Here is a 72,089-nt window from a genome sequence, read left to right as displayed (position 1 = left end):
GAGTAGAGGGCAAGTGAACAGGGAGAAATACACTTGCCGTTCAAGTGTCATTCGTCACTCGTAGCTTGGCCCTCAGTGACCTGGCTCTGAGTTTCATACTGAAACATGCAATTTTATTCATTCATTTATTTATTATATTCTACCATTCTTACTGAAACCTAAGTCAGATTTCCCAGTGCAAGGCACTATGGTCAACAGTTAGGACATTCAATGAAGAAATACAAGGTATGCGCTGCCGAAATTTGAAAACTAGCATAAATCTGAACATAGCGGTGAAACATTGCTGAAACAAAGCATAAATATTCAAACATGACATCTTGAACAACCCCAAAACATACATCAGCAGGCAGTACCCAGACCCTATACCTTTGCCGGTTTCTTAAAATGTAGTCCTATTTCCAGAATAAAAAAGCCCTCCTGAATAATTCAGTTTTGCATAGTTTGTGGAAAGCCAGGAAAATGGGAGCTTTGTTGACATCCTCAGGCAAGCCATTCCATAAGGTGGGAGCTATCACAGGGAAAGAACATATATGGGCAGCTGTAGATTTTGCCCTGTTCAGTTGAGTGAAGCTTCCATGGAGGCGCACAGGGGAACAGCTGTTCCTGCAGATACGAGGTACAAGGGCCATAATGGTAGTCAAATCCTTGAATTAAGCCCAGTAACTGATAATAGGCAGAGGAGTGTTTGCAGAATGGGAGTGATATGCATGCTCTGCCTAGCTCCTGATAGAAAGCATTCTGCAGCATTTTGCACCAGCCGGAATCTCCAGGTTGACTTTGAGGAGAGGCCTATGTAGAGTATATTACAGCAGTCTAGTTTCAATTTTGCCATGATGTGAATCCAGGTGGCCAGATCAGCTGTGTCAAGGTAGGGGGCCATCTTTCAGACTAGTCTGAATTGGGAGAATGCTTTTTTTTGCAGCTGCATTTACTTGTTTCTCTAGCAGCAGCGTTGAACCCAATATAACCCCTATGCTCTTTACTCAGGGCCAAGCTACAAGTGACAAATGACACTTGAATGGCAAGTGTATTTCTCCCTGTTCACTTGCCCTCCACTAAATCCACTTGCCATTCAAGTGTCATTCGTCACTTGTAGCTTGGCCCTGAGTCTGCAATGGTCAAATGGACCCATTGAAGGTGGGAAGGAGAATGCCCTTCAAGATATCCACCTGGTACATTTCAAAACATCATCACTTCTGTCCCTTCTGGGTTCAATTACATTTTTTTTTCTTCAGTCATTTGACCACAGCTGTTAAGCAACGACTCAGGACCTCTACTGCATCACCAGGGGGTTTGTATAGTGAGATATAGAACTGGGTGTGGTGTCATCTGTATATTGATGGCATCCAATTCCATAGCTGTGAATGATTATTCCTGAAGGCTTTACATAGAGTTTGAACAACATGGGGGATGAGATTGTACCTTGTGAATCCCCCAGGATAAGATAATCCCCACACTGAAAATAGCTGGTCTCCCACAGCAACCCTTTGAGTCAGTTCCATGCAGAATGATTTAAACCACTCCAGGACACATCTCATGATGCCTCAACAGGATATCATGGTCTACTGTATCAAAGTTCTAGGTGGGTAGCCATGTTGGTCTTCAGTGGAACAGCAAGATTTGAGTCTAGTGGCATGATAGAGAACTACAAGATTTTCAGAGTGTATGCTTTTGAGTCAGAGAAGAGAAGAAGGGAGCTTTGACTCTTGAAAGTGTACACCCTGGAAATCTTGTTGGTTTCTAAGGTGCCACTTGACTCATATTCTGCTGTTCTACTGTATCAAAGGCTGCAGATAGGCCAAAGAGCAGCAACAAAGATTCATGGCCTTTTTTAATATTCAGGTGGAGGCCATCCACTACAGCCATGAGAGCCATCTCCAACTCATAGCCCATCCTAAAACCAGATTGAAAGGGATCCAAAGCACAAGAGTTATCTAAGCAGCCCTAGAGTTGCTGAGCTATTGATTGTTCAATCACTTTGCCCTGAAAGGGCAGATGTGTTTGGAATTCTAAAATTCCCTAGAACATTTTGGAATCCTGAAGGATCCATGAACCTTCATGGGGGGACCATTTCAGCAGGACTGCCCTTTTGCAGCATGTTGAGACAATATTCACCCTTGCCTTCAGTAGGTAATGGTCTGACAGATCAGGCCGAATTTCCAAGACCTTTCTTGTTTGAAAATATTACTGTAGAATTTTCCTTAAAATTTTTTGGCCAACACTCAAAACATCGTACTTTACACAGTGGTTCCAACAAGCTGCCCAGATATAATGGCTTGGATGCTATGAATGGGCCCCAAGTGTGAAAGATAATGAAAAAGAAAGCTCATTCTACAGTACAGACTAGAGATGGGCATGGAACAAAAAAAAAATGAACCACGTGATTCGTGGCTCGCAGCATTCCACGGAACATCGAACCCCAAACTTCTGACCTTTTCCCAGTTCGTGGTTCATTGTTCTGTGGCATTTCAATCGCCCTGAATTGGCTGCTGAAGCCAGTGCAGAGCGTTTGAAACAGACAGCCCCTTTCTTCTGCTGCCTGGCAGAAGACCCCGCACTGGAACCGACACAGGGTCTGTAAAATGACAGCTTCTTTCTCCTGTTGCCAGGGCTGTCGGTTTCAGCATGGCGTCTGTGAAACTGATAAACTGACAGCCTGGGCAGCAGGAGAAAGAGGCTGTCAGATTCACAGACCCCGCGCCACTTCCAGTATGGGGTCTGTGAAACTGACGGCCCATTTCTCCTGCTGCTCGGGCTGTCCATTTCACAGACCCCGCGCTATGGGTCTGTAAAATGGACAGCCTGGCCGGCAGAAGAAAGAGGCTGTCAGTTTCACAGACCCCATGTTGGAACCAGCCGATGGGCTGAAACTGGCACGGGGTCTGTGAAACTCCGAACCTGGCCGCAGAACGGATGGAAAAATTTGTTTGTTCCATAAACACGCGTTACTACGGAACGTGTGTTTCGGTGCAAACGAACCAGCCATTCTGTACGTAATTTTGTTTGGTGGTTCATTTCGTGCCCATCTCTATTACAGACATAGGACTCAAGCCCAAGTAATCATCCTGGTCATTTGTATTTTTTAATAATAATATAATAATAACATTCAATTTATATCCCACTCTTCTGGACAATTTAATGCCCACTCAGGGCCAAGCTACACATGACGAATGACACTTGAATGGCAAGTGTATTTCTCCCTGTTCACTTGCCCTCCACTCAATCCACTTGCTGTTCAAGTGTCATTCATCATGTGTAGCTTGGCCCTCAGACGGTTTACAAAGTGTGTTGTTATTATCCTCACAACAATCACCCTGTGAGGTGGGTGGGGCTGAGAGTTCCAAGAGAGCTGTGACTGAGCCATGGTCACCCTGCTGGCTTCAAGGGGAGGGGTAGGGAATCAAACCCAGTTCTCCAGATTAGAGTCCTGCCGCTCTTAACCACTTCACCAAGGATATATTTAGAGAACCTCCAGAAACCAAATTGTTGATCTTTCAAAGTTTCCATTTTGGAACAATCAATTGACATACTTTATCATGATCAGCATCACCAACCATAGTTTTACTTGGTCAAATAAACCTAGGTATGGTCTTGATTTATTATTTTATTTGAAGACAGTATCCTGGGCCCAGAAGTGATAGGTTTCTCCTCATTTCATGTGCAATCTGAAAGAGAATTTTGTTTTTTGTTTTAATTATACCCAGAAACCTCAGTTTACAAAAATGCAACATAAGGATAATATTGAATAATAACTCAGGCTGTCACACAGGGCTCCCGATTGACTTGCGTTGCTCTCATTAGTACAACATCATTCTGTCATGGGGTGGGTGAAGCATCCATTACCCTTCTGCAACATGGTTGCATGATGAATGTGATTTCTTGCTGCAATTTGAAAATTGAGGGCAAATTTGCCTCTGGCTGACACATACCCAATATTTTGTTCTCCTGCAAACTAGAGTAGCTTAGAATACAAAAAATATAGGAAAACACTCCATTTAGGCAGTTTTCAGATATGCTCCTTGAACAGTAGTTTGGTAATAAAATATTCCAGATGAAGCCGGTTCAAATCCAATATTTTTTTAAAAAAGAAATCATGCTAATAAATCATGATACATTTGTAAGATCCCACCCTTGAGTGCAAAAAGCTTCTAATGCTTAAGTTCTGTTATAGAATGTCCATTAATATCCATTCTCTTTCCCTGTCAGTTGCATCAGAAGATGCTTATAAAGCTACACTGATGTCTTGCTGCTGTTACTATCAGTAGAACTAAAAATAACTCAATTTTAACATTTATTCTTAGTTAGAGTTTCTCTACACGAGACATCTGACACATGAAGAACATGTGTTAGGACATGCAATATTAGCCGGGAAGGGTAGTTGAAAAACACAGAGCCAGCAGCAGGGCAAAGACTTTGCTATACACTGGAGCTATGTGAAGGGGCTGTGAAATGCCAGAAGGGAAATGTCAATCCATTATAACCTCTCCAGATCCAAGCCCAGCTCTGGAAGGCAGCTCCAGCCCATTTCCTCACTGCCCTCTGGTTGCCCTCACTGCCCACAAGGTTTTAGACTGGAGAGGAGAAATTGACAGAGCCTTGGGGGAGGTGAAGATAAAATTAACAAACCCTCTGAGGAGCGATCTCTGCTGGCTCTGTCTTTTTAAAACTATGCTTCCCAGCTAACATTGTGTCTACCTACACTTGATGAACATGCCTCGAGGTGTCTCGGGTAGACAGACTCTCAGACATTGTGAAATGGATGTGGAACCTAATGTGCACTACGGTCCTATGAAGAATTATATCTTTCCAAGCCTCTGACTTCAGTGGCCTTGGAAGGGTATAGCTGTTCTTAGGATTGCACTGTAAAGTAGTTTACACTCTAAGTCAGACCCATGATAGAAAGATGAAGCTGGTAGATGAAGGAATTACAAGGATGAAGCAGAAGACAGTACAAGACAGCATAAATAACTGTAAGACTATTCTCCATTTCTTATTTCAGTCCAATAGTGTTAGCACTGGTATAAGTAATGTGAACTCACTGAAGGAATCAGTGGCTCTTCTATCCCCTCAGTGCTCTTCCTCAATTGGAAGACGATCAAATAATTGATTATTAAACCACAGAACTTCTAGATAATAAATAAAAAATAAATCCTGTGCTGTTATTCTGATGTTTATATTTTTACTTGTATTTTAACTGTGTAAATTGGATGTTTTAGTATTGTAAATTTACAATGACTGTTTTATATTTTTTAACTTTTATGTATTTGTAATCCACCCTGAGACTGCTGGAAATGCAAGGAAGGAGGAATAAAAGTTGAAAATAATAAAAATAAAATAATAGTAGGGTTTTGTTTGTACTGATAGTATAGAATTTTCAGGTTGAGCCTTTCTTCATGATGTATATAGTACTTGGGTAACGAGTACAGATATTTGATAACAAAATACATTTGAAGAGGCCCTCAATTTAACCTAATGACATAAGGGTGTGTATAATGGAAAAAAGAGCCCAAATGGCTGCTAGGAAAATAAGGGCAAATGTGGTAGCCAGGAGAGTAAACACCTGAAATAGATTAGAAACCATTCGGGTTTAATGTTGTTTAATGTTTACATTTTAGGTAAAATGCATTTTATAGTAATTTTATTTATATCTATGTAACTATATCTGTATTCTTGTATCTTTTTGCTGTTTTTTAATGAATGATTTTAGATTGTGAAGGCCTATGGCCACATATGTCCAGGGTCAGCAGCCCAGCCCCCAGACTTGCTGGCAGGCAGCGGCGGGGAGCAGCCGGGAGACAGCAGTTCAATCGTTCTGACTGGCAAACAAAGCCAGAACCTGTTTACTCCAGGGGGAAGGGGCAAAAGGCCAAAGCCTCAGAAGGCTGGGGGGAGCAGGGAGAGGCCAGCTAGTCCCACCCTCCAGGGGGAAGAGAGGGGGCTAAGCAGGCTAGAGGAAAAGGGCCAAGGCAGGGGGAATAGGGACCCAGCAACAGCCCAAACAGAGCCCTTACCAGCCAAGGAGAAGAAGCAGCCACTACAGCCCAGAGCCACGCCCCGGCGAGAGGACAGTAGCCTGGCTCAGGAGTTGCTAGGAGCCAAGCCCCTCCAGGTGAAGCTGCCACAGGCATTCTGGGGGAGGAGATGGGTAGCCCCGCCCAGCAGCAATGAGCAGGCAGCCCAGAAGCTGGCCAGGGCAATTCCTCGTGAGCAAGGCCAAGGAGGCTCAGCAGCACAGCAGCCGGCTGGGGCAGTTCCTTGTGAGCAAGGCCAGGCTAGCTCAGCAGTTCAAAGGCCTACTGGGGCAGCTCCTCGTGAGCAAGGCCAAGGAGACCTCAGCTGGGGATGGCTCGCATTCAACCCCACCCTGCCAGTAAGGCAAGGAAGCCAAGAAGGGATTAGTAGTAGGAGGGAAACACCTGAGGGAAGGCACAGCTGGGCCAAGTCAGGAGAGGGAACAAGCCTAGAAGGAGGGCGGGGCGGGGAAAGGAAACCCTATATAAGGTGGCTGGGAAGAGCTCTGAGGTGGTGGGTGTGAGTAAGGAGAGATGGTGTGGAGTGAGAGCAGAGCAGTGTGAGAGTGGAGGCTTGGAGGAGAGTTCTGGGAGGAGGAGATGATGGAGGATGCAGAGGGTAAGCAGACTGTGTTGAGCAGGCCAGTGAGTGGATTGAGAGGGAGCCAGGGTGATGTATACTGCCCCTCCTTCCACAGAGCAGGGTCCTGCAGCATCCCTGGTGCCCCTTTGATGTCAGGGCTGGCCCAGCTGGGGCTCTGCCCAGTGGCGGCAGCGACAAGCCCTGACAACATACAATAAATTCACACTGAGTAATCCACGGAAAGCCCAAATTACACACAACTCACTGGTTTGGCTGATTAGAGCAGCTTCCAGTCCTGGACCAGAACCAGTCCTGGGAAATTAATTTGTAACAAGTCCCTCCTACCCCAAAGTATGTGTGTTTTGTTTTGGTTCACACATTTCAGCAGCAGGCAGGCAGCTGGCTTTCCTGAATAGCACTGATCAGATCCCAAGGGAAGTGAGACCTTATGTTATTAATTAACTCTGTTGTCAGGAAAGGGGGATGAGACCAATGCACATGAGTATATCTCCCCACTCCCCACCCCATAGCTACCCAGATAATGGCATTCTTTGCCTCCTGCCCAATCCGCTCCTTAGAAGGGGAGACCCCTCCACTTCCCTCCTATCAGCTTTGGAAATATTTTGAAGGGAGACTTCAGTTATAGGCCACAATTCAAAAGACCCTTCCCGGTGTACCTACTCCCTCCTTTCAAAAACAATCCTGCCTACCTGTACAGCAAAAGGTCAGGTGTGGGGTGGGGGGGGGGGGTTCAGTCAATCAATCTGCCTGCCAGCCTGCTCTTAGGTGATGGAGAAGATTGGCAGCAAGAATGCCCTGTTTTGCAGCAGAACACTGAGTGTCAAAAGGAAGGGTTTGGATTCATTGTGGGAACAAAGCACAAGGAAACATGAAACCAACGGGCAACAGCAGAATGTAAAAGTAAGTTATTGGCACTATAGAAAAAGAAAAAAGTGAACATGAAGCAGACTTGTTTTGAATGTTGCTGGACTGCACTGGGTGGAGTGCTCTCCTGCTAGGGGACACCCCACTGCTCCACTTGCCGAGACATGCCTTCTACAGGTCGGTCTGTTTGTCTGTATGCAATTGTGCTTGAGGAAATATTTTAGATGAGGGGAAAGTAGTGGTTGATGCTGTTTTTGGTTATGTGTGAAAACAGCTGCCCCATAGTCCGCCCTCCCTTGAAAAGAATAGGATGCATTTGTGTGTTTGCAGCCAACATGCATGCAGCAATCCAAAATGAAAAAAAAAAAACAAATCAGTTTCAAGCCAAGAACAAACTAGTAATGGAACTGAATGATTCTGGAACTCTCTTTGGAACCGAAACTGAAACAAATGTTCTTGGTGTACACCCTTATAACAATGTACTTGGCTGTTACACCATATTATACAACTCTAAAACCACACTGTGTTTATACGCTTCATAGTTTGAAGTATTTACCCCCTCCAGGACCAATCTGCATGTGATAATTTTAATTGATTTGGGAAGGTTCATGCTACTTGCTTGAAAGATAGAAGGGGGGACCCCCTGGATGAGGAGTACAATCTCAGGGAAATTTGTCCCAACTGGTTGGGAGACAAAAGAGTTTCAGGCAGGAACGTGTCTCCCAACAAAATCAATAAACATCCTACTACAATACGGACTTTGAACACAGCCCGTAATGACCTTAAAACATTTAACCAACACTTTATTGAACAAAATTAGCCAAATCCAAATAAAATTTCTTCACAAGTAGCTGATCTTTCACGCTCCTCTGCAGTAGTTGATTTCAGGGAAAGGTCAAAAAGGTAGCATTGCCTTCAGCCAGCTAGTCTTCGGGGAAACCTTTCGGTTACAAACCACTAACAAACTTCTAAGAACCCCAGCACATCCCAAAGCATAAAAAAACCCCATTGTTCCAGCCAAATAAAATTTAGCTGGAACCCTTCTAAAAGACTACAGCCACTTGGGAAAGCTTGATGTATTCTTTCCTTGGTATGTGATGAAGTGAGCTGTGAAAGCTCATACCCTACCACAAATTTAGTTGATCTTAAGGTGCTACTGGAAACTTGCTCTTTTCTACTGCTACAGACAGACTAAGGGCTAAGCTACAAGTGACGCCTGACACAGGTTGGACACTTGTCAGCTTCCCTCAAGTTTTGATGGGAAATGTAGGCATCCTGGTCGTGCAGCTGTAATGGAGAGCTAAGCTGTAAGACCAGGCCACCTACATTTCCCATCAAAACTTGAGGGAAGCTGACAAGTGTCCAACCTGTGTAAGGCGTCACTTGTAGCTTGGCTCTCAGAGAGCTACCCATCTCGATGTATTCTTTCTTTGTTTTCTTAGAGCAGAACTTTGAAATAGAAAACGGTACTCTATTTTGAAAAGTGAACTCCACATAGATAATTCATGTATTGTAAGTGAGGGGTATGAAGGCAGTGTAATCTTTTGGATGTCAATACATATGTAAGAAACTTTGTGTTTTCGACTAAAGCTCAAACTGTTTTCTTAAATTTTATTTCAACCAAAGCACATCATTGTTCTTCCAGAAAAACAGGTTTGTGCATTCTGTCACCACACACTTTAATTAACACCGCCCCCCCCCACGAAAGTTCTGTCTTTAGAGCCATTGTTCTATTTGCATTCTGTCCACAATCTTGTTTTCTTTATTATGTGTTGAATATTTACTGACTTTCAATATCAATTATTATTATTTTCTCCAGGCAAATATCTTGAATGTCTTAGGAAGTGATTCTAATGACTTAAATTTTAATGGAAGCAGAAGAATATTAAAGTCATTGTATTGTTGAGGGCAGGCAGAAATGTTCGGGCTATGGGACGCAGAGAAAAGCCCCCTTATCATTTCAAGATTATGCTGGTAAGTCTGATGGATGAGATTTGGCCAAGTTGTTCAGAGGTGCTGCCGAGAATATAGAAAGTCATTATCTAAGAATAAATTAACAGGAGGTGCCAAAGAAAACGAGAGCCAAGTCTGCAATAATATTGAAGTTAGTGCCCCCAAATCCCACTTTTATTGATATGATCTTAATGATCATTTGCTGTAACTCAGTCAGAGCTCTGCCAATGTGTGTGTGTGAGGGGGTCAAATATATTAGCTGTACTAAGCTTTTCACAGAAGAGCAATGGAGTCATTACTGCATTACATAGAATCAACACCTTCTGAATATGATTCTATACCAGATATCATGCAAGCACAAAATAACTCCAGGTCAAAAAAAAAAAAGTAACCTCTTGTATAAAGGAAAATTTTAAAAGCTGAATACAGAAAAGTTATTACAAAAATATTTATCTATGTTGTTGTCCAGTACATTTCCCTCATATGTGCCCGCCTTCCAAAGCTTGTGTGGAGTAATGGTTAAGATCTTGGACTAAGATGACCTGAAACACCAGGTTCAAATCCCTCCCTTGATCATGGAAGCCCACCAGCTGATCTTGGGCCCATCATAATCTCTCAGCATAACCTACCCTCACAGGTTATTCTTGTGGGGATTAAGTGGAGGAAGGGAACAATGTGAAAAGCCCTTTTGGGTCCTCAGTCAAGAAGAAAAGTGGGATATAAGCATTATTTTCTCTCCCCCCCCTTCTCTCTTCCCTCCCTCTTTCTCTCTCCATAGTGTCTCCAGGGTACCCTAGATCTTTACAAAACAAGTATTGCCCTGTTCTTTTGAGCACAAGGGAGAGCAACTTAAAACTGTGGATCTTGGGTAATGATGCCCAAAAACATCAGTTAGACTCTTGAACTTCCAGCATTTTCCAGAGAGCCAGTTTGATGTAGTGGCTAAGTGGGACTGGGTTTGATTCCCCACTCCTCCACTTGAAGCCAGCTGGGTGACCTTGGGTCAGTCACAGCTTCTTGGAGCTTTCTCAGCCCCACCCACCTCACAGGGTGATGGTTGTGGGTATCATAATAACATACTTTGTAAACCGCTCTGAGTGGGCATTAAGTTGTCCTGAAGGGTGGCATATAAATCGTATATTGTTGTTGTTATTCAAATTTCATGCAACACAATCAATAATAAATAAAGATCACATTATCATTGATTGGCCTAGCTGAGCTGATACAAGTTTCCACCAGAGACCTAAGTATCAGCCAAGTATCGGTGTAACATGTTCCAAGTAACACCATCGTTTGCAGTTCTGTAGGTGTTATATCAGAAAGCTGCAGTTTTTCCATATAAGTTGCGAAGCTTTTTGAAATAGTTCCCAGTGCCCTGATGACCATGGGGACAACTCTTGTATTCTTCATCCATAGTCAAGTGGTTTCTATTGCCAGATCTCTATATTTAATCATTTTTTCTTGTTCTTTTTCTTCGACTCTGGCATCCCCCAGAATTGCAATGTCAATTATTCAGACCTTTTGATTTTTTTTCTACAACTGTTATGTCTGGTGTATTGTTTTTAAGGTGTTGATCAGTTTGTATTCTAAAATCCCATAAGATCTTGACTTGATCTTGACTGTTGTTGTCATCGTCGTCGTCTCATCCAGAAGCATGATCTCAAGTACAGAAATTTTGCACCTACAACCAAATACTTTTAACAGGAGATGCCTAATACTGAACCAAGGACTTTCTGCACATGAAGCAGATGCTCTACACTGAGCCTCAGCCCTTCCCACTGCACCTGCAACAAACTTGAGTTCCCAACGGCACGTATCAAAGCTGGGAAAGATGCATATTGCCCTCTTCACACAAAATGACAATTGTGCATACAGAAAAGATTGTATGTATCATATCCCAGCATGTAAGCTGGGAGAGCCCAAAATGTAATGAGTGGAAAGAGCTTCTAATGTAGTTGGCCCTTCAATCCATGTCCTCTGTAGCAATGTCTTCTCTGTCTGATATGATAGAACAGTTTCCATCTCATTATGAATCCAGGCAGCAGCTTCAGGTTTCACATTCAGACTGGAGCAGGGACTGTTCTCATGCATCCGGGAGATAAGAAGCTTGAGTCATCTCATCATAGCTTGAGACCACCTGTAATTAAATGCTCTCCCTAGCAGGCTGCCTGCTTGTTTCGATAGACCTATCATGTCAATCAGCATCAGAACCTTAATTAGAACGGGAAAGCACCCTCAGGGTAAATCAGACTGTGGGGCTTGTTCGCCAAAAAACCAAACCAAACAGCACAATGTAACAATCTACCTAAAGGACTAATTTCCACATTAAAATGGATGGCTTCAGTATAATTTTCAGCAACACTAAAAAAGGATGATCTGACACAATGCATTTTATAGCATTGTATAGCAAAAAGTCAACACCAATGACATCTTCTCATCTCTCTTCTTTTGTTTTCTTCCTTTAAAATGAAATGTTCATATCTCAGATTTCAGCACAGCCTCATTTTGAAATGACTATGAGATAAAACCTTAAAGCAGGGCTTTGCTCGGGGAACATGGGCCTTGCTGCCAGCATGCACTGCGTGAATGTGATCAATGCTTAAAGTTATAATTACTTTGCAAAATATAGGCATTAAATCATATTGAAGCCATGTCCATGAATATGATCAGATTGTGAAGGCAGCTGTCATGTTTACAAAGCAAAAAATGGTCTCTGTGCAGTGAGATGGTAATTAGCCAGAGGAAAAGAAACAGAGAAAATCCACACTATTTAGGAGAATGGAACCCATTGCACTGAAATAACATGTTGTTCTGTTTTTTAAACAGAAAGCTCATACCAGGACACAGCTGCTTGAAAGTTCTGAGTGTTCAACCATTCCAGTCCAAGTTCTATCTATTCAGTGGGGGGAAAGTTCTCTTCCAGATAAGCAAGCTGCCAAACCAAAACCATCAGAGAAAAAAAACTGCTTGACAAATTCACTGTTCCAATAGATGAATCTGTCTGTGATGTTCTCCATAGTCCAGCTTTAAGAGTCAGCAATTTGAGGGCGTGGGATAGGCTTTATGGGCTCTCCTGTGAAGGTAAAAGCTTTCCCCAAACTAATCTTGTCTTCTGAGGTGTTCTTTCACTCAGTTCTTTCACTCAGTTGGCAGGATATCAACAAATTCTTTGTCTTTTCTCCATAATGAAATTAATAACTTTTGTATTTCAAGAAGCTCATGGGCAAATCACTTAAATGTGTTCTCAGTCCAAAGATGACAAATTTAATTTTAAACTACTTTGGCTGTAACATTCGAGTGCACTTGAAAATTCAAAAATCTCATATTCTTCAATTCAAATTAGTAGTATTTCCTCCTCACATTATTCTATTCTGTGAAACTGAACACTCTTCTTTTAAGATCCAGTAGAAGGCACTGTTAGCATATTAAAGGAGGTCCACTTACAGATCATGATATACATGAAAATTCCATGTGATTTTTATGTTAGCGGCATTATATTGTGTTTTTCAGAAGAAAACAATCATCTTGTTTACAGAATATGGTCCCTTGGAAGGACTAGTTTCACAAGGCAAAGCACACAAAGGGTCTTGCTGAACATGGCAACCATAATTGACATGTTATGGTCTTGCTGAACATGGCAACCTAACTCTGGGTTGGGAAATTCCTGGAGGTTTGGGGAGTGGAACCTGGGGAAGGACAACCACAGGGTGTACAGAGCCATCAAGTGCACCCTCCAAAGGAGACATCTTCTCCAGGGAAACTGAACTTTGTTTTCTGGAGATCAGCTGTAATTCCGGGAGATCTCCAGGCCCCATTGGTGATTGGCAACCCTACTGTCAATTAATGCGGTCAGCTTCTCGTCTCTTAGAAAAACGTTTCACAAACCCTTGTTTTTCCATTGTCTAAAAGATCCATCTTACTTCAAGACAGATTCAATCTACTCCTGGGCACTTCAGGATTCATGTGTCATATATGCCTCTGGTCTCTGAGGGCCAAGCTACACATGACGAATGACACTTGAAAGGCAAGTGGATTGAGTGGAGGGCAAGTGAACAGGGAGAAATACACTTGCTGTTCAAGTGTCATTCGTCATGTGTAGCTTGGCCCTGAGTGTATGGGGAATTCTTTATTGCTGCAGGCACATGTGATGCCAGTAGGTTATCTTGCAAATATTTACTTTCACTTTCTCGCTCTGCTGAGCCAGTGTCCTTGTCTGCCAGGTGCCAGCTGAGACTGGCTTGAAATGTATCCTTCTTGAGATAAGTTCATCTTTCTCACTGTCAACTCTAAAATAATGTCTCATCCCCCCCCCTTGTTAACAGTCCTCTTTCCCCAAGGCAGGAAGATTCCCTATAGCTAACCTTGCTTGCCCCACCTACGTCACTTCTGCCAATTTCCACTGTCTATGCAACCTGTATTGAATGGATCTCTAATAAAGTTACTTCAACTGGAACACCTGTGTGTTAACTGTGGAGAACTTGGGGACCTAACTGACAGGGACTGACATCATGAAGCTGAAGTACTATATTACCAGGGCAACATTAACAGCCTTCCTCCAAATTAAGTGATTTTCCCTCCTCAGACAGAAGAACCACAAATTGGAGGAAGGCTCCTTTGGTTCCAGGAAGACCACAAACTTGCTGAGTTGAGCAAAGTGGCAGAATACATGCCACTATCATTAGCATTGCCATTCAATCTGACATCACCAGGTCCTGATCCACCCCCACCCACCCCACCCCCAGTCTCAGAGTTTCCCTCAACAATCCCAGGAAAACAGGAGAGTAGGGAAAGCTGAGAACAGCCACAGACACTGTAGTGCCACCAGATAAATATTCAGAGCTAGCATAGTTGGTTCAAACCCCAAGTGTGTCAAACACATCTTTTAGGCTAGTTACACTTCTGAGGTTAATGCATCAGACATGCCCTCATTGGATTATGATCTGTTATAGTCTGCAATGGATATTCCTGTGTGTGCCAGTGATGGAAAAGGGCCACCGTGGCCTGCTTACTGCCCTTAACAATAGCTTGAGTTACAGAAATCAACATCAGAGGGTAAATTCTTTTGTGGGCTTCTGTTCCTCTCCCCCCTTTTGCAGGAGACTTCCACAAAAGTGGAAGCTTCCAGGCTGCAGGTTTCCAAGTGTATGTGCTCAAGCAACTGGAATACGTAACACATGTACAAGATCCCACATTAGTGTCCCTCTTTTGAATATGTTTCAGATGTCTTTATCCATTCATCAGACAATGAACTTCTTGGCATTCTTTAGCACACTGGAGCAATCCTCTGACTAAAGGGGAACGCTTCTGGCAGCCATTTTAAGGCAGCTGTTAGCAGCCTGCTGGCATGTTTCACAATGAAAATATAGTAGCAATCTTTTCCTCAAGATCCTTTATTTAGTCATATAGACACAACATCACAGTTCAGTGACTATTAGAATATTGTTTAAATGAAGAAAATAAAGAACGACAGATTTAGGCAATCAAGAGACCAACTTTAAAGAAAATTTCTAGTATGTTCTAGAATGAAAATATGGAAGAATGGGTTGGATTCTGACTAAATTGACAATTTTCACCTATTCCTCCTTCCCACTGCAAACCCTCCTCATGCCATCCCTGAGGGTAGCCGAGCCCTTGCCCTAGCTCCCATTTTTCAACACTGCTGTGGCAGCTAATGGAAGAAAAATGATTATATAAAATTTCCATCAGGCAACGGCATGACTTCAGTTGTAGGAAAACCCCTGAAGTGATGCCTGTCCTCTCTAGGAATCACTGGGAATGCTGTAGTTTTACCATAGAGTTTCAGGCAATTCCAAGAGATGTGATGTCACTTCTAGGTTTTTCTGAGAAGTGATGTCACACTGTTGCTAATACCTTCCCCCCACGTCCCTTCCTTCCTGGTGTCCCAGTGGTTGCCGGGCTGTACCTGACAACCCTAGTCACCTGTCTCCCAAGAGCAGCATTGTGTGGAGATGTTGGCTGCAGTGCAGGGTGGGGAGCAAGAAATTTCCATTCTGCCACTGGAAAATTTAGTCTGGATCCAACCCAACAACTAAATGCCTGAGCTCAGAGCCACGTAAGTTTGTGGAACCTCTCCTTGGATGGTTAGAGGCAGACGAAACTAATTTGAATCTTAACTGGACTTGAAATACGAAGCTAAATACTGAAATGGGGCCTATATAATCTGGGAGGAACCATGTCCATGCCTTCTTTGAAAGGAAAGAAAGTTAAAGGAATATCAACATTTCCCTTCACACAGGGCCAAGCTACAAGTGACGAATGACACTTGAACAGCAAGTGTATTTCTCCCTGTTCACTTGCCCTCCACTCAATCCACTTGCCGTTCAAGTGTCATTCGTCGTGTGTAGCTTGGCCCACAGACACTTTCCTTCTCCAAGTTAGAAGTTCTGTCTCCTGCTTTTTTTGTGAAGGATGCACTAATAGCACTTAGCATTTGTCCAGCTCTGACAGCATTTCAAATTGCTTCACATACTAATGTTTTGCAACCCTTAGCAACCATGCCTATTTATCCCTGTATTACAGATGTTTAGCCCAACCTTTAAGATATGCAGACACTTTACCAAACAAGGTTCAAAAGCCTTGTAAAAAGATACACACACATCCAACTAATCACTTTGGCTTGAAACAGGAGACAGAAGGCGCTTAAGCCTTTTTGGCTATGTAAGCAACATGTTAAAATACGAACAACGCAGTACTTTTAACCAAAGCTTGGGCACAGTTTTATACTCAAAAAGCAAAAACATTATGAATGGCAAACCAGACACTTACATAGCATTAACAAAGGTAGAAAGCAGAAAGCTCACCGCAATACTGCCTGGTGCCAGATGTATCTCCAAGCAAGGTTCAAAGCTTACTTACAAATACTTCATTGTAATCAAACATGACTTACAACAAATTACTTCCTCAGTTTGTTTAAGAAGCGATATGCTGGTTGTTTCCCTAAAGACTCCCACACAAATCCATTGAACCACCAACATTCTTCCCAGAAATCCACTCCTAATTCTCCCTAATTACCAGTAGGGCTGCCAGGTCCCCTTACCCTCCCCATGGTGGGGGGGGGGGGTGCACTGACCTTTCGAATCTTCTTGCAATTCTGGGAGTAACATCATCATGTGGGCCCCAGGAGTGGTCCCCACATCACACTGGGCCAATTTAAAGAATTGGTCCATTTGGTGCCCAAATTAGCCCAGCACAAAGTGCGAGAGCACTCCCAGGGTCTGCACCGTGACATCTTTCCTGGGAGTGATGTTGTCATACTGCACCAGAAGCACACACCAATAGGCCTGTTCCCTCTCCTCCTCCCCCCACTGGCCAAGTGAGAGGTAGAAGGGGACAGTGGCTGGGAGCAGGGAATCCCCACCCCCATGGTGAACCAGCAACCCTATATACCATAGACTGAAATCTTGGCTGATAAGCATGTCTTTTTAGCCAATGGGAGTAGGGGGTTAAAATAGCCAATCATAGGGAATATGGTAATTCCAAACCAAACATCTGCGATTATCCAAGCATCAGTTTGATGAGCAGAGAGATTATGGCCTGATTTTATTGAGACAAAAAAGAACGTTCCTTTTATCAAGACCACCAGGTTTCCACTGACCATGAAAGAAAGCAATTTCCTCATTTCTCTTATCAGTAACCACTTCTTATCAAACAACTGAAATTTTGGGGCCTAGCTTCAAAATAAGGTTTCAGAACACCTTGACCACACTTACAGAGCAATCCTAGACCGAGATTTAGAAGAAACGTGCCCCAGCTGTTGAACTCCCAACTTTATCAAACTCAAGGGATGATTAAGTTAGCACAAAATACAGTGCGACAAAGCTCACCTCTCCATGCATGAGCATGAACTCTGTTCCTCCCTCCAGTGCCTCCTCTCTGTAGCTCTGAGCCCATGACCCCTCTGCACATAGATTCAGTCAATGCACAGAGAGGCAGAGTGGGCATAAGCATGCTGGCCTCATATCCTACCTCTGGACGATCAACAGCTCATCAGGCAAGCTGATTTCCAACTGTTCTTGATCATGGGGAGGGAGAGGATATGCTCGCACACTTCCCCCACACATAGCCCCCATGCTGAGGGCTTTATGGGCAGGGCCAGCACATTCATGCCTGCTATCCCTCTCCAAACATTGAAAGAACATGGGGATGGGTTGTGTGTACAGGGCTCTTATCTTTTGATAAGGAATTCTGTTCTGCAGCAGCCTGGTCCAGGGTATTTTCTGCTGTTGTTTTGGTGCTCTGAAAGCTTCAAAGAGATAAGACCTTTTGCTTCCCTGATGATGTTCAAAAGACCATGCCAGATGGTACTTACTCTCAGTATGCTTTCCGTGCGTACATGCTCCTGGCCTCAGTGCGATGACACTTCCAAAAGTGACATCATTGCACTATCTGTGGGTGTGTTCCTGCACTATGTGCAGGGGCGAGTCGTTCAAAATTGACCTGTTTGGAGCCAAAAGTGCCCCCCTAAAGTGCAGGAGTACTCCCACAGCCAGCACAAGGACATCATTTCAAGAAGTGACATTATCACACCCTCCCGGAAGCGCAACCACCACGTGCTTGCCCAGAGTGTTTGTTGGTGGCAGGCAAGCACTGAGCAGCTTGCCACCTCCTGCCAATCACCAGTGACTGGTGGGCACCAGGACAAACTGCCTGGAGGTTGCTGGCCCCAGGTGGGAACCTAGGAACCCTAGCTGAGAGGGCCTTGCTTGTCTATTGGACTACGGCTGAAACAATCTCTCTGTTCTTCCTGTTGGAATGTTTGTAATTACGGGATTTTAATTGTTCATCTGCACGTGGGCACTTGTGATAAACTTTTATTTCTGCTTAATGATACCTTGCAAAGTGCCTTGGATCTACACTTGTGAAGAAAGGGGTATATAAATGTTGCAATTAGGGGAGCCGTTCCCCCAGTGGTTCAAGAAAACAAGAGAGAATCACGGAAGAAACCACAAGTGAAAGCAGCACAGGCACCATGAACAACTAACTGAACAAAGAAAAAAATGTATCTAAATAAAGAAATAAACAAATATTAAATGATGTCTTCAGTCTCATATATTCATTGAACTGTATAACATGACTGCCCTGCTCCCACCCACCTGGCTGGTGGGGGGAAAGGTGAGGAAACAGGCCTTCCAGTATGCTTTCCCAGTATGGCATGACATCACTCCCAGGAGTGATTTCACTGCCCCGGGAGCACTCCGATGCTTAATTTGGGGGCCAAGTTTGCCCAGTGCGAAGTGTGCACACGATCCCAGACCTGGTTATGACATCACACCCAGGAGAGTGCTGGGAAAAAATAAGTGAGTGCTGGGTCTCCACCTTCCAACGTGAGGGTAAGGGGATCTGGCAACTCTAGTTGAAATAAATATAAATAAAAACACTCCTGTGTTTGTGGCCAAAGGTATCTGGTGTCAGTTTTAGCCCCTTCTCAAAGTTTCTGGGTTGTGTACATTTTCATGTTTGATTCTCATCCTTCTTGACGCAAGCCATTCACATTCAGCAATGACAAGGCTCTTCTAGATAATTTAACAGAGGTAAATTTTTCAACGTGAGTAATTAATATTGTGTAGTCTGGTGGAAAATAAATATTTTATGTTACAGGAAAATGAGAGAAAAACCTGTTAGTATAGCACTCTTTCAAAGACAGTCTATTAACTTTGCCTTCTGTCTAATTATAGAATGATTAAGCTTGACTTTTTTTTTCTGCAGCAAGGACAAAATGTGTAAATATTTGAAAAAGAAGTGAACAGTGAAGCAAAGTTATTCACATACAAGTATAGCTGCCATGTTCAAATCATGTGGGATAGGCCTCATCCAGATTAGATCTCAGGGCCAAGCTACACATGACGAATGACACTTGAACGGCCAGTGGATTGAGTGGAGGGCAAGTGAACAGGGAGAAATACACTTGCCGTTCAAGTGTCATTCGTCATGTGTAGCTTGGCCCTCAGTTACCTGTTTTCAATGGATCAACCAGTGAACATAATGCAAAATTATGTAAATTATGTAACATTTAGATAAATACTTCACTGCAAGGGGAAGTGTGAATGAACAAGTCTGAAGGTTATGCCTACCACAAGTAATCCATAGAATGTATTGTGCCCCAGAATTGATGTCTTTGCGCCCGGCAGTGGGCACGCTCCTGCACTTCACCGGGGTCAATTTGGACCCCTGTGAACTGTGGGAGTATGCCCACCATTGAGTGCAATGATCTCACTTGAAGAAGTGATGTCGTTGAGCCCAGCCCTGGCCCGGAAGGATTTTTTGCCTCCCGGGCCCATGCTTCAGGCCTCTCCCCCCCTCACTGGCAGGGGACTGGTAGCCCTAGTTGTATCACATCCACTTTAATGAATAAGCACTGGGTTGGGTCCAAACTCATCAAATTCCCCTCCTTATTACAGCTCCCTTCCCACAGAGCTTTTGTCCATGCAGGTCCCATGATTCCTTGCATAGCCTTTTTGGTGGTCACTCCTTTTTCACCAGTGGCAAAGCAGGTTGGATCTAACCCACTGTCATATTAGATAGAAAACAACATAAATGGTAAGTCAAGCCATGAAACTGACCTAGTCCATATTTGATTTCAACATCAAACTGTTACTGGCCTGTACCACTTTTGACCCATCAAGATGAATGCAACCCTCATCCATTATTGGTGGCCCAACATAACCGTTGATAATCCCCCTACTTTGGTTGCTTACTAGAGGGAGTTGTCAAGTATTTGGTAGGTCACGGTACCTGACTGATGGGTCATGTTTGGCTTGGTGGGCAACTTTAGTTCTTCTTCTGGACATCAGGATTCCCTTGACATGGTTATTTTAATGTAAGCTTCAAGGAGAATACCTTCCTTTTAGGAGAATGAACTAACTTGATGGAATGATGAATCTCACTCTACTACAATAGACAAAAAATGTTTTGAGTGAAATTAATCTCAAAAGAAACAAACATCACAATATATGGAGCACTGCTCTTTCACAATCCCTGCTGATCTGAATAAAGCAAGATGGGGATACAGCTTGGTTACGTTCTGCCATACCTTTGATAAACTAATACATAGCTGTAAACTTTTAAATTGTGGCTTAAATAGTGGGGGCTCCCAGACAAGTACATAACAATGCACATGAAAGCAACTGCATATTTGCTTTTCTCTTGGGTGATCCATAAATACCAGCATAATGTGCCCTTGGATCCCAAAACTATGAAAACAATTAGCACGTATAAGGTTCATAAAGTTGACTTTATTGCTCTGTTCAATTGATAGTTATACATAATCAGAGTTTTCATTCTGAGGATAATTGGTCAAATATTACACCTGCAGTAAAATTTATAGGCTGAAACAAACTTGGTGTAGAAGATGTGAAGCCCCTCCCACATATACACTTTCCCATACCACTCTAGAAATATTTAAGAATCATTCCTCGGGCATTCTTTGGATGTTCAGAAAATTAATCCAGACTTTAGACCAGTGTTTCCCAACCAAAGTTCTGTGGAACCCCAGGGTTTTCAGGACATCATTGGGGGTCCACAAGCAATCATAGAATAAATAACAGTTTTGAAATGATGCCCCCCCAATCCAAGTATCCCTCAAAATATTCCAAATATCCCTCAAAATTTATATACCAGCTCTTTACAAATAAATGTTCTTGAAAATAATTTAGCAGTAATTGAATTGTGCTCCACCCATTGTCTTCTGGGCATCTAACTGTTTTGATAGGTAGAGGTGCCTTGATATTTGAAACATTAACCAGGAGTTCCTCCATGGCAGAAATGTTGGGAAACACTGCAAGTTTACATTTATTTATTTATTTATTTTCAATTTTTATTCCACCCTCCCCACATTTCCAGCAGGCTCAGGGCGGATTACAAAATATTGTCATGGCCAGACCCCTCAGACCAGTACAATCCCTTCACATGGTGAATCTCTCCCTGTCCCATTACATGATAATCACTTGAATGTGGAGGCAGCTGAATAGACCCCATTCACACTGTGAAGGTCACAGCAAGATCTGAGTTCCTAGATTCTATTGAGAATGCTCAATATATTTGAAGAAGTTAGAAACAATGAAAATTCATCGTTAAGACCACTTGAGGCTTAATCTGAATTCATTTTGGACTGGAGGACCGTCTAGTGTCCAACCTAAAATAAATTTCTGATGTTGCATCCTAATAGCTAAATCAATCATCCCCAATGTGGTGCCCATGGCAGCCACCAATGTACTTCCTGGTGCCTCCTTCCTCCTTCCATAAACCAAACAGCCAATCCTGGCTTCCTTGTTAGAAAGTACTTCAGAAGAGCCCAAGATGCAACAACTTCTGTAAGAAAGGAACACACATTTGGAAACAGCTGTCTCCATCTAAGCTAAGACGCTTAGCTTAGAATATTCAAACACTGCGTTAGGCCACACCCCCATAGCAGCCATTTTATACTTGTGCCCGCTATTTGTTCTCAAAATTCAAGAAGCGGCCACAGGATCAAGAAGTTTGGGGACCCCAAGCTAAATAATCTAGGTTTTGCTGAGTTCAGTGGTAACAGTATCTTCTGAGTATTCACCAAGGTGTGAGAAATTTTGGTGAAAATTTTCTTTATTTACTTGCCTCATTGCCTATCCCTGATCGTTTTATTTTACAGACCAGTTATGCAGACCCTTGGGTGTCCCTGCATGAGTGAATATAAGGAATAGGGCTATGCAGGTGGAAATATATTGATTGAGATCTCTAACAACCTACTTGGAAATATCAGAAACATTCCATCCAACCCAAACCATAGAAAGCCTTCCGATCTGATGGTTATTTGATGTCTTGTTATCTGGTTTCATGTTCCATGGCTGTGAGAGGCAAGAGGGGCCATAGGGGGGAAATACAATCAACACCTTTGTGATCCCTTACATCCTGTCTCTGGACATACGCCTCTCCTCAAAGGTTCAGTGATTCAGGTAGGTTAGGGAGGCACAAAATTCAACACCATCTATACTCTGTTTAATAGCCCTGACTGTTTTACAAACATCAGCTCCCCTCTCCTTTTCCCCACAGGCATCACCAAACAGGGCAGTCCCATTCCCTTTATTAGCCACCCCCCACACCCAGCTATGGCCTAGGGCTATTAGAATCAGGAAACTCAATACTTCTTTTCTTTATACACTGCTACCATTTAGTTAATTGTATACACACACACATGTACATACATACACATACACACAGATCCATATATACATACATATTCACACACATGTGTGCGTGTGGTTGGGGGTGTGTGTGTGCTGCTTTTCCCAAGACAATAGACGTTCAGTCAGCAGAGTTTAAACTGAGGGGGGAAAGAGTTAATTATTATTTACAACTTCAAGAACAATAGAGTGATTCAACACAGGGATACATAGTCGTTAGCATTTGAACTGTTGATCCCGGACTCTCCTAACCATAGACAGTTACAAAGTAACAATTCTCAGCAGCTAGCTTTGATTCAGGCTGCTTCCCTCACAAGCTGCCGTTTTAACCGGCCGGAGGGGTGAAAATAGCCCGCGGCCGACTGCTCTCAGGCGGGGAGCAGGCAAAGAACGCTCAAGACCCTAGGGTGAGCTAGATCTCGGACGAGGGGGGGCTCTACCCAACGAGTCTCCCCCCGATCCTTGAGGTCCCACCTTGCGACGGGTCGGCTATAATCTCTGCGGCAGTTTTGGGGCCAATTCGGCTGGCATAAGACCTACATACCCAAGCTTCGATTGGGAAAGGAAGCTGAGAGGAGAATCTAAGATCGAAACAGCGATTACAACCCGAGAAAAGTGAAGAGAAGGTAAAGATCGCTATCTTTTGATACGGGACAGATTGACAAAAACAGAGAGGAAAGAAAGTAGATTTTTAAACTGCAACAGACTAGTGAAAAGGAGGTGAAGACTCGGCAGGAGCTGTATTTTAAAAGAGACTAAGTTTAAAGAAGTTATTAAAGAAATCGGACTATTGTTTTGAATACCTGTGGTTTTGGAGCTGTGGGAAAAAGACACCATCGCGAGACCTGCTGTGGGAAGACGGGAGACAGGAAGTGCGTAACAACAATAGAGTGGCTGGAGAGAAGCGGCCCTTGCCGAAGGACAGGAAGTAGGGAATCGCCATTTTTGAAAGGGGAAGGGTCGCGGCTTCAGCGGAAGAGGAAGTAGGCCATTTTGGATTACAACAACATAGAGAAACCATAGAGAAAAGACGCCCGACATTTTGGACACTTTAAAATTTAATTTTGGCAAAGACTGGGACATTTGAAAAAAAAGAAAAACGTTTAATTTTACGCCACGGAGTTAAGGAAGAGAGCAGATACGTGGGAGCGAGCTAAAGCAAGCCCCACGATGTCGAAAAAAGAGTGGCAATCGGAAATAGAAAATCTAGATAAAAATCTGGACAAAAAACTTGTAGATATGATTAAAGAACTTAAGGACACGAAATTGGAGCTTATCAAAGAGGTCAAAGAGGTTACACAGACAGTAAAGTCGGAGCTGTCAGAAGTGAAAAAAGGTATGGAAACGATTCGTAGTGAATTACAAGGAACGCAGCAGAGAGTTAAAACAGTAGAAGACGCGATGGAGAATTTAATAGACACGCAACAAACAGAGATGAGATTGGTGAAGGGGAGGATGTCAGTTGCAGAAACTAAACACATGGAGAAGCAGCTTCGTTTTCGTGGTCTGCCAGAAGTGGAAGGGAAGTCAGCGCAAGAACAGATGACTGAGGTGTTGGCTGAATACCTGGGGAAGGAGGAGGAGGAAGTTGTGGCTATCCTAGATGTGGCGTACCGTGTGAACTCGAGAATTGCAACCCAGAGGAAATTACCAAGGGATGTGATTGTGCAGTTTACAACTAGAAACATGAAAGAGAGGATTGTGACAAAACAGTTTCAAGATCCATTGGAGATTGATGGCAAGACGATTATTATAATGAAGGAACTGCCCAGATCAGTGCTATTGGACCGGAAAAAATATAAAGTGCTAATTCAGATTTTGAAGGACATGAATATCAGGTACAGATGGGAGCTACCGGAAGGAGTGTCCTTTGAGTTTGGAGGGGCAAAAAAACGCATCAGATCTGAGCGAGAGATGGAGCGATTTATTAAGGACAATGAAAAAGACTTACCAACAAAACTATGAATATGGAGTGTAAAGTATTATCTTGGAATGTAAATGGACTAAACTCACCGAATAAGAGGAAAAATATTTTTCATTGGCTACTAAAACAAAAATGTGATATTGTTTGTTTGCAAGAGACCCATATTAGAAAACAGGATGTAAAATATTTAAAATCTGGAAAATTGGGCAAAGAATTTGCAGCGGCCTCTAACAAGAAAAAAAGAGGAGTGGTGTTGTACATAAAAGAGGAGCTACAGCCAAAATTTGTTATGAGAGATGCGGAAGCTAGATTTGTAGCAGTGGAATGCAATTGGAATTTAAAGAGAGTGTTGGTAGTCGGACTTTATGCACCTAACGGTGCAAAGGAGAGCTTCTTTGAGGATTTAAGGAAGCATTTAGACGATCTTGCATATGACCAGATAATTCTTGCTGGAGACTTCAATGGAGTGACAGACTTGGAACTTGACAAAAAGACTACAACAGCACAAAAGAAAAGAGGACTATTGCCAAAGCTCTTTTTTGAGTTGATTCAACAAGAGACTCTCGAAGATGTATGGAGGAGAGAATATCCTAAAAGCAGACAGTTTACTTTTTATTCTGCAAGGCATTTTACATTATCAAGAATTGATATGATCTGGGCCTCAAAAGACTTAGCGTTATGGACTAAGGAGGTAGAAATAATGCCGATGGTAGGCTCAGATCACAACCCAATTATGTGGAAATTTGGAAAAAGGAGAAAAAGGAAAGCCTGGAGAATAAATGAGGACTTGTTACAGGAAAGAGAGAATATGGAAATATTGAGAAGAGAGACAAAGTTTTTTTTTTTTTTTATACAATACAACGTGAATAAAGAAGTACCAACCAACAAAGTTTGGGATGCGTACAAGGCGGTTGTAAGGGGCATACTAATGGACTTAAATGGCAGAGCAAGAAAAAAGAAAGAGGAGAAAAGACAAGAGATTGAGGAGAAAATAAAAGCCAAAGAAACACAGTTAAAAAAGAGACCAGGGAAAAAGAAAGTATACCAGGAAATTAAAATTCTTCAAGAACAGCTAACAGCAATGAGTAATAAAGAATTGGAGTGGAACCTTAAAAGACTGAATCAAAAAGCGTTTGAGGGTGCTAATAAACCTGGGAAATATTTGGCATGGCAATTGAAGAAGAAAAGGGAAAAGAAAATAATAAATAAAATCTGTGAAGAAAATAAAACGTACTTGGAGCATACTACCATTAGTAGAGCCTTTTATAAATTCTATGCTAAGCTGTATAATAAAAAAGAAGTAAACAAAGAATCAATAGCATCATATCTGGAGAAAACCAAACTTCCAGAAATCTCGGAAACTTGGAGAAATAAGCTGAACAGTGAAGTAACTGATGAGGAAATAAGCAAGGCAATACAATCCGCAAATCTAGGAAAGGCGCCAGGGCCAGATGGACTTACGGCTAAATTTTATAAGACAATGGCCAATGAACTGGCACCATTCCTAAAAGAGGTGATGAATGGAGTTTTTAGGGATCAAAGGATTCCAGATACTTGGAGTGAAGCGAATATATCATTGATCCCAAAAGAGGGCCAAGACCTGACTAACGTGAAAAATTACAGACCTATATCATTACTTAACAACGATTATAAAATTTTTGCGAAGATATTGGCGGAGAGACTGAAGGGGTGGCTCTCGGAAGTCATAGAGGAGGAACAAGCAGGCTTTTTGCCAGATAGACAAATAAGAGACAATTTAAGGACAGTGATCAATGCTATTGAATACTATGACAAGCGTTGTGATAAAGAGGTTGGTTTCTTCTTTGTAGACGCTGAAAAAGCGTTTGACAATTTAAACTGGGACTTTATGTTTGCCACTATGGAAAAGCTACAATTGGGAGAAAGATTCATCAGAGCAATTAAGGAAATTTATAGAGACCAGACTGCAGCAATTGTAGTGAATGATGAATTGACCAAGAAATTGACGATTAGTAAAGGAACAAGACAAGGTTGCCCGTTATCTCCATTGTTGTTCATTTTAGTATTGGAGATTCTGATGATACAAATACGACAAGATGAGGAAATTCGAGGAATAAAAATAAAGGATTATTCATATAAGGTCAGAGCATTTGCGGATGACATAATGTTAATTGTAGAAGACCCACTGGAGAACATGCCAAAAGTGATAGATAAGATTAAGGAGTTTGGAGACTTGGCAGGTTTCTTCATTAACAAAAAGAAGTCAAAGATATTATGCAAAAACATGACTAAGCAGAAACAACAATTGTTAATGGAAACAACGGAGTGTGAAGTAACAAGTAAGGTGAAATATTTGGGAGTTGAGCTGACTGCAAAAAATATAGATTTGTTCAAGAATAATTATGAAAAATTATGGATTCAGATAGAGAGAGATTTGATCAAATGGAATAGATTGAATTTGTCATGGTTGGGCAGGATTGCAGCAGTTAAGATGAATGTGTTACCAAGAGTAATGTTTTTGCTACAGACAATACCAATCATCAGAGACTCTAAACAATTTGAAAAATGGCAGAGGAAAATATCAGATTTTGTTTGGGCAGGCAAGAAGCCTCGAGTGAAAGTAAAAGTTCTACAAGATGCAAAGGAAAGAGGCGGAATGCAACTGCCCAACCTGGGACTTTATCATGATGCAATCTGCCTAGTTTGGTTAAAAGAGTGGATGACATTAAAGAATAAGAAATTACTAGCCCTAGAGGGATATAAAAAATTTTTTGGATGGCACGCATACCTATGGCATGACAAAGTAAAGGTCAACTCGATGTTCCTGCACCATTTTGTACGGAGAAGTTTATATACAATCTGGAAGAAATATAGAATTTACCTACAAGAAGGAACCCCCTTGTGGGTGGTTCCATACGAGGTGATAGATCCGAGAGCTGTTGATAATGAACAACAATGTTTAACGTATAAAGAAATAACTAAAACTGAAGTATCTAAACTTAGAATAAAGACGCAAGAGGAACTATCACCTAACTATGATTGGTTCCAGTATAGACAGATTAGAGACTTATACAATTCGGACTCTGCAAAGGGGGGCATACGAACAGAGAATTCGGAACTAGAGCAGACCCTTCTTAAAGAAGACAAGAAAAGAATATCTAAGGTATACCAAGTATTGTTGAAATGGTATACTGAGGATGAGATAGTTAAAACACAGATGGTGAAATGGGCTATAAATTTCAATAAAGAAATAACAATGGAGGCATGGGAATACTTGTGGAAAACTACAATGAAGATAACGACATGTACTAATATTAAAGAGAACATTTACAAAATGATTTATCGTTGGTACATGACACCAAAGAAGATTGCGCTAGGGAACTTGAATACTTCTAATAAATGCTGGAAATGTAAGAAACATGAGGGCTCCCTCTATCACATGTGGTGGTCGTGTGAGGTAGCTAGGGAGTACTGGGGGGAAATAATAAGAGAAATGAGTGAAATTTTACAGTTTCAAATAAATAAGAACCCAGAACTCCTGCTGCTAAACTTGGGAATGGAGGGAATTCCAGCCCATCATAGGACGTTGATATTTTATATGACTGCAGCAGCTAGACTTTTGTATGCGCAGAAATGGAAAGTACAAGAAGTGCCAACTATTGAAGATTGGATCTACAAATTGCTGTATATGGCTGAAATGGACAAGATGACAAGAAAACTGAGAGATCTGGACTCAGGGCAGTTTAACACAGACTGGGAGAAGCTGAAACAATATCTGGAGAAGAAATGGGAGGTGGGAGGAAAACTGTGGCAGTTTGAGAACTACTGAAGTATAATAAAAGTATAAAAGAGAGGGGTGACTTTACCGGGGGAGGAAGAGAAATGTGAATTTATAAGCAGTTAGATTAATAATATGAGGATTGAGTAACTAACAATATTTTTTTTTTCTTTGATAAGATTTATACGCACCAAACTGAATGCATAGAAGAGTCAAATTGATTGACTATGTGATGAGCTATATAGAATTACCATAAAAAGTTGGAACGAGTAATATATAGAGAACAAGTCAAATTGTTTGATTTAAATGCGGAAAATTTTTATGGTTTATGATATATAGGTTTATGATATATAGAAATATTTAAAGCTGGAAAATGGGATAAATTGTTTATCCAAAGACGTACAGTTTGGGTGTATAACAAGAAAAGTAGTTAAAGATGTACTGCTTAATATAATGGAGAATGTATATCTGTTTTAGACAGAGGAATTTAATAGAAGTTAGAGAAAAAGGGACAAAGGGGGGGAAAGCTGTTGGAAGTCAATAAAAGGGGGGGAAAGGGAGGGGGTTAGAAACGAAAAATTTGGGGAAAATTGAATGTAATGTAAAAATAATAATATTCTAACCCAATAAAAAATTTTTTCAAAAAAAAAAAAAGATCCTTCTCCTTCTCTGACTAGCTGCTCTCTATAATGATGATGATGATGATGATAATGATGATGATAACACTTATGTACCACTCCACCAGACAAATTAGTGCCCCACAATGCAGCTGAGGAGCTGGGGATGAGAGGAGTGACTTACCCAAGACAGTAGTGGGAGTTGAACCAGCAGAGAGCCCAACCACTTAACCACTATGATGGCGGTAACTGCTAGCAGCCTCTCAACATTCTGTTAGCTCCCATTGGCTGTTCTTAGGGAGAGGGTGGGACCAGAGCTATCCATCACACCCTTCCATTCAAGTGCAAAGGCAGGATGGGGTGACTTTATTTTAAAACCAAAATAGACCAAGGGGGTATGTGACGTGAAGCACTGTCCCATCCTGCATATTTCTCTTGCACTTGAAGCATATTTTCTCCCAGACGTGGAAGAAATCAACCTAGATGGGACAAAATTTGCTTAAAGAAACAGAGAACAATGAGGTGTGTGTTTGGGGTAGCATTTCCTAGCTCTATTTTTGTAAAAAAAGAACACATCTGATCATCACCAGTGCTCACTACTTAAGGATCGCAGGAAAGGAGGGCAAGGCATACTCCTATAACCATTCCCACTCACTTGTCCTTGCTTTACAACCAAAAGTCTCAATATAAAATGGGAATTCTTCTGTTCACTTGATATCAGAAAGATAGGATTCCTTCGGTGACAGTTGCACTGAGAATTTCATCCCTGTTGGAGAATGGGGGAAAGTTACACTCAGAAACAGATTGTTTTCTATTGATCATTTATTTAGTTATCATTTGAAGAGGCACAATTTTACAAAAGAATTATGTGGGTGACGTGTGGAGACGTCTTTCAAATACAAAATTTAAGACAAAGACAATGTTAATATGGAAAAAATATTGGTTCAATAATAGTGCTGTTCCAAGCCGTTACAGATTTCTTTCACTCAGATGCTGATATCTCCTGGCTAGAAACCAACTTTAGTTGTTCAATTAGTGGAGAAATATCTTGTGATAAATCTCAACATTGCAAGATGATCTTTATACCTCACTGAATAAAAGGTGTCAGAAGCTCATATGACTTTTCAGTTGACAGAAGCCAGATGGCTCTTCTGTAAATCCAACCTGCTTGCACATCTGCAAGGAATATGACATTTCTAATTTTGGCACATGCTGGAATGATCAGCCTCCATAGTTTCCCTGAGATGGAAGTTTGTCACATGAAATAACTGTATACTTTTGGCAACTGAAATCCAGATAGTTGCTTTTAACATTAGGAGTTTGTCACAGCACTTTTAAAAATATTTAATCCCTGACTCAGAATACTCAATTTGCCACCCTAGTTGGAATAATGAGACAGACACAAGACTTGGAACTAAAGGGCCACTTTATTAAACATAACATCAACCATTAATACAGCAAAGGCCAACTAGTGGTACAGGTCAAGCCACGGGGTCACCTCTGGACCTTCCCCTTGAGCTGTCTGGGTGAGCCCCGAAGCCCTGGGTGCGAGCCATCCATGTGTATGGCTGGGACCCGGTCGGTCAGGCAAATCTGGGTCCCCCCTTTCAAGCTCCTAATGCCTCAGCCATACAGCAGTGAGGGAAGGACTTGCACGTGGGGTTCCCCCAGGCAGTCTGCCTATGCAGCTGGCAGCCATCACAAGCAGTACCAGCTGCTCCTGGCAGACCCCATTTCCTTACCAATGGGGAAATGCCAAGGGTGCTCACCAGCCCACTCCCTATCCCCAAACTGTATCCTGCCAGTGATCATCCTAAGGTGGCTCCACTTTGTCAATTACCTCAAACCTCCGCAAGCAGTACAAGGTAGGTAAAAAACCACCTCTTCCCCATGCCAATTAGGAAAAAGGGGGAAAAATTCCTACCTGGCTCTGTCAACAGCAGCCAGCTAATCCTGCACTACTACACACAAAGTAACTGCCAGCCAGCTGGGTGGAGCTGCCTCGTAAGGCTTCTGTCTCCACCAACCCGGCCTGAGGCCCAGATACCATGAGATGCTCTGTCTCCTCCTCCTTCCAGGGAGGCAAAGAGCGGCCCTCAGCCTTATCAGTGGAAACTGCTGGCCAGTAGGGCCGTATTGTATCAACACAAAATAGAGGTAACATATACCCTAGCAGACAGTACCCACCAGCTATCTATTTACATAGATATACCCTATTGAACTAGGAGCTCCTACAAGTCTTTCCAACCAAGTGTGAAGGGCTGGAAAGAGATTGTGAGGACCATCGAGACCAGTTTTCCATTGGCTTTGCTTGACCTCCTAGCTGACAGAGCCTTGTAAAGAAAAGCAGATCAGCAGCCCAATCATAAAGAATGGTCACTGGGATGCAGTGACATCTGATCTGCATTTTTAGCTGGCTGAAGTTCCTCTAGTGAGACAGGCGACGTCTTGACTATCCCTCTTATGAGAGGAGTGATCAAGGGGGTTTCGGTTGGTCTTGTAAAGGTTTTGTGAAGTTCTGCACTGGAAAGGAGTTTTTAATTCATTTCCCTCTCTTACCTGAACTCAGGCCAGGATCTCTTAAGTAAACCTAACTGTCTTAAAATACTGTAACTTACATTCAAGTAAGAGACAAACAGTGAGATTCTAAGCAGAATTACTCCAGTCAATACCCATTGAACTTAATGGTCTTAGCCTAGAGTAAGTCTTTTTAGGCTTTCACTGAAAGTGTCTCTCCCTTTACTGTGCCACATGGCACCTATTCTGAAGGGTCACCTGACCTGCAGCTGTACCAGTTTGGAGAATGCAGAAAGTTGCCGGGGCAGAGTGAAGTCAATGCAAAATCACTTCCCTGCACTATGTTACAATGACACAGTATAGGATTCATCCTACAGTTTGAAGGGTTTTTTTTTTTACTGAGAAGACATAGGTAATCTTTCTGCTTATTTCTCTGCTCTCAAACATGTGGAGTCAGTTCCTAGCTGTGCATTCCTAATCACACCCTGCTTCAGTATAAGTTCAATGCTCATCAACCTTTGATTTTGCAACACTTCTGCTACTATTCAGCTCGCTAACATGGTCTGAAGAAAGCTCCTTTTTCACTGTGCTGATGATGGACTGCTGAAATCCATAGTAAGTATAAGTTTACCATTTTCAGTTTCCTTTTGTACATGATAATTGAGACGGTGGGAAGTGGGAATGTATGCAGTCATTTGACAGTTCCGACTTGCAGATAGTTTCGGACATAGAACACCAACAAAGCTAATTGGGAATAAAAAAGTTTATTATCTCCAATATTACTCACTGTAGTAATAAACGCCTCCTTGGCCTTTTGAAGGAAACATTAATATCTAGTAATAGTTAACTTGGCCAATGCATTAATCTTTCGAAACCAATTAAATCATATAGTTAAAGGACATAACTGGGTCAAGGAGAAGACGGAGATTATCTATGCACAGAAACGTGCTCATTGCCAAACTGAGGCCCCCAAAGCTATCAGCTATAAAATGATGGGCAGTTTAACTTCTTTTGACCTGCTTGCTGGCTAAGCTCCCTTATGGGTGAAGGCAGCTGGCTGGGAGATGGATGGCAGATGCTTAAAATTGAATGATATAAACTTCCCAAAGAAGGGTGAGGTCATTATTATTGTCTATTAAATATAAAGCAGGAAAGGTTTAACTAGCTTTTTTTGATTTTTTTTAAACAAAGAATAACAATTAGAAAGAGGAGATTATATCTCAAGATTATTGAGCAGATGTCAGCTAGGAGGACTGCTGCGATGAAGAATTTACCTTCTGAGCAGAGGTGAAAGGTGCTTGCTTAGCATGCATAAGGAGAAACTGAAAGAGGATATGGTTCAGTAGAGTGAGATCACAAATTTAGGTTACAGAAAGTTCATGGTTCAAGAACTGTGTGCTGCAAACTGGGCTTCAACAAATTCAGGGCACAGTCCCACAGTCAGTTAGGTCTGAGTATGTTTCTTTGGCTTCAATAGACATATACGTTCTTGAGTTAAAAGTAAAAAAGCGGGCCTTTAATCACTGGAGATGCACAATTCTGCAATAATCATCCTTGAGCTGACATGGGAACAAGAACTTCTCTAGGCTGACTGCAGGACAGGATCTCTGCTTGCAACAATGGATAGGATGTGAGCCAAACGGATGGGTTTTGAAATGTAGCTAAAAAATTCAGCCAATATTCCTGTGTTTCTAATAGTTTGAAGGAGAAGTCACACAGATATACATCTCAAAAGGAGTACGTAAAACTGATTTCTGAAACAAAAAAGTTCTGTTTGGTTCCATTTTATTTCTGATTCATTCTTGCAGTAGTTGTACTCCAGTACAACAAAAGTCTTATACTGTAATGCCATCTCCAAAATAATTTTGGACTAAACAAGTCCTTGGGTTAGATCCAACCAACTTTTTTCTATCAGTTAAAAAGGAAGAGATCCCCTTTGATCCCCCAAAAGGCTGTTCTAGGGGACCTACATGAACAAAAGCCATGTAAGATGGCGGCTGTTGTGAGGAAGGATATTAGGTGAGGCTGAATAAAAAGCTGGCTAGATCTAACCCCATGACAGAAAATGTTGTGTCACTATAAGTAGGTACTGAAACTAACACCTGATTTCTAAAGTGCAAACAAAGTACAGCAACAATGTGCCAATGAGGTACAGCAGCATGATGATGCTTTAATGCTGTTTGCTTTAAGTAGTAGTATGTAGGAATAACGTACTTTCTTCCACCAGAGGTGAGTAATGGCTGACAAGTTTCTAAAAAGCACATGGGATGCCATGCTTATGGTCCTCAAATAAATATGAAATTGTGGCATTCCTCATCTGTTCTCATACTCTGTCATGTTATCCTTCATTGCTCCGATTTCATTAAAATGCTAAACACTTGCTGCAAATTATATAGGGATATTATTTTTGTGTTGTGGCTTTGAATATTTTCCTCTGTTTCCTCTTTTTTTTTTTGCAGCTGAAGTCTAATCTATTGCTATAAATTCTACGAATGCACTTTCTAAATATATATAAAGCAGCTACTTTAATAGCACCAGTACGTGTTCTTTGGTCATGAAATATTGAATGATTTCACTGGCCATGGTACTGAATTGGAGAATTAGTCAGTAAAATATATAGATTGCAAACTAAATGCTTATGAGCCACGTGGCTGGCTTCACTTTCAAAAGAGTGTGAATTGAGAAGAACAGAAATGTGTAGAAATTTTGATGCACGCTCTCCCCTTAAGGTGTGTTTTCCGAGTCATTTGATTTGAAAGCTTCTAAGGGATTGATTGTCCTTTGAATTACAGATCTGCTGGAGTGATAAAGTAGTTTGTGGATAGGGCTCCTTAGAGAATTTTAATTGCCTAAGCACTCCCCTGTCACAATCATATATCCCAAGAGATAAAAGTTCAAATGCATTCATTTTTGTTTGTTTGTTTTCGATCCCAACTTTGCCTGTCCATCATTTTGTGGCTTGTCTTTGACATTTATCATGATGGAGACATGCAATGTGTTTTCCAATCTTTCTTAGATGACACAAGCACTGAGTATACTTGTCAGAGTATGAATACTTGAATACTTGTCAAATATGCTTTAGGCTGATCCTGCACTGGGCAGGGGGTTTGGACTAGATGGTCTGTATGGCCCCTTCCAACTCTATGATTCTATGATTCTATGATTCTATGAGTATGATGTTTTGTCTGAGTTGCATATGCATCACACCAATAAGCAGGGTTGTAAACATGGACTGACTTAATTTGGAGATGAATAAATTTAAGCTCTATGGCATAATCCTGCCCAAGTCAGGCATTTCCACATTTCATTAATTTCAATGGGAATGTTAAATATATGACTTTAATTTTGTCTGTTAAAATATTGGGACTGAAAGGGTTTATTTTAGCTGGATCATGCCTTAGATGATTTAGACCAATTTAACTTATCAGAGGCATGGCAAACATCAGGCTATTTCGGTTCCAGCATGTTACTGTATTAAAAGAAGGAAAAAACTCAAATTGCCATTTTTGTCTTGAAAACAGTGTGATTTTAAACAGCATTACTGCAGTCTAAGAGCCCCATGGTGCAAAGTGGTAAGCTGCAGTACTGCAGCCCAAGCTCTGCTCACATGTGAGTTCAATCCTGGTGGAAGCTGGGTTCAGGTGGCCGGCTCAAGGTTGACTCAGCCTTCCATCCTTCCGAGTTCAGTAAAATGAGTACCCAGTTTCCTGGGGGTAAAGTATAGATGACTGGGGAAGGCAATAGCAAACCACCCCATAAAAAGTCTGCCAAGAAAACGTCGTGGTGCAATGTCCCCCCATGGGTCAGTAATGACTCAGTGCTTGCATAGGGGACTACCTTTACCTTTACCTACCCCAGTCTAAATCAATGGGCTCAGACCAGAGTAACTCTGCATAAGATTGCACTGAAAGAGTAGTATTTTTTTTACTGCAATCCTATGCACATTTACTTGGGAGTTAGTCCCGCTCAACATAATGGGACTTCCTTCTTAACAAATGTGTGTGGAATTGGGTTGTTAGTTTCCTAATTTGTAAGTTATTCCCTCTCCAAAGAATCTCCATCCAGGCTTTAGTAATATGTAAGTATAATGAACTACTATTGATTGATTGGCTAAACGACAATTAATTGATTCGTTAAAAGAAGATTCGTCAACTAAACAGTTTTATATTTTAATAACAACTCTAATAATAAATTATTACACAATTTTCTGCTAATTTCAGGATCCTGGCATTACTTTAGGTAACTGTGAGTTAATACATTGTTTATGAATTATAATTTTGGGAAGTTCTGGAGGAAGACTAGCGCATGCTCAAAGCATATCATAGAAGACTTACACTTACGATCAGAACCAGGTTAAACAGACTTGTTTTGATTTCATTTATTTATTTTAATGTCTTTTTGTGTAAGGTTTTGTTTAGTGAAGGTGAGGTAGTTAACTTGTGTCAGTCCCACAGCATTTCAGATCAAAAGTGTAGGCTCACATGATAAAATACTTCATTTTAAAAAAGCAACACATAAAAATGACTATGTCAGGTAGGACATTAGTCTTGATATTCTTGATTTCCTAGTTCTATGTCCACAGGGGGGAAAGTATTAACATTTACGGAGCAATCCTAAGCAGAGTTACACCAGTCTAAGCCCATTGAGTTCAATGGGCTTAGACTGGTGTAACTTTTCATAGGATTGCTCTGTTAGTCATCTGAGCCTTCATGAGCAATCTGAACTAGTACAGCCAAGACATAAGTTACCACCTCTTCTGCTGCTTGAGAGATCTGTGCTTCACTGAGCACTAACCACCCCAAACCAATGTTTATAGGATTTTTATGGGATTCAATCTGATTGAGTTCAAATTATTTGATCAACAACTAGTGATACTGCAAAAGCAAGAGAGGTCCATCAATCCATGGGGGGGGGGGGGGAAAGAGAATTGCCAAAGGTGTTGTGAAAAATAAGTTTGCCCAATACATTTTGAGCCACTTTATTAGAAGCGCAGAAAATAGATAGAGCATTTGCCTTTTGTGTAAGGAGTGGAGAAATCCCCTAGACAATGGAGTAGTGACAGGAGGCCGGAGATGCTAAAAACTTCAAAGCAAGTATGATCACCAGCTGAACTTCTCACACTCCTTATTTACATGCAACTGGAGCCTCCTCACTGGATCCCCTTGGTGTTGTTGTCTGATGTTTGACTTGAATACCATGTTAACCAGTGTTTGCCTGCTTTTTGCAACTAAGAAATTGGCAGCATCTCCTGTGTTGGCCCATGGATAGACCTCCTAGGGAACAAGAGCTCATGAAAGTTCATACCCTACCACAAGTTTTGTTAGTCTTATAGGTGCTACTGGGCTCTTGTTCTTTTCTACAGATCACAGTAAAGTGCCACTTTTTGCTTCTAAGTTTTCTTCCAAATGTAATATTCTCCTAGCAGCTCTGGGCTAGAATTACTTTTAAGTGTCTTGTACCTTTTGCCTCCTTCCACAAGCAGTGGCTTTAAAGATAGCTTTGGAAAAGTTTCAAGTTAGACCGTATAATTTTTTTTAAAGCATTGTGATTTCATACAAAGTTTATGGCAGTCGGTAAAGCTGATTATATACCACTCAGATGAGTACTGTTCTGCTACATAAAACTCATATTTCACACGCACAAAACTCTAGGACTATGAATTCATAATGACCGCCACTGCTTTCAAATCATGTTATATAGCTGCAGAAAGCTCTAAATTATATTCCCCTTTAATGGTTAGAGCCCTAGCTCTTAACAGTAAATGAAAACTAAATAGTATAAACCTTTCTCTTTAAGCTAAAATACTTCCAGTGGAAACATTCATACATACTCGTTCATCGCAACAAGCCAACACGCCGTGTATTCAAGGATTGGCCATAACTTCAGAGTTTTATATTGGACAACAGTTGTAAAAGGGAAGGGCCACCTCTATCCTTCACCTTAGATATACTCTTGTATTATATTAAATAAATTTATCTGTACTCTCCCTTTCCTTGAACGGTGGGGTGTTCCAGGGCAGCCTTTAGAAGATGAGCTTCTCTGTACGTACTGGTGACGATGGTATTTTTTGAAATAAACTGTTTATTTACAATTGTATAGGCTGTGCAGGTAAAAAACAAACATGAACAGAGGCATTATTACTATCAAAGCAACCTATGTCCAGAACCTCAAGAGATACTGTTGCCAGGCAGAAACCTTTGAGTAACCTAAGAGTGATTCTACACACGTTGGATAATGCACTTCCAGTCCTCTTTATAGATTATTTGGAATGGTTTTTTTGTGTGTGGAACAAAAAATCCACCTCAAACGATTGATAAAGTGCATCGAAAGAGCATTATCCAACGTATGCGGAATCGGCCTTAGTCTAACAAGCTCGTATAATTTTTTTCTGCTCATGCTCACAGATATTTCTTGCAGTCCTCCTACTCTGCCAAGGGGGATGTGCTACAAATTCTAGTAGCCAGCCTGCCATCTGCAAACATTAATCAGGCCACTACAGTAAACAGAATCTAGAGGGGAAAAATGGTTGGGTCACACAGGTTTGCCGTTTGATGACTGTAACTTGAAGTATGTGGATGAACCGTTACAATGCTGGAAACGCAAGGCGTCTTCAATGGAGCGGCTGCACATTTTCAGAGGCCAGTACAGGCTGGCTTACACATAACATGTTCATTGCATAAAAGGTGGTTAGTGGTTACAGTGTTGGCCAAGGATCTGAGAGACCCAGGTTCAAATCTCAACTGCCATGGAAACTTGCTTGGTGACCTTGGGCCAATAGCACTCTCACTCAGCGTAACCTACCTCACAGGATAGTTGTTGTGAGGATAAAATGAAGGAGATAATGATGTTGTAAGGAACTTTGGGTCCCGATAGGGAAGCAAAACTGGGGTATAAATAAATAAATAAATAAATAAATGCCCAGTGTTGACTTGCAGGTTTGAATAGGAGATAACAGATTTCATACCAGCCACAGAGCTTTCATTTCACCTCCTCTTATATAAAAGCTTTCCCATGGAATCAGTTAACACATCAAAGCTGCTAGCTCTCTATAAAAACCAAGCAACATGCACATCTCTGGAGTGATCTCACGTACAATATACCACTCAGTGAATTGGGCAAGGGGGAGAATGCATTTTTGCTGTAACCTCTTGTTTTATGACAATAATTTCTGAAACCGTGGTCTTAGACCTACTCTGCCCTCTCCCTAGATTTCTTTTGATCTGTACCTTTTATTTTTTATTAAATACTTTATGGCACACTAGTTGTAGTCTGCCTCTAAACTTCTAGCTTGGTAGCTTAACGGTGACACAGTGTCTCATCACTACATGCAGACAGGAGGATGTTTCTAAGACAGGATTGTTGCCTGGGGTTTAGGGGGAACTTGATGGCCACTTCTCCAGCATTTTGCCTTGAGCTGTCTTTGGAGTAATGATTCCTGTCATAATTAATGACTGCATCTCACTATTACAGGACCTCAGGGCGTTGTGGCTGTGCCAGACTTACAAAATGAGTGGCATGGAAGGGATAAAGATAGCTTCCTTTGGGCTACCCAGCTGCTTCTATTTGCAAGCTATCAAAGCAGGACAGGCTTCTTTCCCAGGCATTTCCATTTTAAGGAAAAAAGTCAACGCTCATAGCCAATCTGTGACGTTACAGCCTCCATTTTGTTTCACTATCATGTGAATGCATGCATGGACAATATCTACACCAAGTGTTTCCAGAGCTGGCACCTCCAGAGGACAAGGTTGTCTATCTAAACCTGTCTAGGGGCCAAGCTACACATGACAAATGACACTTGAACAGCAAGTATATTTCTCCCTGTTCACTTGCCCTCCACTCAATCCACTTGCCGTTCAAGTGTCATTCGTCATGTGTAGCTTGGCCCCAAGTTTGTTTGCAGGACCACTCCCCGCATCCCACACACAGTACAGGACTATGGAGATCTGTGGAGGAAAACAGCCACAGGCACCATTACTGAGAGAAGCAGGGAGACACTCCAGCCACAACCACCCTTCCACTTACTATGCAGTCAGGCATCTGAGGGCCAAGCTACAAGTGACAAATGACACTTGAACGGCAAGTGTATTTGTCCCTGGTCACTTGCCCTCCACTCAATCCACTTGCCGTTCAAGTGTCATTCGTCACTTGTAGCTTGGCCCTGAGTGATGTCACGGGGTTTCTAGAGTGCACCCAAGTGTGGATCAGCCCCCTGCATCTACCAACAACATCCAGCCCCCCACTTCTGAGGTAAGGGGGCTGGCACCCCTATCTAACACAGTAGTCAACTGGAGAGGCAACAACAGGGCATAGAGGCCCAAGCCTTCTCCTGGTGTTGCCTCATCGTGCAGGTATAGAGGGGTTTACTTCCTCTGAATGAGTTCCCCTTTAGTCACCATGGTGAGTAGCTGCTTGATCCCCCACAATTTTTCAGACATTTTACCCAAGCAAGAACCTCCAAATTCACTTCACATTTCTGTCTTAGGGCCAAGCTACAAGTGACAAATGACACTTGAACGGCAAGTGTATTTCTCCCTGTTCACTTGCCCTCCACTCAATCCACTTGTCGTTCAAGTGTCATTTGTCACTTGTAGCTTGGCCCTTAGCTGATACTCAGGGCTTTTTTCTGGGAAAAGAGGTGGTGGAACTCAGTGGTAGAACTCAGGACTGCACAATGACATCACTTTGGGTCTGCTGGAACAAGGGGGGGGGTTAAAGTTTAAATCGCCTTTGGCGAAAATGGTTACATGGCCGGTGGCCCAGCCCCCTGATTTCCAGACAGAGGGGAGTTTAGATTGCCCTCTGTCTGGAGATCAGGGGGTGGGGCCACCAGCCATGTGACCATTTTCAAGAGGTGCCGGAACTCCGTTCCACCGTGTTCCTGCTGAAAAAAAGCCCTGCTGATACTCCTTGGCAGCTTCACAATGTAAACCCATCCACACACAACGGCACAATTTGTACCAAAAAATCAGTTTTGTTTCCCTTGAAATTCTCCAGGTATTTTGCCAGAACAAAGTAACAAAACTTTTTTTAAGCCAGAAATCAGTGACAATTGGGGATGTGAGGACTGCCTCCTCCCAAGCTGTCATTGTTTTGCAAACACTTTTTGCTCCCCCCTTTTTTTCCATTTGGGGGGAAAGCGATTCTCCTTTATTTTTCTTTACCCTGTTTTTCTTGCCAAAGGGAACCCAAGGCAGCTTACAACATCATGCTCCTATCCTTTCAAGTAGGTTAGGCTAAGAGAATGTGACTGGCCCACCTATTGAGCTGCCATGGTAAAGTGAGGATTAGAACCTGGGGGCCAAGCTACAAGTGATGAATGACACTTGAACGGCAAGTGGATTGAGTGGAGGGCAAGTGAACAGGGAGAAATACACTTGCCGTTCAAGTGTCATTCATCACTTGTAGCTTGGCCCTGGGTCTCTCAGGGCCAAGCTACAAGTGACGAATGACACTTGCCTGGCAAGTGAACATATTCATGTGTATTCCTCCCTGTTCACTTGCCACTGTTGCTAGTCACTTGCGCTCCACTTGATCAAGTGGAAAACAAGTGAATGGCAAGTGAACAAGGAGGAATACACGTGACTCTGTTCACTTGCCAGGCAAGTGTCTGTCGTCACTTGTAGCTTGGCCCTCAGATCCCAGCCTGTCACTATAATCACCTCACCTCATGGGCTCTTCACAGAACTTCATATCCCTGAACAGTACTGAGTTTTGCCTAGTGCAAAATTCCTCAGATGCTTTGCCTGAGAAAGATCATCCAAAGTTAATAAAAAACTTCACTGCAGTTAAGAATAATAACAATAACATTCAATTTATATACTGCCCTTCAAAACAACTTAATGCCCATTCAGAGCAGTTTACAAAGTATGTTATTATCCCCACAACAATCATCCTGTGAGGTGGGTGGGGCTGAGAGAGCTCTGAGAAGCTGTGACTGACCCAAGGTCATCCAGCTGACTTCAAGAGAAGGAGCATGGACTCAAACCCGGTTCTACAAACTAGAGTCCTGCCACTCTTACAGTGCAATCCTATGGAGAGTTACTCCAGTCTAAGCCCATTGACTGCAATGGGCTTAGACTGGAGTAACTCTTCATAGGATTGCATTGTTAATCACAGATGAGACTGCATGCTACAGTTGTGAGAGTGGAAGACCCCTTCCTGGGCTCAAGTACCCCTGAGATTCTATTACCACAGAATTGGCATTTAAAAAAGAAGTCACCGTAGACTCCTTAACTACAAAGAAAACGCAGCTCATCTTGGCTGTACAACCTGCAAGACTGACATAGAGAACAAGAAATCAAACACCTCTTTTGGGCCTCAACCCATACTAAAGGGTTGTATTTTATAAAGAGCTGCCTCCATATTTATTCATTTATACATTCATTCTTGATCTTATTTTTTTATTGAACTATTTTACCACTGCTCTGGAGATTGGAAGAGATGCTATTGGCACCAATCAATCAGTGCTATGCATAGTCAAACTTTGCTGAAAACTTGCAGAACCATTTTTCTACGGCCCAGACACTGCACAGGATAAGGTATGTTTCAATACGCACGATGAAGGTACTTCCAAGCTGTCCCCACAGCTCTACAAAAGTTCCATGCGTCTTTACTCTCACTAAAGTACAGCTTTTCCAGAAGTAACTTCAGAAGCCAAGTTTGCATGACAGGAGCCTAGAAAGATAACTTTCAGATTTGCATATACGAGTCCATCTTTATCCATCGCCATTATCCTGGTTTCATTCTGACATAAGCAGAGTACTGCAATTATACATCATGGCAGGTGGAATTAACTGTAAGCAGCAAGTTGCCGCTGCTTAATCACGTGCAATTTCATATTACAAACCTTTCCACTTTGTGCAGTTGAAATTGATTTTGTAAAATAGTAATATTTGCATAACCATGAAAGAAAACATTTCAAATTATGTCAGTGAGCCAATTAGCAATGTGTTTTTAGAAGGATTAGAAATATTAGATTAAAATTCACACCACCAAGGGAGCAATCACTCTTCACTTCTTCTATGAACAGAGCAGAGATGGAAGAATCTAAAGGGTGTCCCAATGCATATGTTTTCCTTCTTTAGACCGTTTGATGTTATGTTTGGGGTATCCAGCTGTGCATATGGCAAGCACACAGTACATGTTACATTAAACTCTTGTTTTTCCTGCCATCTGGGAAATTATTTATTATATTTATTATAATTGACTGAGATTCTATAATGCTTTTAATGATTTTTATAATGTTTTTAATAATTGTATGTAATTATATTACTGTGTTTTTAAATGATGTTATCCACCCTGAACCCTCTTGTGGGAAGGACGGGATAGAAATCCAATAAAATAAATTAATAAATACATTTTTAGGTTTTGTGCAGCACATATCAAAGCTAGAAAGTAGTATAAGTGCCCTATTCAGACAATATGGCAATTGCATTTATCAGGAGGAACACTTCCAGAATTCATGGTTGAATTCACCCAAATACAAAGTTTGAAAATATCTTTTCCCACAGAAATGTGGGGAAAGGATAAAGGGGGGGGGGAAAGACTGCCGAACATTTTGCAACCTAGATAAGTTTCTGATTCAGCAGATGGCAGGAGCTGCAGGCTTTTCTCTGCCCTGCCCAATTAATCCCCTTTAAAAAGAAGTAGAGGAAGAAGCACAAGTGTACTTAGAGATATGTGGGACTGGGTATAAAACAGGCCAGCACAACTTGCTACCCATTGCCCAAGCAAAGCCGGCTGGCTGTGTTTGATGAACACTTTGTGTTTTGCTGTCCCCTTGTATTTCCACACAGATAGCAGGAGGAGGGTGTGTATGACTGCCCCACCACTATAGTCCCAAAATAAACAGGTCCATTGCATTCATCTTGCTGGTTCATATTTGTCTTCCAGGCCTGAAGTATAGATAGTTTGGGATGATGGGAATTGCTCGTGGGTGCTATGTTTTTAGGACTCGAAAAGTGCCAACCTGCACAGAGTGGCACCTTCTAAATCCATTGATTTTAACCAATTTAGAAGGATGTGACTCGGCTTAGAATAACACTACTGCTGAAAATTTCTCTCAAGAGAAAATTTGCAAGATTCTGGGAAACGCATCTTGGTTTATTTATTTCCTATACTAGTATCTTGCCTTCCCTCTAGTACCCCAGGTGGCTCACAAAAATATCGATCAGTAAATCATAAAACCAGTCCACAACTTAAACCAAAAAACTATCAATACCTCAAATAAAAAAGATCCAAGCACAATCATAAAGCATTCAAATGGCAGCATCCAAAGGTACCGCTCACTCACCGCCAAACAGCTTCTAGAAAATGATACCCAAAAAATGAGGGCTTGGATCCTATGACTTTTGTTTGACTGCTTCAAAGAAGTGCCTCCACTGTGTGTTAGGACCCTTTCTTTCTCTTGGGTAGATTTTTCCTTTAATCTTTCTCTTACACCCTCTAGGTAGATTGCTGCCCCCCGGAACATTATATTCCAAGATATTTTATTTATATTTCCCCTTTAGTAACATGCCCATGGTTCAGGCTTTTCGTGGTACTATGTGCCCCTGAGGATAGGAATGGGATACAGGAATGACAGATAATCTGGGATATTTTAAAAAAGTAAACTTTTATTTTTATAAGAAGCATATCAGTTTCATATTATTTCTTAAACTTGATGGTTTCAAAAGAGTAGTTCTCAATTCTTAAAGTTACTTTACTTAAACCCAGTCACACAGATCTTGTCTCAGGCTTCACACACAGTTTGCCTACTTTTGATATTAATTTCTCTCTCAGTTACAAGTAAGACCTTTTCTCAGGCGCACACGCAGTTTGCCTGCTTTTCCCTGACTGAATATTTCAAAAACACACAGTTCAAGCTCTCACACAGGTTATATCTCTCTCAGGGCCAAGCTACACATGACGAATGACACTTGAACAGCAAGTGTATTTCTCCCTGTTCACTTGCCCTCCACTCAATCCACTTGCCAGGCAAGTGTCTTTCGTCATGTGTAGCTTGGCCCTCAGACAACATACACAAACTCAGGCTGCACACAGCTTGCCTCTCTTGCCCTGACTGAGGGCCAAGCTACACATGACGAATGACACTTGAACAGCAAGTGTATTTCTCCCTGTTCACTTGCCCTCCACTAAATCCACTTGCCGTTCAAGTGTCATTCGTCATGTGTAGCTTGGCCCTGAATCTTTTTCTCTCCATTCTCAGTCTAAAACTGCATTCACTCCACTCACACTCTCAGTCATCAATTGATCATATCATTCACTCATCCCTCTCCTTCACCCCCACTCTTCATCTATAGCACACCAAGCATTAAAAGACACATGCACACATTTACTTAAAATCATTACACTGTTTCTTTCACTTCCTTTGCTCCTAGCCCTTCAATGTGCACAAGCTCAACGTTATTCAAGGATGCCTTACCACCTAGAAGTGCTAGTGGCAAAAGAAGTCAGCAGGCAGCAGAGGAAAGCCTCCATAGTGCATGGAGAGACATGCAAGGGGAATGATGTCAAAGGATCCAAGCTATAAAGTGAGGGAACCAAATGAAAATCCAGGGTTTCCATAGTCTGGGTGCAGTCACTGAGGGCCAAGCTACACATGACGAATGACACTTGAACAGCAAGTGTATTTCTCCCTGTTCACTTGCCCTCCACTCAATCCACTTGCCGTTCAAGTGTCATTCATCATGTGTAGCTTGGCCCTGAGAAAGCCAGGTCCCTTGTGTCCATTCTCCTTGATCCCACTATGTTGGCCCTGCTTGCCACAGCAGTCATGAAGTTCTCCACCACCAACCCAATGAGCCTTCTGTGTGGATGACGAAGTCCTCCAGAATTACTATTTGCGAACTTCCAACACTAACGCCGACTGTCATGTTTGACTGTACCCATTCATCCATACCAATATTAATTCTGATGCTTATATGCTTAGGTGCCAGTTAATGCCAGTTGTAACTCAATTATGTTCTACTGCCAGTTATTGTAATCATAAGCCTGGTGTAACTCAATTGCTTGTTGCTAGTATTATAGTGGATTCTCAAACGTTCACAGGTGGCTGTCTGTTTACAACTTTGAACTTTTCCTCTGGACTATGATATGTCTTCCCTCTTCGTGACGTGATAGCACAAATATGCAAAATGTTCTCACACAGAAAAGAACAACAATGAATTGTTTGGGCATTGGGAGGGGGAAGGAAAGTTGGGTAGAAAAGAGATGTGTTTTTCCCATGTTGCCATTCTTGTCAAACTTCTACTAGAACTACTTAGATGCTTACCTTATGCCTAAGTAGACCTTTGGACCTGAATATGGAAAAGATCTGATTTCTGAATAAAAGTCATTTAACCAAGGACCTGTGTCTTGCTATAATGAACCAAGGATCTGTCTGCTGTATTCCGTCATCCAGAGCCTGACACCAAGTTGGTCAGCTCAGACATGAGGCTGTTGGGCAGCAGGGTGGAGAGCATGTCAACAGAATCTCTAAAGAGGCCAGTCACTAACTTGGAGACTGCTGGGCTGAAGGACACCTGGAAAAGGTGTCTGAATCATCATAGAATGTGAGAACTCCTTTGCCCCCCACCTAACTGATCTGGTTTGCTGCTTCACAGAAAACCCTAGTGAGGACAGCTGGGACTAGCCAGTCCTCCAGTCTCATCCAACCATCTAACATATGTTAGGCCAGCATGCCCATTCAAGATTAACAATGCAGTCCTAAATCAAGTTACACGCTTCTAAACCCATTGGAGTCAGTGGGCTTAGAAGGGTGCTACTCTGCTAAGAATTGTGCTGCAAATCCTGTGTGGCCATTCACCAATTTGGCATTCATCACTGATATCCTAAAGCCTAGTGGCAGTTAATTAGGCATGACTAATTTACTATTTTATAAGAGCATCCACTGCTAAAAGGAAAGATTTCCACTGTTCTACCATTTTAATTGTTAATGTTCTACTAGTTTCTGTGAAAGAATCTAGCAAAGCCCATGAACATAAAAGAACATTTGGCACTGGTGGCAACAAAACAAGTGGTGTGTAAATCTTAAGATACCCAGGTCCTGATTTCCAAGCAGGCTGAGCAATCTGATCTCAGTGGGAGATGCGAATACTTGTCCGCTCTTAAAATCAGGTATATTGATTTTCTACAGAATTAAAGGAAGGCAGCGCACATACAAAAACCCACCCCAAATAAAGGAATTGCAGGTGATTTAGCTGGTATTGAAAAATGTCCTTTCAGAGTGCAGAGCAGCAATTCGGAGCATGGAATAGTACTGCCCTCAAAAGTCAACTTTTGGATTTCTTCAGCAGGAGGCTTCAGGGAAAAGCACAATATGCTTGAAACCTCAGTTTTAAAAGCCTTTGTGCAGAATCTTGTGTTATTTCTGCTCTGTTCACCATTGGAAACCGTACAAAGAAGTATTGTTTGTAGAACTGCATGCTCTGAAAGGCAGAGCGGAGTCAAGGTATTTGAACATTTCAACCCTGCGGACTGTTCTTGATTTCATCTTGGTTTTAAAAAGAAATTGGTGTGTAGCTTCAAAATGCACAGTCACCCTCCAGTATGCCAATATGACAGTTCTCAAAAGCATCCAGTCATGCCCTCAAAGGCACCCAGTCATGCCTCATGCCAATCAGAAATATTTAATAGAGTTAGGCAACCCAAGGCATGCATGCTGGCACGCCAGACTATTTTGTTTGGCATGTAGGGCGAGTTCCCTTCTCAAGGGATCAAGGTAAGTCCCTGAGAGCTTCAGGGGCTCGTCCTGCACCCAGTAATGTGGACTGAACCGCTGAGTATTCTTGTGCTCCAATCCATTCCTACAGCACATTCTCACATTTTGTGATGTCGCTGTTTCTGTGCAGAGGAACAGCTGTACAGCATTAGTGTGCTGGAGTGAGGAGGGACAAGAGGAAGAAATCAACAACTTTCCTTAATGGAGGAGAAAGTTTATCACCTTGATCTATTGTGGAAGGCTTTCAGGGCCGGAGAATGATGGTTGTTGTGGATTTTCCGGGCTGTATCGCCGTGGTCTTGGCATTGTAGTTCCTGACATTTCGCCAGCAGCTTGACTGGCATCTTCAGAGGTGTAGCACCGAAAGGCAGAGATCTCTCAGTGTCAAACTGTGGAGAAGATGTTAGCAGGTAATTTATATAAGACAGAGAGATCTCTGTCTTTTGGTGCTACACCTCTGAAGATGTCAGTCACAGCTGCTGGCGAAACGTCAGGAACTACAATGCCAAGACCCCGGCTATACAGCCCGGAAAATCCACAACAATCATTTATCACCTTGAATTTCCTCACTCCTGCTGCCCCCCAAACTGGCCTGGCTCTTCCTCTATATGACTGCCCCAGAAATGATCCTTCTAGAAGTTGGGAAGAGCTGAAGGACCAAAGAGGAATGCAGGACAATATCACGCTTCATACATGGAGTGGTAGGATCCGTACCACAAAGTCCGGCTTGTTTAAACAATCACCCTTTTGTTTGCCTGACCATAACAACTTCGCAGGTAGATGCGTCAAAAAAGTCACTTACTTATGGTGTAATAGTTTATGAACAATATTTTTAAAATGCCAACTACAATAAAAATAGAACAATGTCTTACACATGAAACAACAGTTTCAAAGGAGTAGAGAAAAGGCTGCCTTTATGAACAGAAATAGAGAACAGGGAGAAAGACCACACCCCTCCCTTTTCTTGTTGTGCTGGTTTTGTATTTTTGCAGGCATTTTTCTAACAAGGCATCATTCCAAAATGCACATCTGCTGTTGTCTGACACTTCAGATAACAGGTGGGCAATAGTGGGGGAGGTAGGAAAGGGGGTAGTTGGTAGAATGGACTATATCACCTCAGGGTGCTGCTATTTCATTCTCCTCCATGTGTGAATCAGGCCTTATTCATGTCTGAGTTCAATATTAACCACTAGTAACAAAGCCCATTGGGGGAAAAAATACAACGGGCTCTAGAAACAGGGGGGCAGGCAGGCATTGCCTCCTCCTCTGTGAATGATCCCAGCTGAGTGAGTGGGGCCCGTCATTACCACTTGCTCCACTACTGACCCCTGCTAGGTGATGGTGGGGGGGGGGGGGTATCGCCACCTGCTCCACACCTGATTCCAGCCTGGGCTTCCCACTGCAGTGCACTCTCAGAGGGGCAGGCTGCTTCTTCTGGGCTTCCTTCCATGGCAGTGCCCTCTGGATGCACACCACAGTAGGAAGTGAGTTGTCTGGAGCACAGTTAGCCTTTTATATAGTAAGATTGTCCTGATCAGTCTTTATAGTTAACTAGCAACAAAGCCCGTTGTGGGAAAAAATAAAATGGGCTCTAGAAAGGGAAGAGTGGGCAGGCGGGCATTCCCTCCTCCTCTGTCAGTGATCTTGGCCGGATGAAGGCAGGGGGGTGAGCATGGCAACCTACTCTGCACCTGATCCCAGCAGGGTGAAGGGTGGGTGGGCATTGCTGCCTGTTCCATGCCTGATCCTGGCCTAGTGAAGCGGGGGTACTGCTCTACTCCTGATCTCAGCTGGATGAAGTCAGGACAGGCATTGCCTCCTACTCTGCACCTGATTTCAGCTGGGTGAAGTGGGAGGAGGCATTGCCACTTGCTCTGCACCTGATTCTGGCAGGTTGCATGGGGGGAGGCAAGCTTTGCCTCCTGCTCCACGCCTGCTCCAGACCAGGTGAAGGGGGGGGGGTGAGCATTACCTCATCCTCTGCTCCTGATCCAAGCTGGGTGAAGGTGGGGTGTGGGCATTGCCACCTGCTCTGCTCTTGATCCAGGCCAGGTGAAGGGGACGAACATTGTCACCTTCTCGTTGTCTGATCCTGGCAGGGTGAAGGGGGGCAGGCATTGTCACCTGCTCCATGCCTGATCCCAGCTGGGGGAAGGCAGGGGGTGGGCATTGCCAGATGTACATTTTGCAATGCTGCCTTGTTAGAAAAATGCCTGCAAAAATACAAAACCAGCACAAAAAGGAAAGGGAGGAGTGCGGTCTTTCTCCCTGTTTTCTATTTCTGTCCATAAAGGCAGCCTTTACTCCTTTGAAACTGTTCTTCATGTGTAAGAAATTGTTCTATTTTTATTGCAGTTGGCATTTAAAAAATATATATTGTTAGTAAACTATTACACCATAAGTAGGTGACTTTTTTGATGCAGCATCTACCTGTGAAGTTGTTATGATACCAGCTGGATGAAAGCACGGGGCAGGCATTGCCACCTGCTCCACCCCTGATCCCAGCTGATGAAGGCGGGGGCAGACATTGCCACCAGCTCCACTCCTGATCCCACCTGGGTGATGGCGAGGTGTAGGCATTGCCACCTGCTCTGCTCCTGATCTTGGCAGGGTGAAGAGGGGAGCGGGCATTGCCACCTGCTTTGCTCCTGATCTGAGCTGAGTGAAGAGGGGATGGGCATTTCTATGTGCTCCACTCCTTATCCTGGCTCGGTGAAGGCAGGGGGAGGGCATTGTCACCTGCTCCCCTCCTGATCCCAGTTGGGTGAAGGTGGACATCGGGCATTGCCACCTAGTCTGCTCCTGATCCCAGTTGGGTGAAGGCAGGGATGGGCATTGCCACCTGCTTTGTTCCTCATCCCAGCTGGGTGAAGGTGAGGGGGCAGGCATTGCCACCTGCTCCACTCTTAATCACAGCTAGGTGAGTGCAGGGGATGGGCATTGCCACCTGCTATGCTCTTGATCCCAGCTTGGTGAAGGCGGGGACATTCCTGCCTGCTCCTGGCCTGGGCTTCCCGCTGTGGCACTCTCTCTGGAGGTCTAGCTGCCTCATCTGGGTTTCCCTCCAAAGCAGTGCCCTCTGGTGATGCACCAGAGTAGGAAGTGAGTTGTCTTGATTACGCTTAGCCTTGTATATAGTAGGATTCCTGCAAACGGAGGATTCCGGTTTTTTAATATAAAGTCATCGTCACTGCCTAGAAATAAGCCAAAACCATTCCGCCATTCAAAGCCATCTCATGTTTGCATCTATAATTGTCAGCAGCACCTTATGTGTGCCCTCTTATGGGCTGTGGCTCAGTGGCAGAACATGTGCATTGCATGCAGCAGGCCCCATCCTTGGCATCTCCAAATAAAAGCATTAGGTAGTAGATGATGTGAAAGAGCTCCAGCTGAGACTTTGAAAAGTTGTCCCCCCATTTGAGTAGATCATACTGACTAGTCCAGTGACTCAACATGAAGCAGCTTTATGTGTTCACGTGTTTTGTGCTTCCCCCTTACAGGAATTGAAAAGCTTGGTTTTTTCACCTTGACAATGGCCTTTTTTTATTCCGGGACCCTGACTTGGCTTATCACTTGGACTTGCATTTGGTGATCTGAAAGTAAATGTGGAGTCTCAATTTTGATTTTAATTCTGTCAATAGGTTGGTAAAACAGCTGTGAGATCCTAGGCGTGACATTTGAAATTACAGCTTTAGGTGGGAACCATGCTTTCTAGAAGTAGACAAAAAGATATTTCTTAGTTGTCTAACACAGAAACGCACAACTGGCTTTTGTCTTTGAAATCCTGCTAACAAATCCAAGGTGATTCCACCAAACCTAACTACAAAAGGATGTCAAAAATGATCTGATGTTTTCTCAGTCAAACCTCCACACACTATTTTAGAACTAGCATTTTTTTGGCTGTGGGACTCCGTCTCCACTTCTGCTAAGAATTTTTTCAAAGTCTGCTCAAAACTCATTTTCTTCCCCATGAAGTCTCATTTGGAACTGGAATCAACAAATTCATGTTGACATATTGCTTTAGCAAAATCTAGTGGAAACAGAGAAGTAGGAATGTATCTAATCTCATAATGTTATCCAGAGTGGAATAATCTGTTTGGGGTTGAAGCCTCACTTGGCCAACAAACCCATGATCGAGCCCTCTTAGTGATTAATCAGGTGTCCTTTAGCAACAAAAGGAACTCACTGCATTAAGATTTGCTGAAAAAAATTGCACATTAAGAAGACTAAAATCCAATTTAGACCTTGAAGCCCTTGCCAACATTCTACTCATCTGATTAGACTGAGGGCCAAACTACAAGTGACGAATGACACTTGAACGACAAGTGTATTCCTCTCTGTTCACTTGCCTATCACTTGCTCTCCACTCGATCCACTTGCCGTTCAAGTGTCATTCGTCACTTGTAGCTTGGCCCTACGACTGCCTCCAAACATATCCAATCGTTGTTTGGATATTCCTGTCTTTTACTTATTTGGAACTTTCCCCCAGATCCTGAAATGCATAGTCCTGCACTTCATTTAATCCATTGCTCACCTAATACCCCTAAGCCCCTGCTCTCTTTCTAAGGGCCAAGCTACAAGTGACAAATGAGACTTGAACAGCAAGTGTATTTCTCCCTGTTCACTTGCCCTCCACTCAATCCACTTGCCGTTCAAGTGTCATTCATCACTTGTAGTTTGGCCCTAAGTTTGGCAAAAGAAAATAACCTTTTGGTTATGGATCTAACGTCTTGCCTTATAACAAGGGCTACAATCCGTCTCTAAAGGTCACTATTTGACTGGGTACACACCGTGTGTGTTTGTGTAGCTGTGGCGTACCCACAAATGATGTGTTCCTGCTTCTTTTGCCTCTTGGATTTTTTTACTACCCAAACACATGATGATTCTGAAGCTGAAAATTAGCAACCATATTAAATAGAACACAGAGAGGAGAAGATTAAGCTAAAGGGGTCTCTGCAAAGGTATAGAGAAGGATCACTCATAGGCAGACATGGTCAGAAGAAACTAGAGTCAACAAACATTTCTGACTGACCCAAATTGTCCTAACAAAGTAGTGGCCAGCCATCAGGAACATAAGTTCACCACTATCGAATTGAAATCCCAGTCCGGGCTCACAAAGTGGAGCTGCCTCCATCAGGCTAGAAGATTCCATCCCAATCCCCCAATTTGATGCAGACTCCCCCATTGCCGTTGTCCCCTCCCTTGCTCCTGAACTAGAATAATGACCAGTATTCAAAGAAATGATCAGAAAGACAACTTGATTAAGTTGTTCATGGATCTAGAAATGCCAGGAACTATAAGAAATGTAGCTCCCATGGTCCCTGACATCACAGGAACCATAAAGACCTACAGTTTCCATGTTTCATGGCAGTCTCAGAACTTTAAGAAACAATATTAATCTTAATGGAAGTTTCCCTGAAAGGTGTTTTGGTCAATGCTGCTGTCAGTGCTTGGTAAGTTTTGGAAAGGACAGTGAAAGATCTGGAAAATAAATTGTTTTACCTAAACCATTTTTCACTCAGGAAGAAAACTCACCATCACAAATGATTATGGGGAGTTACTGACTCTGTCTAGATGCCTTGTAAATTCTGACAGGAAACACATCCGTACCAAACTTTTGCTCTTCTAAGTTTACTGGAAAAGTTCCATCGATTCAAAACTGTAGCAAATGCTTTTTTTTTTTTTAACAAAAAGAGCACTTGCCTTTTTTCTACATAAGCAAAATAGAAACCTATTTTCTGTGCAAAGATAAAAAATAGAGCTAGTTGTCCAATTTCAGTTCAGTTATATCTCCCATTTCCAGACCTTTATAAAGCAAATCTCTTCCTTGCACACTAGGTTTTTTGTAGTTATTGAGCTGCTAACCTGAAGCATTTTGTGACACATGCTGAATCTTAGTTTATTTACCCAGTGGTCCTGTTCTACTTTTTTAATGCCATGTTGAGGCTGAGATAAGGTTCACTTAAACCCTTTGATCCCCAATTTATTAAAAAAAAGTCATGAGATTCCATGATATGTTGGTGCGGAGAAATTGACCATGCAAGCAATATTTCTCTGCATCAGAATTCTCAGAACAAATTGATCTTTGAGCTGACTGAAGTAATCCAGCCAAGACAGCTTGGAAAGGGGAGTAAACAATAAACAATTATGAAATGAAATAACGTAAGAATCATTTTCTAAAGAAAAATTTGCCGTCTTGATTAATATGGTATTGCACTATGATGTACCCGAAATGGATTCATTGACTAGTATCTTGATCATGGGGGTCTCTATTTGGATCTTACAGCAGCGTTCAATACAGTCCATTATGATCTGTTGACCCACTGCCTTGCTGTTGTGGAGATATGAGGAACTGCCTTGCAGTAGCTTGTCTCCTTTTCCCATGGTTGGGGACAGAAGGTGGCGCTGGGGGACAAGTTGCCGTCACGACACCTGCTGGTGTGTGGCATCTCTCAGGAGGCTATACTCTCTCTGATGTTGTTTAACATTTTTATGCATCCCCTTGCTCAGCTGTTATGAAGTTTCAGACTGGGTTGATCAGTATGTGGATGACACCCAGTTGTATCTGCTGATGGACAGCTGGCCCGACTCCACCCCAGATGCCTTAGCTAGAACATTGGAGGCTATATCTGGATGGTTGAAGCAGAGTCGACTGAAATTGAATCCCACAAAGATGGAGGTCTTGTACTTGTGCCATGGTCTGTTGGGCTCAGGGATCTGGCTCCTGACCCTTGATCAGGTGTCACACCCATTCCGACAGTTAGGAGTCCAGGGGTGATTCTGCATGCCTCTTTCTCAGTGGAGGCCCAGATCACAGCAGTTGCTAGGTTCTGCCTCCTTCCATCTCCAGAAGGGCAGGCAGCTCTCCCCTTACCTCTTGACCCATGACCTAATGACAGTGATCCAGGCAACAGTCACCTCCAGATTAGACTACTGTAACTTGCTTTATGCAGATCTTCCCTTGGGTCTAGTCCAGAAATTACAGCAAGTCCAGAGTGCTGCCACACATCCTTATGGATACCTCACATATAACGGATACCCCATATATAACTCCTGTTTTGTAGCAGCTGCACTGGCTCCAAGGGGAGTTCTGGATCAGAGTCAAGGTTTTGGTCTTAACCTATAAAGCCCTCAGTGACTGCGACCACCGTATCTGCGGGACCACCTCTCGCCATATGTGCCCTAGAGGGTGCTCCAGTCAGTCAATAAAAGCATGTTGGTGTCCCCTGGCCCCAAGAAGGCTTACCTGGCCTTGACTAGAGCCAGGGCCTTCTAGGTCCTGGCACCAGCCTGGTGGAACTTTCTGTCTGCTGAAACTTGGACCCAACAAAATGTACTCTCTTTTCGTCAGGCCTGTAAGACAGTTGAGTCTGAGCCATGGGTGAATTTCCTGCTAGTCTTCTGTTGCGGGGGGGGGGGGGGTAGTGAAACCTATACCCTGGTTTTCCATCAGTGGATCACTGCTGTTCTTCACCTCCAACCCCATGGAAATGTTTTGCTGGGGCTGGGAAAAGTGGGCTGGCATCTAGAATTGTTTTTTATGACTGAACTGTTATTTATTGTGGTTTTAATATTACAATTTTAATGTGAATGTAATTTTGGATGTTATTTGCTCTCAGCCCATTCAGGAAGAGAGTGGCCTACAAATGTAATAAATCAATCATTCAAAGGTGTTGTGGTGATTAACCCCAAAGTTTCACCTGACTTCAGGGCTTTGAACTAGTACTGGATATTCTGCCCACAAGAAAGCCCTGGAGACTGACCAGTCAGTCAGAGTCCCTGGAATTTTCATGGTTGGAAGATGGGGGGGGGGTGAGCCACCTCAACTTAAAAAGGGAAGTATTGATCCAATTTTATTTTGGACAGGGATTTTGGTGGCTGTGGGTAACAGTGTGAGCTTAGACAGTTTTTTTTTTTACTTTGGCATTTTTAGTTAGGATTTTGGGGTCAGGGTAGTGTAGGAAACTTGCTTTAAGGAAGTGAACAACCACCCTGTTAAGGGACAGTCCAAAACGTAAGTTTTCTGATATTGGTACTGAGGCTAGATTATCAGATGTTAAAAGAGTGGCCTATTATTTGGGTAGAAGCCTGTCAGCTATGTTAAAGAGGTTTGAGCCTTGAATGCTAAGGAACCCAGTCTGGGGGAAAAGCAGTAAATTCTCTGCTCAGCATTTGTGTTGTTAATTTAAGCTCAGGTTCAAGCTGTTCAACCTTCACACACACATCATATACTTTACCACTGGCCCATAGCTCCTCCTATGAAGAGACTATTTGTTTATGTAGACAATTTTATATGCCTCCTCTCCAGAAACCTGTTCAAGGCAATTCACAAAGTAAAAGCAACACAATAACATCATTAAAATATTAGTATAACATCATTAGTATAACATCATTAGTATAAGTATGATCAATAAACAAGTCATGCCTTCACTATGCTGTCACATTCACAAGGCTTGCCATCTTTCCATATACTTTACAGCCCAGAGTTTATGCATAAAAAGTTAGTATGTTGCCCTGGAAATTACATATTTTGCCTTCTTTAGACAACTAATACAGTCTCTTATAGTCCACTGCCACTAGGCCACTGGTTCATGATATGGACCAATCAGAGTAGACAGAATGTCCACAAACTGACCAATAATTGATGACACATTTTGGAGTGCTACTGTTTCCTTGTCTGTATCTTCTATGAATTATTGTAAGCCCACAGTTGCCATTTCAGTAATTACAGTAACCACAAAGCAACTCTGTTGCTTGGCAGAATGTGAATGCAAAACATCTGCTGGAAATAAAACCACACAACTTTTACCTCAGAACACAAACAAATTTTCCTCAACTTTATACTTTACACTTGACATGTATAACAGTTATTTACACATTTCATATGCATTTGGAAAACTTTACACAGCAAATAAAATTTCTTTCTTTACAACCCCTGACCCCAGCGGTGTCTGTAAATTCATTCATTTACTTTTTTCCTGGAGAAATGAATGAGGGCTATCTATTCCTGTAGGAGATGTGTACATTGTTGCACACACACACACACACACACCATTGATCACAATGCTGGCTATTTTGCTAGCACATAAGTAAATGTGCCTAAAACTATCCTGAGTTTGCACAGCACGGTGCCCCCATCCGTGGCCCCTGCTGTCCCCTCTGAGTGGGAGGGAACGGGTCCTGTCCTTTCCACATACAACGAAAGATGTAGATGGGCCTTCTCTAGAGCACGATTTGATGCCTTCCCCTCTGCAATTTTGTATGGGAGATTCTCTCACCTGCCTTTGCAGCAGCGTTGCTGTCCCTGTTCAAATAAAGTGGTCAAAAATATCACACACATACTTTTGCACTACGAATTCTATCAAGAAGAAAGGATACAATTAATTATTCCACTATAGATTTAAACTATTACAGTATTATATGGATTTTAGTCCTGAAACCCTTCGGGTATATCTTTTAGAGGATAGCCGGAGAACTGTATCTTACGCAGTTGCAAAATTCTGTGTGATAGCACTCAGAAAGCGCAATTACTTGACGAAGGAAACGTCAATTGCTGGGAAGTGGATTAATGAAGTGAGTGAGTTTTACTGTTAGATATATACATATATGATTTTATATTTTATATATTTATCCATTTTAAGTATTTTAAAACTGCTCTTTTTATCTGTACTTAATTTAGGTAGTCTTACGACTGTAATAAACCTTTGATTGAATTGATTGATTTTGGGCTTCCACAGCATAGAACATGAGGAGACATGACAGAAAACTAAAAGTTGTCACTCACAGAACACCCAATTTTGCCTTGTAAGCCTGTACTTCCAACCATTATGGAGAGAACCATTTAAAAGTGCAATATGCTTCCTGAATGAACAATGAAGGCAGAACAGTTTCTGGTGCCAACATTCATGAATAAAGCAAGGCTAAAAAAGGAGTTGAAGATGTTTTTTAAAAATGATATAAAGCCTCATCATGACACAATGTGTTTCAAGAAGAAATGCATTATTCTGAAGAAAACTTTCCTTCTTATTCATAATGCCTTGAGGTGTGCATGATTTCCTGGCATGGCTTCCCAGCTGAGTATTCCAGGTAGCGTTTCCGATTAATAGAAATGCTAAAAGATGTGCCATCACCATGATTTTAATATAATTCAAATTGTGATCTGAAGTCAATCTCTATTTAGTGATAACAGGAATATTAAAAATACACGGGGGCGGGGGAATGCTTAAGTAACTACGGTGTAGCACAAATACAGAGGGCTCATTTGAGAGACTAATCAGAAAAGAGCTGAAACATCAATTCTGTCAGACATTTTCTGTAGGAATCCGAGTGGTTGTCAGAAAAGCTAACCAGGCAGTTTAAAGTATATCATTTGCAGCAATTTGGCACATCAGTTATGATAGAATAAAATCCGACCGGGACTATCAATCATACTAAAATATATTCTTTCACATGAAAACTTTTCATTGACTTGTTTACAGGGTCTGGTAATTGCTTATGTCTAATTTCCATGTCAGTATTTGGCAGTGGAGGTGAACAATACCTCAGGCAACCTTATTGCAAGATTGTTTATGGAGAAAGACAAAATGGTCCAATATGGAACCGGTCAAATGAATCTCCATCTCTCTTCATGGCTAGTTATATTAACAAAACCTCTTTGAGCAAGGTTCGAAATATATTTTCACAACATTCTTTATAAGAATGAAGGTTTTTGATCATTTCTAGAGAAGAGTAGACATGGGCACGAACAGGGAAAAAAAACAAACACGCTGTTCATTGTTCATTACCGTCAACGAACATAAACAGATGAACAGTAACGAACATGTCCCTTTAAGGAACATGTTCATTGTTCGTGGGGGCCAGAACACCCCCCTTTGGACTTAGAGGCCCATATTCACAGGGAGTGTTCAGCACGCTCTCCTCCAGCCATCACCCAAGTTTGGTCAAGATTGCAATATCGATCTTAGAGTTATATGTTCCCAAATCCAATGCCCCCAGGAAACTCCCATTCGATACAATTGGAGCCACCACTTGACTTTGGCCCTGGGTACAAGCAGTGGACTTGAAGGCGGTCTGCCTCTCATTCTCGGGGGTGGGTGGTTTGGCCGTTCGCCAGCAGCACCCCTATGTGCCCACCCGCCAGGCCTCCCAGAGGCTACTTTCCACCAGGGTAATAAAGTGGGTCATGTCGGCAGCTGCTGGGCCTGGCAGGCTCAGGGAGGCAGTGGCAATCCACCTTCCCTCTAGGGAGTGGGGGTTTGGCCACTCGCCAGCAGCGCCTCCATGTGCTCGCGCGCCAGGCGTCACAGATGCTACTTTCCACCAAGGTAATAAAGTGGGTGATGTTGGTGGCCACTGGGCCTGGCAGGTTCAGGGAGGCAGTGGCAGGCCACCTTCTCTCTAGGGGATGGGGGTTTAACGGCTTACCGGTGGGACCCCCATGTGCTTGCCAGCCAGGCCACCCAGAGGCTACTTTCCACCAAGGTAATAAAATGGGTCATGTTGGCGGCTGCCTGGCCTGGTAGGCTTGGGGAGGAGGTGGTGGGCTGCCTCCCCTATAGGGGGCAGGGGGGTTGGCAGCTTGCTGGCAGCACCCCCCATGTACCCGCCTGCTAGGCCTTCCAGAGGCTACTTTCCGCCACAAGGCCGAAAGGTGTCAGTGGCCGCCACATAACCAAATGACCCAGCAACATTGATGGTTGTTGTGGGTTTTCCGGGCTGTATTGCCGTGGTCTTGGCATTGTAGTTCCTGACGTTTCGCCAGCAGCTGTGGCTGGCATCTTCAGAGGTGTAGCACCAAAAGACAGAGATCTCTGTGTCACAGTCCCAGAAACAGTCTGCAAATAACACCCTCCAGCAAAACATGGTGATGTATATGGAGGCCTTGCACACACAAACACACACCGTGGTGGGTCAGAGACTCCATCATATGTCCACCAGATGGGGGCTTCATGGCATCAAGGCCAATGCTGTTGTCCATTCCTTGCGTGGTAAAGAGGCTGTTGCTGCACAAACACACCAGCTGGACATGCAGCACTGGACGATTAGGAAGAAGGGCCCTCAGCTGAGGTACCCACTGAGCTTGGCCCCAGATCTAGGCAGCAGGCCTAGAACCAGAGGGAGGGGGTAGAGCTCTAGCCCAGCACTCCCAGAAACCTGACCAGATCAGGCACTGATAGTAATCAGTGTGAGCCCTCAGCCAAGGTGCCCACTGAGCTTGGCCCCAGGGCCTGACAGCAGCCCTGGAACCAGAGGAAATAGATCCTTATCCCACCACACACACAACAAAATTCAAGCTCCAATGCACTCTCCCTGTCTCTCTCCCAAAAGGCTAGCAACAGCTCTCTCCCAATCCACTGTCTGCTGAAACTGAAAGTCAGAACTTGGAGCACGCTTCCTTTTATAACCAGAGGTCCCATAGAGCAAAGCAGGAGGTCTGTGGTTGGCAGTCAGAACCGCCTAACAGACTTTGCAGTGATGAGATTGGAGTGCCCATGGCTACAGAACACCCCTCCCCTCTCCCTCCCCCCTGGTCTCTGCTCCCATGTAACAAATTGTAACCAATTTGAAGCTCCACACTTGGAAGGAAGACCTGCCTATCAACCTAAGTTGGGCTTTAATTTAGGGTTTCCAGGGCAACAGAAAAAGTGCAGACAGAGTTCAGGCAGTCCCTGCCTCTGTTGCCAAGGGAATTGATTGAAGGTGTCTGACTGTCTGGCTTCACGAACAGCAGACGAACACAACAAACAAGGCTTGTGATGACTGATCGAGCTGTTCATGGGGTTTTTTTAGTTCATATTGCCATTCATGCCCACCTCTAGAGGAGCAAAAGCAAAGAATAACAGATCCCTTAAATCTCTTCTCCATAAACTTCACCCAAAGAATTGTAAGCCCCATTTATTCAGAATACAAAGTTTCCACAATTCCTATAATGACTCAAGACTCTTTTTCTGGAAATTATACTGCAAATAGGGCATGTTTACACAACTTTTGATTCTGGAAGACTGACTGCAGTCCACACCAGCCACAAAAAACTTATCAAAGGCTTAATAATCCCCCTGTTTTTGCTTCTGGCTTGGAAGTACAATAATATAGGATTGCCAAGCAGCCAGCAGGCCAAAATAAATATTTATTTAAAACATTCCCAATCCCTTCACTTGAACCTCATTGGGTGACCTTGGGTCAGTCACAACTGTTCAGAGCTCTCTCAGCCCCACCCACCTCACAGGGTGATTGTGGGAATAATAATAATATACTTTGTAAACCACTCTGAGTGGGCATTAAGTTATCCTGAAGGGCAGTATATAAATCGAATGTTGTTGTTGTTATAAAATCAATAAATAGGGCAATTTCAAAAAACCAGCAGCATTTCCCTGAATAACAACAAACAGGGACGCAAACAAAATAAGAATTGTTGCCCAAATCAGTTAAATGCAATCAAAAGCCTCAGAAATATTTTTTTTTCCAGTTGGACCCTAAAGCTCAGCAAGCTTGGCGCCGGGTGAACACTGTCTGGGAGATCCTCAACTGAAGCACCTCAACAAAGAAGGCCCCATGTTTGGTGCTACTAATATTGCTTCCAAAGTTGTGACTAGAAACAATATGGCATTTGACACTTCCTATGTATTTTTTTCTACTGTTGAGGTACTATTTTTATACTGTTGAGGCTTTTGTCTTCAAGAAATCTCTTATAGTTTGGATATAATGTTTTCTTTCTTGGACCCCAATCTACTTACATGTATCTCACAAAACTCATATCTTCTGTCTGTTTTGTCTAACAAAGGCAGGACTGAGCATTGTCTGCTTTTTTGTTTTATTCACATGCTTTCCTTTTCCCCTTTTGTTTCTCTGAGATGGTCTTGCTATGCTAATGAAGGTTATTTTTCCATTTATAGAAATCTGTTAGTTGTTGAGTCTATGAATTTCTTAGCATTTAGCAATTGCCATAAAAGTAGTTTCTCTCTCCCCCCCCCCCTCAGAAAAATTGGGTGGTGGTGGGGAAAATTTGGCAAATTATGTCAAAATGATTTTTTATGCCTGCATCCCTTGTCTATAAGGGCCAAGCTACACATGACGAATGACACTTGAACAGCAAGTGGATTGAGTGGAGGGCAAGTGAACAGGGAGAAATACACTTGCTGTTCAAGTGTCATTCGTCATGTGTAGCTTGGCCCAGAGTCAAACCAGGGATGTTCATGTTTGGGGGATTCCGCATGATCAATTTTGATTGGATTTTCTGAGCAGTCATGCCGCGGTGGAGTCCTACGAATCCACTTCTCCCCGATTCCACATTAGGCTTTTGTTTCACATATTTCATCGGCTCAAAGTCCATCATGTGGAATTTTTGACAGGATAAAAATTGATTCCTCATCGCTTTTTCCGGGGGAAGTGTCGAATGATGCACATCTTCATTTTTTTTTATTCCCCCCCCAAAAAAAACGTTGCTACACATAAACATTGCATCAAACCAACACATTAGAAAAAAAAATTTCTCACAAAAAAACGTTGCTACACATAAACGTTGCATCAAATAAACATATTGGATAGGCCAGAGCACTTCCTGCCAATATTGTTGAAGAGTATTGGCTATTGACATTTGGAGGGAAAATTGTTACCAATGACCCCACGTCTATCTTTCCCGCTTTCTTTGTGAGCAGTGTGGTTTAGTGATAGGTGTTGTATTGAGGACGGTCTCTTTCTCCCTCCATGAAATGCCTAGACCACTAGTTGAACGCTGAAGTCCCTCCATCACACTTTCACTCTACCTCAGAAGCTGTCAGCTGTCAGCAAGCAACAAGTAACAAATTTGGCGCATTGTAAAATGGACCAGTTATTGGTCAGCTGTTTTCATGTGACACAGGATATGTTTCTGCATAGACATGTAGAAACGTTGCAACGCTTTTTTTACATTTTTTTTTTTAAAAAAAGAGGAAAAGGGAAAGGGTAGTGGGTGTGGCTTAGAAAACATGATTGGCCAATCAAATTTGAAGGGCGAGAGAAAAGGGCAAGGGTGGAGAGAACATCGGATAAAGAATTCCGCATGATTAAAATTCCTAATCTGCTGCGAATGGACTAATAAGTCGGGGGAAAGCAGGATGGAAAAAAACCGGACAAAACGTGCAGTGGCTTCGAATCTGCTGCTAGGATTGCCTTCCCACGTGTGGAAACACAAGAAAAAATCGAGGTCATTTAAAAGCTGAAGCAGGGAAAACCACTCATGTGGAATCACCCTTTGTTAGAAAAAAAAGCCAACTTGCTTCTTAAGCAATGTCAGAAACAAAATATTGCTACTCTAAAGGTGCAATGCCAAGCAGAGTTACACTCTTTAAATTCCATGCATTTACAAGGATGTAACGCTGTTTAGGTTTTGCATTGCTAATATTCTATTCATTGTTCCATATGGCAAACTAAAAGAATTGCCACTGATTTAAGGCAAGTTCCAAACCTATCGCAAAAAGTACCTCCACAGAAAGTATACAGGTGTCTCAATACGTGCTTATGGATCATTGTAACCCTGTATTTTTAGGCTGGTACCAATTTATCCTATTAACCTTTGCAATAATCCTGATTTTGGCTAGAGACAAAAAGATCCCGTTCACTTTGACATATAGAAAAATGAACATGCAAAGTGAGCTTCCTCATCTCTCCTTAAAGAGTACACAGCTTGGGTTTGAGGTCCCGACTCCCTACCTTGTTCCAGATGTAACAAAATCACAAATGAGTTGGGGATCCTCCTTAATTCCCACCCATGTGGTGTCTGATTAAGATCAAAACTACGGTCACGTAGAGAAGGGGCATTGTCCTTCTCCCCTGTACCATTTCCCCACCCCGAAATAGTCCCAGGGGGTTCTGTTTGTGGAAACACATATGCATCATGGTTCTGATCTAAGACCACTTTGCACACTCATGTTCCTGTTATCAGTGGTGTCTTGCCTAGAAGGAGGTGAAAACACTGCTGGCTTAGGCAGAAAGCACATGTCCTTGAAATCCAAATTAGATGCTGGACTAGATGGACCACTGGTTGGGTCCAGCAGAGCTCTTCTTATGTTCAATATCTTGCAGAAAATGCTCATCAGCAGTCTGTGTTGGGCAGAAAGGGTTGTATTTGACAGGGAAGAAAGGATTAAATGGATAGAAATATAAAACAGTAAAAATTCTGAAAGCTCATGGGTGAACATTTTAATCTCCCTGAGCATTCTTTCCGAGATTTCAGAGCAGCCCTCTTCAAAGAATTGTATTTGGCTGGACATATGGACCACAAAATGGCAGAACAAGAAATATGACTGTGTCCATCAAGGCCTAAACAGGGATCAGTTTCTTCTCACAGTGTAAAAGCTGAGACTAACATTGTACTCTGGATTTCCCCATGCCTGGTTCTTATCCTTCCTGCACAATTTTTTCTATCAACTCATTTCCCTACCTTTCAGAAAATAGCTCCACGGGCATCTGGACAGTGACCCTCAGAAGTTTATACCCTGTAAGCAAAACACAATTTAGAAATAACAACTGGATTGTCTTACCAGTATTTACTAGTTTTATTTCTGTTTTCTCTCTCCAAGTCAGCCTCTTTTGCTCCCCTCAGACCTCTGCTGATCCTTGGCCAAAGACCCAGTCAGTATCCAACAGCTAAGGTTTCCTGCCTCCCGTGTCACAATGCTGAGGTTCAAATCTCCATGGGGACGGGGCATACAGAGGATGCTCAGAGACCTTGAGGCCCCTTTGAACACTGAGACTCACCGGGTTGTGACTGAACTCAGATGGGCTGCCCAGGTGATCCAAGGCAGGAGGGCAAAGGCCTGGAGGAGGAGGACAGCTGCAGGTAAGGAGTGGCCAATAACCAGTGTCTAGGAACAGGGCTAGGCAGGCTTTTGAATACCCAGAAAGATATGGAGGTGAAACCGGGGGGAGAGATAGGAAATAAAGGAAGTGTTTGAAGAGGGGGGAAATCATGTGACAACCAAAGAGGCTTGTTGGAAAAGGAATGGATACAAATTGTTATTGGAGTGTGAGGGACTGAGGAGTGGGAAGGGAGGAATATTCACTGGGTCTGGCTACCAACTGAGGCAGAAAAAGAACAATGTAAAGAAGCCCCTTCTTCTAAAAATCTTCAAAAAACAACCGAAATTCGTTTTTTGCAGCAGAAGGAGTTTCCCCACTACTGGCAGATGACACTTCTCACCTCTACTGTGTAATGAGAAAATTAAAGTTTTAAATGTTTCAAATTAGGGAGGTTTTATTCCTATCCTGGCAGGAATAATAGAGAGGATTAGTAACTGCCACTTTCCTAATATAACTGTTTGCTGTGAATATTCTACTTCTCCCCCTCCCACCCTGGGCATGGGATTCTATAAGGTTCCTTTTGAGGCAAACAGGGTTATACTTAACTAATAAAAACCTGAACCAAAAGTGCCAATTTCATCAATATAATAATTACAAGTGGGTCAAAGAGTCACAGGGTGAGGATTCCCCTCAGTCCCTCCAATGCACTTATCTCTGCTTCAAGGGCAGTGGAAGCATTTCCCCCCATCCCAATGGAATGTAGTTTTGCTGTTGGGACAGCAACTGCAGAGGTCCCCTGTGCCTCCCACCGATGTGGCTGGTGGACATCACAGTTGTTGCCTCAAATATGGCAGCAGTGGCAGCACATTTGACCCTGCCCCATGATGGCGGAGGGGAGTTTTATTGCCTGGAGGGCAGAGGCTATGTCCATCTGACCTCTTTCAGCCTTCTAGGAAATTAAGAGATTCATAATTTCTTACCTAAATAATAGTACCTCACTTTTCAAGAGTTGAAAGAAGATAGATCGATCTTCCTGAGCTTTGAATAATAATAAAAAAAGGCTGTGGGGAGCAATTAAGCAGAGAAACCTGGCACAATTAAATCATGTAACCTAACTGTTAACTTTACATGCCAAGGGTTTTTCTCCAGAGAACGTCAGATTCACTTAGCTGAATCTAAGCCCCAGGCAAAAGGCGCAATAGGTAACATTTTTCCGTGTGTTTTTAGTGTGAAGCAAGGTAAACACCCAGAGATCAGTGGGATGTAGAAGAGAAAGGTTTGATTATCTATCTGTCAGAATATATCTCATAAATTAAAAATGTGTGCCTTGGGCTTATTCTGTTGCAGACTGCAGAAAATAAAAGTTTGGTAAAGGAATCTTGGCTGATAGGGGGGTTGATGTGAAAACTCATAACTTTGCTTTCCTTTTGACATTAATTCCATCACTGCCATTTTACTCAAAGTACCCTATATATTTACATTTTGACTATTAGCACAAGCCACTATGGACCATCAAGTATGCACTCCGGGCATTAGAAAGCAAAGCTTGAAAAATAGGGTGGAGGGAGATGGAGGCGCCTGGAGTTCCATTTAGAAATGTAATAGCTTTAAGAAAAAGCAGAACCTATCTAATATGCAAACAAAACTTCTCAAACAATTGCCTGTTGTAAAATGTATGAACAAGTAAAGGAAAAAACACAGCTGCAGTGATTCCTAGAGGTAATATTTTTCTCCTCTAAAATAAATTTGATGTATTTTTTCCCCCATACTGTTCAGCTATGTATTTCGAATTAGCATGAATCAATGAGTGTGGCTGTTTGGAACCATCTTGCGCATAAGAAGCGAAGAAGAAATCATTTGCCACTGGCTGCTCAAATGAACATCAAAACTAACAGAATACTAATACTTGAAATAATAAAAAGGGAAAGGCATGGAAATGGGAAGAATTTCCAAACTCCAGAGATTTATAAAGTTAATGATGAGCAACTTGCATTGTGCAAACAGAAGGGCAGGAACAAAGAACGAGATTTGCCAATGTATTTTACCTACAGCAGAACCATGAGGCAAATTCAATCTTCCAGATTGAGCAAATTTTGAAAAAGTTATAGTGAAGACAAGAGATTTAGTGTCTCTCTACACGCAACATCTTGGCGAGTGTTTGTCAAGAGCAGGGAGACGCAATGTTAGCTGGAAAGTAGTTTTAAAAGACAGAGCCAGTGGAGATCACTCCTCAGAGGGTTTGTTAATTTCATCTTCACCTCCCTGAAGGCTCTGTCAGTTTCATCTCTCCAGTCTAAAACTGTATGGGATCACAACCAGAGGGCTGCGAGGAATGGAAATGAGCTGGAGCTACCTTCCGGAGCTGGGCTTGGACCTGGAGAGGTTATAATGGGCTGAAGTTTCCCTTCTGGCATTTCACAGCCCCTTCACACAGCTCCAGTGTACAACAAAGCCCTTGCCCTGCTGTTGGCTCTGTCTTTTAAAACTACCTTTCCTGGTTGCCATTGTATCTCCCCACACGTGTTCTTCACATGTCAGATGTCCCATATAAAGAGACCCTTTGTAAGACTGCTGAAAGGGGGTGGGGAATTAAGATCCTGTCCTTATGTTTGAAGGGATGGGCCAAGGAAGAACAACATCTTCTACTGACAGTACGAGCTACGTAGGATTGCTGCCTATCAGCCTGTCCATGTCTTAAGAGCAAATGGACTATTGGAGATTGGACGTGTACCTGTGTGTGCACATGCACACACGTTTATATCTCATAAGACTCATTCTTACATTCAGATTGAGAGCAATGAGCATTGGGCACCTACCACTTTTTTTTACTGGGAAAATTGGCTGCAATAACCCCTTAAGTTTAAAAGGTATCACAAGAGAAGCAGCCATTACTGACTTTAATCATGTGTGTGAGCATTTGATGCTCACATCTTCAACATGAATCCCAATCCTAAGCACATTTATTTGAAAAAAAGCAATGTATAAAAACTCTGAGATTTAAATTCATCTGAGTATATTTAGGATCACATTCAATGGTTATTGTTTCCGATCGACATCTGGGTTCCAAGGCGAAATGGCCACTTGTCTTCTATGCCTCCCAAACTGAGCTTTAATTGCTCTTTTATGTAATTTTTATATATTACTTATTTTAAAACCTTTCTACCCTGCAAAGGCTTTCTCCCACAAAGGAGGATCCAAGGTGCCTTCCAATAAGTCACAACTGATCAACAAAATAGTATGATTTGAAAAATCCCTTTCAAATATAACAAGTCTCTGGCAGGAGATGTTGAATCCTATCCTCCAACACACAGGAGAGCAGAGCTAAGCAGCTCCTGGCTGGAATATACTCTTCACTGGAAATGGGAAGAAATGCCCAGGCACAAGTTCTTATAGTGCCTTCAGCACAAGGAAGGGCAGGGCTGAGCAACATTAAACAATAAATAATTGCTATGCCAGGCAGACTGGGAAAACAAAACAGCCCAAGAAAAGTCCCCTCTTTTCCCCCCACCACATCCCCTCCCTTTCTCAGATATGGGGACTTTTCTCGGTGGCCATAAAGTCCAATCCACTATGTGGCTAAAATTTTAGCAAATGATGGCAAATAATTGCTATGCAGCTAAAATTGCAGATTGATTTCACTTCAGTATAATGTTTACTGAAATACTGAAATGTGCACCTGCTCTTGGTATGGCACTGAAAGAAAACAAATTTAAAAAGAAAATTAGAAAAACTGTACTTCCTGGTGGCATTATATACATTTCCGTTCTTTCAACAAACCAGTTTTCAACAAACTAGTTTACGATGTGGCTTTCAGCATTTTAATGTTTCTTGGCATTTGTAGTACACAGACTGCTGTGGTAGTCAGGCCACACAGACTATTAGCAATGCTTTTTAAAAAACAGAAAATTAAATAATAGAAAAATATAGACTGAGTTATATAATTGAGAAAGATGGAGAGTTAAAATAAAGTATGTCTAAGTATGTGCAATCTGGATCTGGGATTTGGGGGGGAAAGCTGTATTTTTGCTGATATGGCTAAATCTGGCTTTCCCAGATAAAGTCAGAGAATCCATGATCTAATCTGCCAGATAAATCTGGGTAAATCCGGAAACGTTGGCTTCAGCCTCTGGCTGGCTCCTTCCTGGGCATCTGCTTTTTTTTTTCCAAGAGGGGAGGGGGGAGTGAGCCTGAGGCAGGAAGGAGGGGGTGTGAGTGGTCAATCTGTGCAGAAGCTTTCCTTATCATGCTGGCTTCTACGAGTGACATTGGTTCAGTTGGGCTAAGTTGTAACAGTGCCCCTTGCTTCAGTTTGATTTGGATGGAATTCTCAATTTTGACATGATTCTCTGCTTTGATGTTGGTCCCCTTCATTCACTTTGATTCTGGGGAGAATACATCTATTCCCTTGCTTCAGTTGGGCTTCCTCCTGCACTTGGGCTTCCTCCTGCACTGCCTTTGACCACTGGCAGCCTTACCCCTGTGTTTTTCTACCTGAGAGCCTGCTTGGAAATGTTTTCCCCATAGGAAACAATGGCGAGTAGCTGGGCAGCTTGTCCAGTAAACACTTGGGTTTGAGGGGGGACATCAGTTTGGTTTTGTTGGGCTTTCTTTGCATTGAGATTGCATTGGAGAGTGCACGTTTGGCCACTAGCAGGCTTGCTCTTGTGTGTTTCTACCTAAGAGCCTGCTTGGAAAAGTTTCCCACATAGGAAATAATGGACAGTGGCTGGAGGCACTTTATTCATTGTCCCATAGAATTGTACCCCAGATCCAATCTTTCTGGAACTTGGGTTTTTTTAGAGTAGGTTCCCTGCAAATGTGGCAGAGTTTCCTTGAGAAACAGCCCCCCTCTCACACACACACCTCCTGGATAGCTTCCAGACAGTTTTCCGCATAGAGCATAGAGAATAATGGCTGAATGAATCCAGGAATCTCTGATCTGTCATAAACATATCAGAGAATCTTCCCCAGATTTCAGGAATCCCAGATTTTTTTTTTTATATATCCCTGAAACCTGGATCCAGATTTCCTAGATTTGGGGGGGGGGGGGTTGGTGAACACTCCTAGTATTGTCAGATTCCCCATTCCCATCCCTGCAACAAGCTTATCTAAAGCTTGAACACTAGCATGGCTTAGTGATTACAGTATCAGACTAAGTTCTGTGAGACCCAGGTTTGAATCCTCTCAATGCCATGAAAGTTTGCTAAGTGATCTTGGGCAAGTTACTCTCAGTCTAACTTCCCTCGTAGGATTGTTGTGAGAATTAAATGGATGATGGAAGAACAATGCTGTGAATGGCTTTGGGTCCTTATTGGAGAGAAAAGCAAGGTGTAAATATCTAAATAAATAAAAAGCACAACAAACCAGATGAATGAACTGTTACCCTATTTGCAATCAAAAATGTATGCAGTTCCCTTATTTTTCCCACAAAAGCATCAGAGGGTTAGAGAATGTGGATCTATTAATGCAAAAATATTGAACCTATGTACCAAGAAGGGGTTCTAATATTTTTACAAGGCTGTCTTTATACTGTGATTATATTATTCTGCTTGAGTGTGGAAGTGTTAAATGATGTAGTAGGTACAAAGATCCTTTCCATTCAATCTCTGTCCAAAAAAAAAAAAATCTACCACACATTTAGAGGCTGCTGCTGGGCAAAACGTGAGTTGTAGTTTGAGGGAAACTAAAACAGAGTTTTGTATAACTCTGGCCATTTCCACATGGCTTACCTTGTTCCAGAAAACAGAGAAATCTTGTACGAAATCTCACAAGAAGATGCTGTTATCACGCGAAATTGTGTGAGAAGATGCTGGAGGGTGTGTGTGTGGACTATGAACAAATCTACTTGCACAGTAGTTAACTGGTACCCCCTTGTTATTTCCCTGATCAAAAATATCCCTTTCTTGAAGATGCTTTAAGTCCTGGCAGGGGACAGAAAATGGGAACAAAATGGATGCCTATGGGGCTTAAAGCTACCATGGAGGGGTTCCTCTTTGATCACGAAAATGACATGGAGAACTTCTCCTTTCCAGCCCTGTGGCCCTCATTCAGATTAGATATCCACAACTGTTTTTCAGGGCCAAATGTGTGCACGGTGTTTAAATAGTGGGCGTCTAACATCAAGGTATGGTGGCCCATAAACAAAGGCCTGTGAAGAGTTGTTACACACATTTCTGTGTTACATCTAGACTGATTCAGCAGATTTGGGTGGTGAAAACACTTTGAGAATGCAACTGCTGATGATGGCATTTTCGGGCACTTTAATGAACTGTGGAAGTTAAAATGGCACTTGGCATTGTTGAATCTGACAGGCTGCTTGACTTCATTGCAAGGGCAAACTTGTCATTGTTTTGAAGGAAATTAATTTAAATTGTACTGTTGGTAGAAAGCCTCAGGAAAAGGGGAGCTGAAGATGGGGGATTGTTCTCCGCAGAACTTAACGTAGCCAGAGAAAATTAGAAATTTAGGGGTAATTCAGAGGAAAAGGTGCTGGGAACCTTAAGGGGATACTTTGAGAGAAATACAGAGATTGAAGGAGAGTAGGCATGTTAATAACATTCATAAGTAATGTTTTCTACAGAAGTCTAAGCGCCAGAGTCTGTCACATGCTCTGCTAATAGATAGCCTCACAAACTCAATTTACAGTACTGAGAGGAAGTCATTATGGAGAAAGATTACAACCATGGGATTGAACATTGCTGTGTTTCAGAAGAAATTCCACCAGCAAGGGCTTTGCTCAGAAATATTGCTAGTACATAACATTATCCTAAAGTTAGGCAAAGAAGAAAGAACCTTTTCTACTCGTTTTCATTTACAATGCCAGTACAGGTGGGCACATTCTCTGCTCTATATCTACACTGGGATTACTTGAATGAAGTATGGATCTGAATGTGTAAATGGGGCCCAGTGAGAATCGCCACTCTACGAAGGAAGCTTGCTGGGTAATCTTGGGCCAGTCACATGTCACTGACTTAACCTACCTCACAAGGGTTTATTGTCGAAGGCTTTCACGGCCGGAGAACGATGGTTGTTGGGGGTTTTCCGGGCTGTATTGCCGTGGTCTTGGCATTGTAGTTCCTGACGTTTCACCAGCAGCTGTGGCTGGCATCTTCAGAGGTGTAGCACCAAAAGACAGAGATCTCTCAGTGTCACAGTGTGGAAAAGATGTAGGTCATTTGTATCTACTCAGGAGGGGTGGGGTTGAGCTGAGTCATTCTGTAAGAGTTTCCCAGGGTGTGGAATGCTAATGGCGGGAGGCTTCACTGTAACCTGAGGAGGTTCTTTTGCATATGGATTGGTGCTTGATGTGCTAATCTTCTCTGCAGGGCTATTGTCGGGTGTGGAGTGTTTTGTTGGCCTGGTGTTTTTCAGAACTGGAGCCCATGCTCTGTTCATTCTTAAGGTTTCTTCTTTCCTGTTGAAGTTTTGCTTATGCTTGTGAATTTCAATGGCTTCCCTGTGCAGTCTGACAAAGTAGTTGGAAGTGTTGTCCAGTATTTTGGTGTCCTGGAATAAGATACTGTGCCCTGTTTGAGTTAGGCTATGTTCAGCCACTGCTGATTTTTCAGGCTGTCCAAGTCTGCAGTGTCTTTCATGTTCTTTTATTCTTGTCTGGATGCTACGCTTTGTGGTCCCGATGTAAACTTGTCCACAGCTGCAGGGTATACGGTATACTCCTGCAGAGGTGAGGGGGTCTCTGCTGTCTTTTGCTGATCGTAGCATCTGTTGTATTTTTCGGGTGGGTCTGAATACTGCTTGAAGGTTGTGCTTTTCCATAAGCTTTCCCATCTGATCAGTAATTTGGTGCTACACCTCTGAAGATGCCAGCCACAGCTGCTGGTGAAACGTCAGGAACTACAATGCCAAGACCACGGCAATACAGCCCGGAAAACTCACAAGGGTTGTTCGGGAAATAAAATGGAGAAGAGAGCCATGCAAACTGCTTTGGGTCCTGAATAGGGAGAATGATGATGTGTAAACAAAGTAAATAATTAATAAATAAATGTGGCCCAATTCATTTTATCCAAGCCAAACCTCTGCCTTTTCCTGAGATCTTATATATCTGCTGAGTAGCAGAGTTCATGTTTTGTGTGTATATAACGTCACAAGGCCCATTTCAGCCATTTACAGTAAAAGGATCTAACATTGTTAAGAGAAATTCTCTTAATTC

Source organism: Eublepharis macularius, chromosome 7 (genome assembly GCF_028583425.1).
Source record: "Eublepharis macularius isolate TG4126 chromosome 7, MPM_Emac_v1.0, whole genome shotgun sequence".
NCBI classification, from domain to species: domain Eukaryota; kingdom Metazoa; phylum Chordata; class Lepidosauria; order Squamata; family Eublepharidae; genus Eublepharis; species Eublepharis macularius.
This window is presented reverse-complemented; position numbering follows the sequence as displayed.